At 48.8% G+C, this 70591-nt stretch overlaps 3 protein-coding genes across 9 annotated transcripts in view; 1 reads left to right on the top strand and 2 right to left on the bottom strand.

Moving 5' to 3' along the window:
* The window catches only part of LOC119267194 (transcription factor IIIB 60 kDa subunit-like), a 10398-nt gene extending 284 nt beyond the window's left edge, over positions 1–10114 (top strand). The window contains exons 1-21 of one of the 2 annotated variants that reach the window (XM_037548548.1): positions 1–11; positions 850–1001; positions 1174–1255; positions 1342–1417; positions 1506–1591; positions 1667–1743; positions 2642–2698; positions 2769–2779; positions 2879–2881; positions 4859–4938; positions 5012–5098; positions 5253–5333; positions 6049–6186; positions 6265–6453; positions 8246–8330; positions 8447–8505; positions 8623–8703; positions 8920–8994; positions 9085–9168; positions 9375–9422; positions 9661–10114. The exon at positions 1–11 is cut by the window's left edge and continues 284 nt beyond it. In XM_037548548.1, the coding sequence (XP_037404445.1) occupies positions 937–1001; positions 1174–1255; positions 1342–1417; positions 1506–1591; positions 1667–1743; positions 2642–2698; positions 2769–2779; positions 2879–2881; positions 4859–4938; positions 5012–5098; positions 5253–5333; positions 6049–6186; positions 6265–6453; positions 8246–8330; positions 8447–8505; positions 8623–8703; positions 8920–8994; positions 9085–9168; positions 9375–9422; positions 9661–9846 (1650 nt within the window). In that variant the 5' untranslated portion in view covers positions 1–11; positions 850–936 and the 3' untranslated portion in view covers positions 9847–10114. Of the gene's footprint in view, positions 12–849; positions 1002–1173; positions 1256–1341; positions 1418–1505; positions 1592–1666; positions 1744–2641; positions 2699–2768; positions 2882–4858; positions 4939–5011; positions 5099–5252; positions 5334–6048; positions 6187–6264; positions 6454–8245; positions 8331–8446; positions 8506–8622; positions 8704–8919; positions 8995–9084; positions 9169–9374; positions 9423–9660 lie in introns of both variants that reach the window. The other variant, XM_037548547.1, reaches the window with a different exon arrangement.
* A 1580-nt stretch (positions 10115–11694) lies between these two features.
* Positions 11695–15737, bottom strand: LOC119267193 (pentatricopeptide repeat-containing protein At5g16860-like). The gene is made up of 2 exons (XM_037548546.1): positions 15156–15737; positions 11695–14592 (listed from the first exon to the last, which is right to left on the bottom strand). Exon 2 carries the CDS (start codon positions 14549–14551, stop codon positions 11888–11890), a length of 2664 nt encoding a protein of 887 aa, XP_037404443.1. The 5' UTR covers positions 14552–14592; positions 15156–15737; the 3' UTR covers positions 11695–11887.
* A 1140-nt stretch (positions 15738–16877) lies between these two features.
* On the bottom strand, positions 16878–24370 carry LOC119267192 (proline-rich receptor-like protein kinase PERK9). Of its 6 annotated transcripts, none has more exons than XM_037548539.1 (16): positions 24005–24370; positions 23163–23273; positions 22999–23091; positions 22254–22928; positions 22062–22127; positions 21892–21990; positions 21683–21802; positions 21398–21601; positions 21236–21319; positions 21057–21131; positions 20870–20974; positions 20385–20756; positions 19907–20173; positions 18359–18757; positions 18023–18266; positions 16878–17950 (listed from the first exon to the last, which is right to left on the bottom strand). In XM_037548539.1, the coding sequence occupies exons 1-16, from the start codon at positions 24060–24062 to the stop codon at positions 17314–17316; spliced, it is 3609 nt and encodes a 1202-aa protein (XP_037404436.1). In that variant the 5' UTR covers positions 24063–24370; the 3' UTR covers positions 16878–17313. The 6 variants fall into 6 exon arrangements, with proteins under 6 accessions (XP_037404436.1, XP_037404438.1, XP_037404440.1 ...); XM_037548541.1 differs by having other exon boundaries at positions 22272–22928; XM_037548543.1 differs by having other exon boundaries at positions 21892–21987; positions 22272–22928.
* Between the last annotated feature and the right edge of the window lie 46221 nt (positions 24371–70591).

The raw sequence follows: 70591 nt of genomic DNA, 5'->3' as shown, positions 1-70591 counted from the left end.
CACCGAGGCGTGTAAGGATATTCTCATTCTTACTTTTTGGCCGCTCTAAGATTGGATGTGTTGTGTGTAAAGAATACAATTTGGTTGGTTCTTTTGCTTTTCACTAACTGGACTGTGTTTGCCGATCTTGGAATTAGAGAGATTTAAAATTTAATTAGTGGTGTGTGTTAGAATGCAACTAGCACTACTTTATTGGATTCAAATGCCTTGCATCATGTTGTCAACCATAGATGTGTCCTCTAATTCTGCTGATGCATCCACATTTTGAGTTGACGAGGCTGCTCTTGCTCTGGTGCCATTGCTCCTGAGCCACCACGACTTGTGGGGGACAAGCCAATAAAGCTGCTCGATGCTGTCCTAAGAAGTGTTACTACACATACTACTACTGCGTTGGGACTAGGGGATTCACGCGGACCATTGGTCAGGACGCTGTTGCCAGCGGTGTAACTATGTGCTTTCAAAGATCTCAACACTTTTTTTGAGTTGAAAGTTTAGTTTAGTTTCATTGTTGTAACTTCATGGTCGATTTTGAATAGGGAGTTAAACTTCAGTGTGTTGAATTTTAGTCTTCCCACACTGAACATTTAATCCTAGAAATCAAAAGTAGTGCTTGAATGTTTTGATATTTGTTCGGACTGGAATACAGCCTGTACTGCTCCCGTGTTTGACCTCCAGAGTAAGTGCACACACAGTTCAGAAGCAGGTCGCCCCTCGCATGCTAGTTGTAATGCTCCAACTGTAAAATGTGTTGTTAAACTGGAACTGGATAGAAAAATAATCCAAATCGAAGTATGCTATTCCTTGTATTTACTTCACAATCTGAATAGATTCCTTTTTTTGCTTTTGAAGGTTGAAGACCACATTCCTTGTAATCCTCTTATTTGAAGGCTAATTGGAGTTGGATCATTCTCCTAGGTCTACTACTTCTGTTCACCAATGGTTTACTGTACTCACTGTGCTGATTATTGCCCATACATAAAGGATCCTGACAAAGGATATATGTGAGATCCTCTTTCCTGTTCTTTCTTTGTTATTCTTATTGCATCTGAAATCGGGCCGTATAATTGTTTGTGTACATGATTTTGTTGATCAGCCTGTTACTTTCTTGCTTAATAGATTTCTATTAAGCAGCTTCAGCGGTTGTTCATGTGTCTTGTCATGTTTGATGGTCAGATGTTGTGGGACATGTGGAAAGGTTCTTGATCAGGAGATTTACACCGATGAGCCTACTTTTGTCAAGGACAGTTCCGGAGCGGTTGGTCTTATTATTGTGCTTCTCATTATTCACTTCCTTAATTTATCTGTGTAGTTTGTGAGGTTGACTTTCTTGGATGTGTACAGAGCAGGCTGGCTGGAAACATACTGAGCAGCATCGAAAGTGGGAGTTCACTATCCCATGAAAGGACTTTAATGAAAGGTATGGCTTTTAGGGCACTCCTTTGTTGTATTGAACTATTGATTGTTCTTCCCACTTTGTGAATTAAGCCTGTGATTTATTTCCGTAGGGAGAGACGAGATTTGGCAGATTGTCACTAGCTTACATGTTGGTGGTGGAGATACTATCATTGATATGGCTCATAAATTTTATACAGTATGGATTTTTGTTATCACTCAGTAATAGTTATGAAAAATTATGAGAATGATATTTCTTTTTGTTGAAGTGTAGCTAGCTGTGGACCATAATTTTACAAGGGGCCGTCGAACAACTCATGTTGCAGCAGCTTGTCTTTACATTGCCTGCCGGTACGCTATCACCTAATTAACTGTTTGTCTCTTGTTGCTTTATTGTAAGCCTTCCTATCCATTTTGCCCTTTTTCATATATGACCCTGTCCTCCCCCATTTTTGGTGGGGCTAGGAATCTTCCTTAGTTTATTAGTCATTGATTGCTTCATGACGCAAGTCTAATTTCCTCTAAACAACTGCAAAACCATCTTTACTATATGGTTTTTAAAAATCGCAATACAGTATTGGCGCATTATGTTTTACTTTCATTCTATATCTCTGGTTTCTTACTAGAAAATTAGATGCTTGATCTAGATAAACTTCTGTCCTGGTGAGTTCGTAAAACAACAAGCGAGAAAACCAAGAGACAAGCGCCTAAGCTGTATGAACCTATGGGACAACCAAGCTTCTTCTATAGACATGCACGGCGAACCCATGCCTCTCAGATATACATTCTATATAGTAAGGAGTGGTCTACTATCAAGACTGTTTCCTAAATTCTTGAGTTCAGAGCTCTTCTGAGTAGCCCAGTGATGTTAGTTTTTGTTTGTTTACTATTCTTAAAATACTTCCTGCAAATGGAAATACCTATCCTCAAATACGTGCTAGTAATAAAAAATTAACTTGGTCATCTATCTATGTATAAAAAAAGGGCATCTACAGCGTCCACATGAAACGGATATTACTACTTACTAGACTAGGTATATTCTGTGGGTGTATAAATGGACTTATTATATGTGCAGCAAGCACTATCACTACACGTCATGATTTATTGCTGTGCTGAAAAAGTCTTGTTTCCCTTTTATGTTCTTTGTGGTTCACCGAAATCTGCTCTCTTTAAGCCAATGGTTGTCACTTGGTTTCAGCAAACTATATGGTTAGTACTTACATCCATGCTTAATTGCTTCTCTTGTCAGGCAAAGTAAAAAGGCTTATCTCCTTATCGATTTCTCGGACTATTTGAAGATTAGCGTGTAAGTGAACCATTCTCTTGCCATTTATCTTGTAATCTGTAGTAAAAAGGCTCATCTATTTTTTTTTCAGTTATGTCCTAGGTGCTGTTTTTCTGCAACTTTGCCAAGTTTTGCTACTTGCAGAACATCCAATTGTTCAGAAACTCATAGATCCCAGCCTTTTCATCCATCGTTTTACAGAACGTAAGTTAATCATATATTTCTATGTACCTCTTTATTTAGTTGAGATTTTTTCTTTTGTTCCATAGATGTACACTCTTGTTCTACACATGAATTCATTTTTTCGTCTTTCTCAAGCCTGCCTGCCTCTCCATGTTTCCGCTAACTACCCCAATACTGGTCTGGTTTTTGTTGGTTCAGTTTTTGCATGAATTCTAATTCCAAACAACATAATCTCATGAGTACTTGACAAATCATATCAAAAAGTCTAAAAATGAGTTCCCCCTTCTATTGTAACTGTGCTATTTCTTTTTAGTATCTTAGACTAAATTATATTGTTCCTAGATTCCGAATCATACTTCAACCCTTGTTTTTAAAGATATGTTTCTCCTTTGAGCTTTCCTCCGGGATCTCATTCATCTTCCAACTCTTCTTCTAGGCACAATAAACTTGCTGGAACTGTGGCCCTTGCTTCTTCCTTCCTTTCACTAATAGTCCGACTCAAATCTCCTGACCACTAGATTACCGTTGCTTCCGCTGCACCCTCTCGATATGACTGGCTTCGTATAAATGGGCGCAGTGACTCTCCTGCCGTCGAGATCTGCCCCTGATTTGGGGGTTTGGATTTACATGTGAGAGCCTAATTGATGCAGAAAAGTTATGTTCTTTTGTTGCAAGATCACTTCGATTTCGTATGAATGAGGCATCACCCTGTCTTGATTCCAGTGCAGTAGTTTGTTGGAAAATGCCTCAATTGAGAGTTTCTTGGACTTGTGGAGTTCCTTACCTGAATTTTCTAATTGTCATCCTATGATCCATCTAAGCTCCTAGCAGCACCGTGGCCACAACTTTCACAGTGACATGGAAGCATGCGGGAGTAGGTGGCTACAGGAGCGGGGCATCTACTGTATATCCAATGCCGGAACAACAATTAGACGCTGGCTCTGCAGTAGCAGTTAAAAGAAGAGAAGGGGGGGTAAAACTAGCATATTATTTAGTAAGGATATATATATTTAGTTCGGAACGAGATTGTCTTAGTTAGGAAGACAAATATATGGTCTGTTAGGGAAGTTGAGATTTTATTCATTATATTCTGAGGCGTCAAGTTGAGTCTACTATATATAAGGGACACAATCGCCATGTACCAAGGAATGTGAATAAACCAGTAAAGATCTAATCCACATCCGACGTACTCTCCCTCTCATCTCCAGCGCCATGGCCGCACAACCCTTAGTCGTTTGATCCATGCCCGCAGCGTACGGATGAACCTCTGTCCTGGACTCTCCCAGTCATTGGACCGCTATCCACTATAATACTGAGAAAACTCATGACATGGGGTCTAGTGGAAGGCCGGCGGGGCCAGTGGCACCTCTGTTTAGATGGTGACAGCAAGAGATCTGTGGGAAATGAAGATCTGTGTAAGAAGAAATGTTTTTGTCACTGAAATGTGCGGCCCATTGCACAGTACATGGGATACGCTTACAAGGATCCCGTGAGTGCATGTTAGACTGCAGCCAGGGTGCTTTAGGGCAAGGGATAAACGGTACTGAGGCTTAGAAGGGGCCAAAGACTCTTCATGGATAGTTGAGGGGCAAAACTAGACTTTTGCTACTTAATACTGCATGGCTTACTGGTCAATTGTTCAGTTGTACCGTATGCCATTGCATGAAAAGAAGAAATTTACTGCATCTTATGGTGCGAAGAGAAAAGGCTACACAAAATAAGAGCTAGTGACATGCTAATGACAGAGAATATCTGTCCTCGGCTGTATATGTAGATTTAGTGTTAATAGGCTACAGAGGCTATGAAGTATGTGTAATCAAAAGTTGGTCAAATGCGAGCTAATACGGCTCTTGAATGAGCTTTTCCTTGCCCACATGGGTGTTTTTGCTTGTAAGCACGATTAGATGGACAACTGCACCTCTTGGCAAGAAAATTAACCATGTTTTTATTTATTTGTTTGTTTATGTTTTTGTTCTAATTAACTGGTTTTGTCTGCAGGTTTACTTGGGAAAAGGGACAATGCTGTCTCAGACACAGCTTTACGCATCGTAGCTAGCATGAAGCGAGACTGGATGCAGGTTAGCATCTTCTCCCTTTTAGTTTTGTTTAAGGTTCCTTTGTAAGATTGTAATAGTTTGTCACGTGTTGCAGACTGGGAGGAAGCCAAGTGGATTATGTGGTGCAGCATTATATATTGCTGCACTTTCACATGGCTATAATTATACCAAGTCAAATATTGTAAGCTCAGATGCTCAGGACAGATCTACTTATTCGAGAATTGTGTTCTAAATGGCTTCCTTTTTGTTAATCAGCATTTATTGTGTAAATCCATTACTTTTATGCACAATGTGGGCTTGAATATGATTTGACACATTTGTGCTATGTTTGTCAGGTTGCGGTTGTGCATGTATGTGAGGCAACACTAACTAAGCGCTTGATAGAGTTTGAAAATACAGATTCTGGCAGCTTAACGGTATGTATATGCTTTTCTTGAAGTTGACTAATGGGGCTGTGTATTCATCCGATGACTTCAGTTTCACTAGATATTAGTCACTTCTCCCAAGTCCACACCCTTTGGCAAAGATCAATCCAATTAGGTCGCTCCCCTCACTTCTATAAAACCATGTTCCACAGAATACAAAGAGAAAAAACATACATCTAAGCTGGATAAAAAAATTCTAAACTTTACAAGAAAAACAAGTACCTAGGTTAACCCCTAAAAAACACTGAAACAAATAGAACTAAAAATTGCATTAAATGTTCACAGAAAGTGCATATTACTTGCGCACTGCAATTTAGGCTTAGTACTATGAAGTTAACAAAAATTAGGCAACTGAAAAGTGAAATTTAGCAAAATTGTTATTTGATGTTGCTACACTGAATGGTCAGCGATCAGTCGGTGCAAATTGTTTGGTTATCACTATCTTGTGGAAGTCGTTATTAAGCTGTCCATTCTGAAGCATACCAAGTGATTATCATCCAGCAGTGAGTGGGGCAAGAATTGGACTGTGTGTGATATCACTAAAGCAAATAATCTTTACTTTTTAGCCTTTCAGACAGCAAATTATAGGTGATAATATTTTTACTAACTTTGTTCCAAAATGGCCCCTGAGGATTGGGGCAGGAACTGCTCACTTTTTTTTAACATACAACATATTCATAAGCACTTCTTCACGCCCCTTTGCTAGATTGAAGATTTTTTGGCAAAGGCTGATGAAGAGCCTGTTTCAAAATTTTCACCCATATCTGGAGAAGTCCTCTGCAAGCACAAGGATAAAGCTGTTGAGCATTTTGCTCATGGACTTTGTGAGAAGTGCTACAACAAAGTAATACACATTTACTATGCTTATAATGCATTGGTTTTGATACTCCATTCGCCATTGACACATGACTTGATTGTTCAGTTTACTAAACTGTCGGGTGGACTGGAGGGTGGTGCTGACCCTCCAGCTTTCCAACGAGCTGAAAAACAAAGACTGGAAGCTGCTAAGAAGGCTGAGGAAGCTGCTGCTAATAAGGAAGCAATGTTAGGAGAGTCAATTTGTGAGATACAGAATTCTGATGCTGAACATAACATCACGAGCACTACAGAGGTAATAATCTGTCCTGAACTTACTCAAACTCGTGCTTCATACCCTATCTACTCAACAAATCAAGAGGCGCTACTACAGTGCACCTTCTCTGCCTTCACTCATCTGGGACATCACTGATGAGGCAGCCCGTCCTTTGGGAGATGGACTTTAGGTGAGAAGAAGATGGTGCTGTTTCTTAGTGGGGTGGAAGAAAACATCACTGGTACTGGATTCTTGCAAGACGAGGAAGATCTGTAGTGGCGTTGACCTCTCCTTGTTCCCCTGCTTCTTCATCGGCTCATTCTGCTTGCCAAACAGCCCGGGTTCCAGTCTGGCTTAGACCTAACCCCATTTGGGTTGGCCACACACGACAGACAACTAACCATTTCCATTTTTCTGAACTCAACTCATGCAAAATGGTTAACCCATGGCTTGCCTTGGAACCCTTGGCTTACATGTTAGTGGCACTCTAGTTCTCTAAGCAATGTAGGACTATTCTCCCAAATGTGCTCATGCATGCACGCATCACTAGTAGGCTGCATCTGGGCCCTTATTCCAACTGGGGCAGGTTGTAACACAAAGCTCACAAGATAGGGGCAAATAGTCTACTTATCCGAACAGACTCATGACATGCGGCCTAGAAGAAGCCAGTAGTTTTATATTGAATCAGGGGAAATAAGAAACTTTGGTAGTGGCTTTGTCCCCACCATTTTTATGTCACCCATGTTGCTAGTCAAGAGGGAGCTACGCCCGCTGCGGCCCCGAGATCCCACTATCCCAGTGAGGATCGTATCTAAGAACTGCTGCTGCTGTTGGGATCAGGTTGACAGGCTGACATCGGTTTGTGGCTGCTACATGGCAAAACAACTATGCAACCAGGGTAGTTTTAGGACACGGGTTATTTGTATTGGTTTTGAAGTTGATTGTGTTAGTTAGTCAGTTGTATAGTTGTGGGTGAAACTTATACTTATGTGATAATTCAGGGGTTTAAAATGCACTGATTCCATTTATCCAATATTTTGTTGTGTAGCTGTAATGCGTAACTAGAAGGGGAGCCTTGGCGCAGTGGTAAAGCTGCTGCCTTGTGACCATGAGGTCACGGGTTCAAGTCCTGGAAACAGCCTCTTGCAGAAATGTAGGGAAAGGCTGCGTACAATAGACCCAAAGTGGTCGGACCCTTCCCCAGACCCTGCGCAAGCGGGAGCTACATGCACTGGGGCTGCCCTGTAATGCGTAACTACATATGGAATTGTTATACTATCCATTTTATAATAATTTTGCAACATTGCTGCATGGTTGTTTCCAAGGTTCTTAAAACTTCCAAGTTCCATCTTTATTTTATTAGTCTAGTTTTTATAGTACACTCCTCATTTCAGATTGGGTGTCCACAGCGAGGTGTTAAATTACTCTCAGATTTTTCCTTGCATCTGGTATCACAAGTTTGCAATAACACTGTTTTCTGCAAGTGTTCTGATATGTAGTGCCAATTTAGCTTCTCTTATTTTTTCAACAAAGTTACATGCTGCCTCATCTGTTGCACTTGAAGGACGTGAAAGACAAAAATATACTCGTTAATTCTGTTGGGCACGGTACCAGACTACCAATCATGCTGTGATATCTTCTGATGGAATATTTGAACTGCAAAATGTACCTGTATTGCCTATAGTTTTATTGCATTGTGATGTATGCCTATACCATGTATATTACCTCTTCACCGCATCTGCGTTAGCTCTTTCTTTTATTATTCACTATGTGTGTTGTGTGCCCTATATATACTTGTTTTTGAAAATTCAGTTTGCCTTGTTTCAAGCAGGATTCAGTTGGAGATAAATCTGCAACAATTGGTTCTGGGGAAATTGGAAAGGATTATGTAGCTTCAAAAGATCCTGAAGTTGGAGGTTTGTTAGTTGTAACATGCAATAGTAATTTCAGTTCAGTACCAGGCCACTTTTGGGTTCATATTGTCAAGTTGATTGTTGCTGATCAACTTCCGAATGCTCCTTGGCATCCTTAGGTGAAAATGGTAAAGCTGATGCTGATCCAGAAAGTTTTTCTGATATTGATGATTTGGAGGTACCTTTATCCATCCATCTGTTCAGCACACTTTCAGACTAATTTGTTGGGATCTCTGAGCCTGAAAGATGGCCAGATATGTTATTTGTGATATCTAATTCTCCATTAATTTGATAGGTTGACGGGTATCTTCACAATGAGGAAGAGACGCAGTACAAAAAGATAATTTGGGAGGAAATGAACAAAGAATACCTAGAGGTAGGTATTGTAACTCTAGCAACATTAGGCGGTTCTTAGGGAGTATTCGGTTCCTCTCCGCTCCTCTAACTCCGCTCCCAGAGCGGACCAGACTTAGCTAACTTTGACGGAGCTGCCAAAACGGAGCTCCACAACTCCGCGGAGTGGAGACATTCCAAACAGGGCTTTATTCTCACATGGGGTGCAAGTGTAACTGTCTGCTGCTTTATTTGGCAGGAACAAGCCGCAAAGGAAGCTTTAGCAGCTGAACTGGCAGCTAGAGGTGTGGGCGTGGGAGAGGGACAACAGAAAGTATGAAATCTTACTAGTGTAACACAAGCCTCCTATGTATGCTTAACATTTTCGATTGGGTTCATGATTGCCCATGCATTTTTCATGTAGAAACGGAGACGTAATGATGACTCGAAGAACTCAACACCTGCTGAAACACCAGCGGAAGCAACATACAATATGTTAAAACGAAAGGTAATGAACATATTGTTCAGCCATAGCCGCCCAAAACTTGCTTGTCCTGTAAACGTTGTAATACTCCCTCCATTCCAAATTACTCGTCGTGGTTTTAGTTCAAATTTGAACTAAAACCACGACGAGTAATTTGGAACGGAGGGAGTACATGTTAAGCTAAGCATGCAAACAAACTGGCATTTAATATATAACGTTGTTTCTTGCAGGGACTTGGGTCAAAAATCAACGTCGAAGCAGTTGGTGGATTGTATAATGTATGTTTTATGAGTTTATGTTACTGAATTTATGGTTTTCTTTGGTTCTGTGAGGTTAATTGATTATATATTTACAAATTACGCTTAGAATATCACCTGCATGAAATTAAAATTGCTACTCATATACTCCCTCCGTTCCAAATTACTCGTTGTGGTTTTAGTTCAAGAGGGGAGTATTTTTTTTTAATCTGGTCTAATTTGTTATGTTTCCTGCGACCCAAATGCTTACTGCGAGCAGACTAAAGATGAAGCTAGTGAAGCAAATGAAAAAGGAGACATGGGCTTTGATGGAGAATATGCACATGACACTGGTGATGGTGAAACAATAGAAGGTGGCTATGACTATGCTGATTACAATAACGATGGCTATGCTGATGGTGGTGATGCTGGAGCCTACGAGGATTACGATGGGATTGATTACTAATATAGTACCAAAATTCTGAGAAAACAGCTCAACAAAATAAGTCTTGGTCAACTGGAAGGGGTTTATATGTATTATACTACCTCCGTACCAAAATATTAGCTTTTTTTTAGGCGAGTTTTGTAGCATAAAGAAGTTCCAATTAATGATATACCGAGGCACTGCACAGTGAAGTATATCGCTAACTTCAAATCTTGCACTATGGTCTGGTGAATATGGCAATGTTCAATTATGTTTTTCTCCCTTAAATCGAAGACATACCTTCAGTCTAGTGGACGCCGCACAACAAGATTAGTGTTGTGGTCTGGTGAATTTGTTAATATTGGATGTTCATATTACTGAAAGAAATATAACTATGGGGGCTCTGAGTTGACCAAACAAAATTTTTAGGATGACTAGGAAAACACTTCTTTGGATTCTTATATCGAAGGAGAGATTGAGAGAATTATATTGAACGCTAAGTGGTGAAGAGTTTAATCATATGTAATACCTTAACCATCCCACTGAATAAGCAGATGATTCATTAGACCGTGAAATGTTATCTTGCCAACGTCAGCTGAGAAGGGACAAAAAAATAGCGTAGACAAAAGATTGGGCCAAATCATGTGAATCTCCCTTTCATAATCTAAAGGTTTGTCGTTCCCAACGGTACAGATCTATAACTGAGACATAGAGCTTTTTTTTTTATAATGAGACAGAGCTTATTATATGCAAGTATAATCAGAAGTTCTTGGTTTTCAAAAATGGGATGTCTAACTTTATCCAACTGAGCGACTAATCGACTATAGTGCAGCAGAATGAGCTTTGGATGAACTGAACTATTGTTGGAAAATCTTATTGGGACTAATAACGGCTTTCCTGAATATCCAAAGCAAGTTTTGAATACATGTTTTCTCTCTCTCGTTTGCTGTTTGTGAACAGAGGTAGATGTTTCTTCCTCAACCAGTTGAGAGGCCACCCCATCTCCATGCCCGGTGTATCTAATCTGACCACTAACCTGACCACTAATAGTTGAGAGGCCACTAATCGAAACATCTAATTTGACCGAAACAGCCATATTTGATGTTCTCATCGAATTGGAAGTGAATGAAAACCCTGAGAATGAAATGTGGGATGACCTTTCTGAAATTGTGTCAATCTTCTGTTTCAGATTCTTTTATCAGTGCTTCCTGATTTGTTAAGAAACTTCTCCGCTCAAAACACAAGAGATGAAATCACTGTGTTAAGGCAAAAACTTGATAAGGTCAGAACCAGACTGGAGCACATCGGGGCGCTGAACGACAACCGAGCTCAGGCAAGGTGAAACATGAACAACCAGAAAAAAAATACAATGTAGTGTGAGATGGATTTTGCTATAGTACTTGTGTCGCAACCTGAGATTTTGTATTATTAGCACAATAAAATTGTAACATTCTTTTTTCCAACAGTTATCTAATGAGAATCATGAGAACTCCAGCAGAACACTGTAACACCTCCTATGATGAGCAAAATCCATCTGGAACAGAAACTTAGGAACAATGGAATGGTACACAGTAACTTATTTTCATGATTTTGATAGGCACGGCAGTCAAGCATTCCACCAATGATGATTAATTTGCCTTTTAATGACCAAATATAAACCTCTAAAATGTACTCCCTCCGTTCCTAAATATAAGTCAAATGCATCTATATACATCCGTATGTAGTCCATAGTGGAATGTCTACAAAGACTTATATTTAGGAATGGAGGGAGTATCAGATAATTTAAATAACTTGGTCTGACAAAAACAACGTTTGAAGTACTGACAGACAAAAACACATTTCTCAAGAAATATGTATATTTCCATAATATTTTTAATGAAATCAGCATAATAAATGAAGACTCCAGGTGATACCTCTTAAGAGAACTGTGAAATATTTGTAAAGAAAATTGCAATGGAGGGGAGAAACTATTCAGCTCTTCATTGGCTAATCAGTAGCAAAGAATGGTAAGTACATTAGTACATTCTGTGTACAAAAACCAATTGGAATGCACTTTCAGTTCATGCTTCAGCCTCAGAAGCCATCACCAATAGTCACCACAAGAGCACACACCATTCTTAAAATGATGAAAGCGACTGGAGTCCCGCACAATGATCTCATGGTCAACAATCTTTGAGATGTAGGTGAAAGCACTGTGGCAATCACCGCAAACGCGTAGGTTCTTTGTGATCCTTATTGGACAACCAGGGGAAGTTGTGAGGAGGCCATATGCGAGAGCAAGCTTCTCGCTGTGCTCAGCAAGCAGGTTATTTTTCTCCTCATCATCGACATCGTGGAGTGCAAAATTTGTCTCAGGGACATAACCCATAGATTTGATGCGATCAATCAGTCTCTCCAGAAGGGCATAAATCTGAGGGGATAGAGAATGCGATCGATCTCCAACAAAGAAAGACGCAGTTCCTTTCTTACCCTGGACCCAACTACAACCGGGCCTCTTCTTAATCCCGGAGTTCTTCATCAGGTTTCTGATTCTGGCTACATCCTTCCAACGCCTTGCATTAGCATATATGTTGGAGATGAGCGTGTAAGATCCATCATTCTCTGCATTCATCTCAACTAGCTTGTTAAGAGCATATTCAGCAAGTTCTACATTTGAATGTACTCTACACGCACTAAGCAATGCAACCCAGACTACTGCAGTAGGCTCCATTGGCATGTCTTTGACCATATTCCATGCCCTATCTATCTGCCCGGAGCGGGCCAGCAAGTCAATGACACAAGCATAATGCTCTGCACAGGCAGCCACACCGTAATCTCTGCTCATGCTGTCAAAGTAATCCAGGCCTCGATCAATCATTCTAGAATGGCTGCAAGCATATAGAACAACCAGGAATGATATATCATCAGGAACAAAGCCTGCCATTTGCATCTTGTCAAATATTTCCAGGGCCTCATTGCCACGACCATGCATCCCATATCCTGCCATCATTGATGTCCATGAAATATCATTCCTTTGTGACATGCCATCAAATACATACCTAGCTGTATCGACATCACCACACTTTGAGTACATGTCAATAAGACAGTTTGCCACAAAGTATGTAGATGCTTCATATTGATGTTGACGAACCACATAAGCATGGATTTGCTTACCCACACGCAGGGCTGACAGATGTGCACAGGCCATCAGAATGCAGGAAACCGTAAATGCATTCGGGGCAACTGCGTGTGGTTTCGAGAGCATCTGTGAGAAAAGCTCGAGGGCATCATTAGAGTCCCCATATTGTGCATACCCACCTATCATCACAGTCCAAGTCACCACATTACGTTCCTTTCGGGGTATAGAGTCAAATATAGAACGTGCAGCTTTGAAGATTCTGCACTTTGAGTACATATCTATTAAAGCATTGTGCACCATGAGATCCTCCTCATCGCCAGTACCACCAAAGTGGTTATCCAAAGATAGAAGACGATTCTTCAGAGAGTAGGCATGAGTTTCCATACCCTGAGAATATGCTCCCAAGGAAGCACAAGCAGACAGCACAGAGATGATTGTGATAGAATTTGGCTCTGAACCAGAAAAGAGCATTTGTCGGAAAACATTGAGTGCCTCTTGGCCACATCCTCTCTGAGCATACCCGGCAATTACAGCAGTCCAGGTCACTACATCTGCTGAGATGTTTTCCTTGCGCATATTCTTAAAAATCTCAAAGGCTGCCTCAAAGTTCCCACTTTGGGAGTAGCCAGTCACGATTGCATTCCAAGAAACAACATCTTTGATTTCCATCATATTGAAAACCTTTACCGCATTCTTCATTGAACCACATTTTGCATAAGTATCAACCAGAGCATTGCCTACAAAAACATCTGGAAATGTACCATTCCGAATGGTATTTCCATGAATTTCTCTAGTTCGAGGTAGTGCCTTTAGAGAAGCACATGCAGGAAGAATGTTCACAATGCTAATGATGTCAGACCTATCATTTGTAGCCTTCTCGTGGACAATCATTGCCATTTTCGAGAACATATCCAACGCGGTCCATGGACTATTGTGTTTAACATGGGCTGCAACAATTGAATTCCATGATATGACATCATCAATTCCCCTCTGAGCTATTTCCTCGAACACCTGGCTGGCTTCCTTCAGTGAACCACAGCGGGCATACATTGCCACCAATGCATTGCATACAAAGACGTTTGACTCAAAGCCATTGCAGCATATAAGTCCATGTAATGTGATACCACAACGGTACGAGGGTAGCTCTCCACAGGCCTTTAGTATATGCGGCAGAGTAAAATGGTCCGGTCTGGTTCCAGCACGCAGCATCCGGCAAGATACTGCCATGGCATGGTCAAGGTGGCCCTCTTTGATGTGTTCTCGGATGAGTAGGTTCCACCAGACAGCTGGAGACGGCACAACATGCTCCAATGCTGTGAGAGCCTCATCTTTGGAACCACACGCAAGATAAGCAGCTACGACACCAGTACCCAAAGATCTTGGTGATAAATACGGCTGAGATGGCAAAGGTGGAAACGACACTTCCAACAACGATGCTGGATAAGAAAGAAGACCCGAAGAAATGAGCTTCTGGTGAACTTGATGGACTGCATTCACCGACCTGCATTCCTTTAACAGGGTGGCGAACTGAACAGGAGAAATATCTCGACCAAAGCCTGCTGCATTTGCAACTGAGATGAACCACCGTACAGCAATTGGTGTTGTGACTCTTGGCAAGTTGAAAAGCATAATATTGTGCAGACTAATCCCTCAAAGCAGTCATCGCATCACTGTACAATGAAAGAGAACAAAATGAGAAGGTGTCATACACATAGTATTTCAATCAATACAAATTGATGTAAGGAGCAGAAAAGAAGAGTAGGCAAAGATCAAGAAAATAAGTGCACATGCACTCGAGCCTTACTGTGGCAGAGCTACACTAAAATGCCAGCAGGCGCAAAGTCCGGATCATAACCTGTCTTTGCGTGCGTAAAACTAGCTCACAGGCAATCTAGTTGTCCTTTCGTTCGGAAGCTTGTTAATTTAGACTGTCCTGGGTTTAGCATTCATACTGTCCAATGTATCTGAGCTCAGTTTGAAATGAAATTCGGCGCACTGTGCACCACCCCCTTGTTAAAAAAAAGAAGCTACTCCACACTGCATTTCTCTTGTTCACATTGCTTACAAAATACTACTCCTACATGCTTGAGCTGAACATACTACGAATTTAGTGCTTAATTCTATTATACACTGGAATTAAATTCAAGACTGGCACGCATCCATCTCAGACATGACACATGGGACTGACGGACATCACAAGTGGGCAGGGAGAGGCGAGGAGACAGGAAATTACCAGCAGGGAGCGAGGGAATCGCTGAATCACACGCACGCACGCCGCCGCTTCCAGCGCTTGCTGATCGATTGGTTTTTGCTCCGGTTGCTAACAAAGTTCTGTTCTTCAGAGGCAGCGAGTGGTTTGAGGTTCCGGCGGCAGCCGCACCGCCCCCGCCTCGTCCCTTGGCTTGGCGGTGGCGGCGACGACTGGGAGAGGGAACGGCCGCGCGAAGCTCTGCTGGTCGGTCGCCGGTCGAGGTTCGAGCGCTGGTTGGAGCTGGCGCCCGGGCCGGAGTGCCAGCGGCGCGTGAGGGTGCGGCCGTGCGGCGCCGTGCTAGGGTGGAGGGTGAGCAGAAAGAACGAAGCTGCGGGGAGCGCGCTGGAGCGAGCGGGGCCTAAGGGAATCCAGCACTCGTTTGCGTTGCTGCCTTGGGCCTTGGTTGGGCCGGGCTCTAGATGAGCGGGGTGGACGGAAGCAGACGCGTTGTGGGCTGAGCCCAGCTCCGGCTCGGGCGGAGGTCGGACTCACCTCCGCCGTCGCCGTCGCCGGCTCGATTCGGCCGGTCGCCGCCGTCTCCGGCTCCTTTTGGTCCTCCCGCAGGCTCCAACACTTGATCCATCGCTGGCCCGCAGTTCCCCTCGGCCTCTCCACGCTGAAACCCCAAATCCAACAAACCTTACACACACATACACATCGCCATCGCAGAGCGTTAACCGCGACCTCAACGAGAGAGCAGAACAAACTACTAGTATCAGGTAAGCAGTGAGCTCATGCATCTTGGATTCCTGACAGCTGCAAAGAAAATCTGTGGGATCCTTTTTAAAACGTACTCCATGTGTGATTAACAACGACTCCTGACAGCGAGTGTCATCAGATTCGGACCCTAGCTGTAGCTAATGGCTGGGCATTTCAGTGCCGGTCTCTTTCTGGCTTTGTCACCCCCCGTTTGCCCTCGCCTCATCTCTTCCCAGGGAGCTTCTACCTGCAGCCAGTCGCCACCTAGAACAGCCTTCTTTTTAGACCATACACCTAGAACTGCATCATTATCATTCTTATATAATTTTCTGATTATCTTCTCTCTTTTTTGAACACTTCTGATTATCTTTTCATGTCCCTTTCACGGCAAGATCCAGGTTTTGATTCCCCAGGTCTTTAGCTCTGCTACTTCTAACCGTCTGTGCTAGTATCACTCTGTTTAATCAAGGACTAAATAAACATTATGATTCAGTAATCACAATGTGATGACAGCAGTTTCACACCACGCAGAAAAGGGGAAATGGAGAACAAAAAAAAAACTGTGATGGGAAATGAACAAAAGGTGTTAGGAAACTTGCAACATCGAGCTGAAACTTTTGATCCCCAACTAGAAAATGAGGTTAAACTTTTCAGGAAAAAGAAGGTGCCCTATTCAAAAGAATAAAAATGAAGTGAGAGCTGAAGCTTTTGATCCCCAACTAGAAAATGAAGTGAAATTTTTCAGGAAAAGAAGGTGCCCTTAGAGCTAACTCATGCATTCTGAAGGGTGTGTCCTGGAATGTTGCAGAATTTTTTAGATGCACAGATCCAAGATTCCTAATCAAAATACATCAGCTCTTAACAAGTTCCACAGCAAAAATTACCATATAGAGTATATCCAATCTGACTAGAGGAGAGAAAGAAGACCTGACAGAGTTAGACTGCATAGTTTCTTCAGAAAAGAATTTCACTGGTAAAACAAGTTGTGAATTGTGAAGAAGCAAATAATCACAACACTGACAAGCTATCATCTTCATTGCAGCAAATGCTAGTGTACGTGCATGGAGCTGAAATTCACATGGCAAAATGTAGTCCGAAACTCCAAATCTATACATTAACAATTCCTACCAAACAGCTAACCAAACAAAAGGGAAAACAAACTAACTCAAACTGACATGCCGAAAAAAGAGAAACATTACAAATCGGAAGGCAGGCGTATCTGTGTATGGCCACATAGCAGTACGGCAGAACCCGTTAAATCAAACCAAATGTAGAGCCAAATCTGAGCAGATCTTGTACAGGTACTCTGATAATCCTGAACTATATATATAGCCTTTTATCTCCACATGCATAATGTACACAAACTAGGTCTTCAAACTCTTTATGTCCAGTCATCTGAATATCCATGTCGAGACTGGAAGCTGGACAGAAGAAGAAAAACTCACCTATTGCTACACTGTGAGTGTGTCTCAAAATCTGGCGAGGCGCCATGCTCGCTCATACTACCTCTCGACAAGTTTCGCATCCTCTGCCAGAACTTCTTGTTCTTGCCTGTCATCAGGGGGCCAGAGCTGGACTGCATGCGGAAAGAACCTGAATCGTCAGCTGGAGTGAAGACAGGCGTTGAACCAAACATCTCAGATAATAGCACCCTCTCCGCTTCCATGCCAGTTACATCGTAAGCCGCTGTCGTACGAGCCGCCAATTCCTGGCTGAAACTTCCCGAACCAAGACCCTCATCACCCTCGCTGCAGACAAGCTTCAAGGCCTGCACAACTTCGCTCATGCTCGGTCGGTGTGCAACCTCAGGCTGTACACACATGGATGCGATGGCAGCTGCTTTTGCCACGTTGTCCAGTGGCACATTAGGGCCAAGAAGTGGATCAACAGCTTGACGCAAGCCCACCACATTTGTCAGATATGGGCGAGCCCATGCGACTAGGCTTTCTTGGCCTGCAGGCTGAGACATGTCCACAGGCTTCCTACCTGTGAGAAGTTCAAGTAATACGACTCCATAGCTGTATACATCACTCTTGACAAGAAGATGGCCCGTCATGGCGTACTCCGGTGCAACATAACTGAGAAGAAAGACAGAATATCATACCATGTTTAAAACTATACCAAGACGTTGAGGAGGAGATAGTCCTTACCCGAATGTTCCCATGACGCGGGTGGAGATGTGCTGGTTCCCCTCCCCCCTCGCAGTCCTGGCCAGTCCAAAGTCTGAAACTTTTGGTGTGAAATCATGCTCTAGCAGTATGTTGCTTGACTTGAAATCACGATGAATCACACAAGGGCTTGAGTCTTCATGTAGATATGCTAGTGCCCGCCCTGCCCCCAGGGCTATCTTCATACGTGCATTCCAATCAAGTGGAGCTATCTCGCGGTCGGCTCCTACAATGTGCCAACACATTAAGTAATTAGTTTCAATCAACTGTTGACACTTCTATATGCTGGCAGAGTAAAATCTGCAATAACATACTTACCATGCAAATGGGACTCAACGCTGCCATTTGGAATAAGTTCATATACCAGACACCGTGCATTCTCCTCCACGCATATGCCTAACAACTTGACCAAATTTCGGTGATGCAAGCGTCCCAGCATCTCAACCTCTGCCAAGAACTCTCGTTCACCTTGGCCATCAAATCTTTTCAGAACCTTTACTGCAACTGTGGTTCCATCTTCAAGTGTCCCTTGGTACACACATCCGAAGCCACCTTCCCCAAGTATCGACGAATCGTCAAAGCCATTTGTAGCCTTTTCTATCTCAGCAAATTTGAATGTCTTTGCCTGCCCTGCGTATGCTGCCATACTTGACCCCAGTGAACTTGATGGACCTGATTGAGTACTACGGCGACCAGCTAAAAGTGTGTTACATGTCCCTGCAATCATGAGGTGTTTCAGGATGGAAACTTGTTGCTGGTAAAAATGGACATATATTACTTTAACAACAAAATGATACAGGACGTTCAGAAGTGAAAACGCCTCATCTGAAATGCTACCATAAACGCTGTGGGTTAGCATTTGAAATGTGGACTATCTTTTACTAAAAGTTGGCTGTGTGCATCACAATGATGCAGAGGCTGGGTTTATCCCCTTTTCGACCTTTTGAGAAAAATAATAAAATTGATTTTTCCATTCTGACCTATTATTATCTGAAAAATATGCTTGGCATATACAGATTTGATATTTGTCACTCGCCTGAGTAATTGTTATTTCTGGGTCAACCAAGTTGCACATCATCAAGTCTACGATAGCACAAAAACGTTTGTGCAACTTTGTGTCTAGAAATGTTTGAGCGACCAGCTGCACATCTCTAAACCTATTTTCTAACATTTTCAGCTACTGAATTAACCGTTAGATTAAGAATCAACTTTCAAAATCATCCACATGGAAGTAACACTTTCTCAGTGAGCTGAGAGACAGATGCTCCGTTATAAATTTAGCAATGATCCCATAAGTAAACACTTGAGAATAGCGCTCGAATTTAGAGGCAGTGGCTAATTTAATCCTCACAACATTAATAATTTCCAGTTCAATAAGATAGACATTTCATGAAGGATGGTGCCAAGGTCGGGGATAATGAGTCTTCCATTTTCTATAAAGACAGATCCAGTGCTAGAAGCTCCCACATCAGGTGAGGTCTGAAAGGATTATACGAGGATAACATCGTGGCTTTACATGCCTATTTTATAGGTACAAATTAGTGTATACGACCAGGACAAAATATTGAAAATATAACTATGGGGTGCAGTTTTTCCGTATGGGATGTTCGAAAGCATGTGCTGCATCGGAGGCCAAGGCTGTATCTCATGTGGCACAATAAAATATGCCAACTATACGGTATTCCCTCCCAAAGGGCATTACTGGAGATATTTGCCTATAGGACACGCTGAATTCAATAGCCAGTTGGAACTGGAGACACTTGGCTGAAAATGTGCAGCTATTGTTCTGCTGTCAATCGAACAGCTAAGGCAAGTAACATCACAATATAATATGATTATAGATATTAGAAGGACATGTACACATACCGGAAGACCTGGAAATTTTTGGAATTGCACTATGTGGATATCCTTGAGCCATGTCATCTGAATCCCTGAATCTGAGTATCAGCAACCATGCAGCCACAGTGCAAATAATCAATGCTATAACAGTGGATAGAACAGCAATAGCAATTACGCTCCCATTCACTTTTCTTTTGGGTCTTCCTACATCAACCCCCAGGGGCTTCATTGCCCTTGCATTTCTGCTGTTGCCGAATGCACCAGCTGGTGCTGAAGGCGGAGAAGGAGGAAGCCCTGAACAAAATACAAATCTTTGGTGAAACTCTTAGTGCAGAAGTTCAAAATGCTTAACAATGAGATATGATGAGCATGACGCACTGAATCCACTGATGTTTATGAGATCAATCAAATGACTACAGTATACTGAAAATAGCTGGTAGCATTGACCAACTACAAATAACCAAATAAGAAAGTCCAAGAACACAAGCAAAGAATGCACGCATACCTGGATAGACAACATAGAGAATCTCATAGTCCCCGAAAACTGACGGTTTGAGAGAAATCTTTTTGCTCCACAAGCTTTGAAATGTCGACAAGGCAGTAGCTTTATCAAAATTCACATGCATTGGTACCAGATGCACAAGAACTACTGTCTTGTCAGGTTGATCGCCAGCCACATTTGCACCCATAACACGAACCTGCCGCCGTGCCATGTTTACCCCAGATCCCACTTCGTCAGCAAAATCCGAAACTAACGGAAAGAATGAATAAAGGTCCACACTTAAACGGATTCCAACTTTAATTGGTAGAACACAAGCACATGGAGCTCCCGCGGGTGGATCCGTTAGAGGCTCTGGGCACACTAACAATTTGCAATCTGCATTTTAACGCTTCACTAGGTAAGAATCATCAGTATTACCCAATATGCACAGATTCAGCATGTAAAGTTTGAAAGGACAAAGATATTAGAATACATAAAGAAAAATGTACCTAAATTAGGTGGTGGTGGGGGCAATGCCCAAATAGGATGAGTTGATGGTGCTCTGGGATCTGTTTCAGGAGGAATTGGTGGAAGAGTAGGAGAAACACGAGGTCCTGAAAATGATTGAAGTTTCAAATATCTGTACTGAAATCAGGAGACGAATACCAAACAAGGCAAAGTAAGAAGGCTAAGTACCTTTGCTGCCATTAGAGGGGCCCTTTGGTGACACTGGTGGAGGAGATGGAGGATGCACATGGAGGTTTGGATGGCCTGGACAGGAAAAACAATGAAAGTCTTAGTACTATGAAATGAAACCAATGTTTTTTTGTTAGAAAATGAAACCAATGTTTTATAGAAGGAATAACTACCATTACCTTGAATCATCGGTGGAGGTGCATGATGATTTTGCCTTTTAGCCCCAACCTGCTGTGGAGGTTGAGCTCGCGAGACATCGGGACCTATAACACTGAACTTTTGAGAATCTTAACACTCACAATAGATAATAGCTAGGTTTTTCAAGAGGCATTATGCTGAACCTTGAGCATGGGGTGGTGGGTAAGATGGGGAAAATGATGGGCGTTCTCCTTTCGTTGGTGTCGGAGGATGAGATCTGCCAGTGGGTGCTGGCTTAGGAGCTACCCCTAACGATGGGGGTTGAGCATGTGGAACCGTTGATGCATTCCTCGGGAGTGTAGGCATATTTGTGTTGTGGGGCAGAGGACTTGCTGCAGGCGCAAACCCTGAAATCAGGAATTTCAGTAGTCAAGATACATTGTCTTTCACAAACAAGCTGCCAATTTTATTTAATTTTTTGAGATTACCTCTAGTTGGTGATTTGTGAACCGGTGCAGTACTAGGTTCCTTTGGTGGAGATGCACGTTGAATGTCATGGTTCTTACCACTTGCAGGAGGGGAAGTATTTGCTGGGGGTGCCGTGTTTCCTACAATAAACATGAAGTTCAATATCTAAGAACAAATGAATGTAAGAACATTGGCAAAGAAATACCAGCAGATTTTTTTTAATACTCACTATTGTTATGCTCAGCATTTGGAGCTTGTGCTTGTTGTTGAGGTGCATGTGCGATAATAGGTGGTGAAATTGGAGGTTTCACATGTTGCGGAGGAACTACTAAGAAGAAAGGTAAACGGTAAAACATATGCAACCTGTCAAATTTGATCCATCCTATGGAAGTGATTTACCTGAAGCGGAAGGAGGAACTGCCGGGAAAATGCCTTCAGGTGGTGGATACGGAGGGACATCATTACCTAGAGAGGGAGAATGCAGGAGTGAATAATGAGGGAAGGAACATATTTGCACGATTTTTATGAACTTTTGGCACATCAAGAATTCGGGAACCTAAGCTTATAAATCGTTGCCAGCAGAATATATACCTGATCCAATTGGTGTACCTGGTTGATTGTTCACAGAAGGCGGAGGCGCTAGTGGCACATTAGGCTTCACAGCCACAGATGGAGCAGGAGCTTGAACTGAAGATAGTGAAGGAGGAGGCACTAGTGGCACATTAGGCTTCACAGCCACAGATGGAGTTGGAGCCTGAACTGAAGGTAGTGAAGCAGGAGGCACTAGTGGCACATTAGGCTTCACAGCCACAGATGGAGTAGGAGCCTGAGTTGAAGGTAGTGAAGGAGGAGGTGCCAGTGGCACATTAGGCTTCACAGCCACAGATGGAGTCGGAGCCTGAACTGAAGGTAGCGAAGCAGGCGGTGGTAGTGGCAGATTAGGCTTCACAGCCACAGATGGAGTAGGAGCCTGAACTGAAGGTAGCAATGCAGGTGACCCAGGAAGTATTGGTGTGGGGTTTCCAGCTGCAGCTTGCGGCGGAGGAGCTGCTGCCGGGGGCACCTCCTCAGTGACAGCAGGAGGAGGAGCAGGCTCAACCGGAGGAGGCACAGACACAACCGGAGGAGGCGCAGACTCAGCTGGAGGAGACGTGGACACTACTGGAGGCAACGCAGACTCAACCGGAGGAGGTGCAGACTCAGCTGGAGGAGACGTGGACACTACTGGAGGCGACGCAGACTCAATCGGAGGAGGCGCGTTGTAACCTACATAAGATTCAGTTAGTGATGCACATATCAGGATTGGAAATGCCATATCTGACTGAATGTGAGCTACCTTTAGGGGGGACTACCGGAGCCGGTGCGGCCTGCGGCTCAGCCGGAACTGCCCCCTTCTGGAGGGGAGGACTTGCTGATGAAGTAGGGGGTGCTGCAAAGGATCAATGTAAGGAAGGGCCTGCACATGAATGTCCCTGATGATCTTTGAAAATTCAGAGCTACCTGCTGGAAGAGTCACTGGACCGAGGGCGGAGGAAGGTCCAGGAGGACTGGAAGCTTGTCCTTGATCGACAGGCGAACTACCAACCCCGGGAGCAGGCGCCAGATCAGTACCTAGAGTGGAGTGAAGAACACAGGTTCAAGGAGCAGGTAAAGTATGCAGTGTACACTACTAACTGTGTAATGACTAAGCTATGAGTTTAGTATCGGACAATCTACAGGTTGCTATCTGAGGCAAATCTTGAGTGTCTTTTCAGCACAAAAGTTGCAAAGCAAGAGCAATTATTGAAAGCTTGCAACATGAAAATGGCACATAGTGATGCATCATCCGACGCATGCGGCCAAAAATTATTAATTGTTGTTGCGATATCACGGCCAAAAAACACAGGTAGATGAGGCAGCAAGCACATGCGACGCAATTAAAGTGGCTCGCAGTTGCGGTGACAGCCAAAGACAGGGGAACGCGAAATGCCAAGACGCCGACATTGCGCCGCCCCTCTTGATGAAAATTCAGAAGCAAGGAGCACATGCGCTTCAGAAAGCTCTCCTGTGGTTTGCTCAAATCCTGAATAAAAAACTGTGAACCGCGGTTTCCTGGCAGCAGATCAGCTGGCCAGCCTGCGCATTTGGAAGAAAAATTGTTGAATCCGCAGGTTTCCGCCTCAAATTGCTCAACCGAGGGGGGAAAGGGGTGGAAATATCATGGAGAAACAAGCAAGCATTCGCATTGCCCAGCAGCTAGACATGAGCTGATCCCCAATTTCCCACCCAAACAAACCACGCCATGGAACCTGGGGTAAGAGGAGAAGAAAGCCGAAGCTTGCGCAATGCTGAACTTTGCTCACCTGTGGATCCAAGAAGGGAAGCGAGAAGCAGCGCCACCGCGCAAGCAAGACGCCGCATCTCGCCGTCGCCTGAAGCCACGCGCGCGCACAAGCTCCTAGCCAGAGCTGCCGCAGAAGCAAGGGGATCACAGCCACCTCGGTTCAGCAGTCGCGGAGCCGCACCCGCAAGAAGCCCCTAGAGCGGCTGAAAAGGAGGGAGCCTGACCGCCATTCGGGTAGCACGCCATGAGCAACCGCGGGCCCTTGTGGGGAGGGAGGGAGCCAGGGAGGGTGTAGGGAAGAGCAGCGCGAGGGAGGGGGAGGAGGAGGGGAAGGTGGCCACTGCCCAGGAGGAGGAGGCGGCCAAGGCAGGCACCAAACACCACCAGTACCAGTACAGTACAGTACCAGTACTTGTACAAGTAGCAGCAGGGACAGGTAAATGTAAATCACGCACCCTAAAAAGAGAGCCCACCCTAGCAGCAGAATTTATTATCTAAAGGCGAAAGCGGCGGTGATCCAGGCAGCACGAAACCGATGCGGATGCCGGTGCCAGGCCCGGGTCGAGGAAAACCAACGACGGACGGCCGGGTGAAGAAAACATTCGTTGCTTCCTGCCCGTGACCTCGCCCACGCACCACCTCCACCGTTGCACGCACGAGGCCGAAAGAATCTCGTGATCTTTGGCCTCTGGTTTAGTTTAACCATGGACGTTAGTACCACGAACTGGCAGTAGTGGTACCGCCGCGAGACGCAAATGCAAATGCAGATCTTTGGCGATGCAATTAATCCAGCTAGCCCGTAGTCCGTAGTCCGTCCGTCCCTCTCGCTGTGGGGCTTTGGTAATCCCTCGTCCTCCCGCCAGCCTGGTCTGGTCCGGGAAAATTACCGGCTCCGGCCGCCCCGGCTTGTCGCTTTACCACTGTGTGCAATGTAGCAGTGGCCGGGGCTTTGCGTTTGGATGGGAGCGGCACGAGCCCCTGAAATTGAGCGCCGGGTTCTCCTCTCCTGCCCGTGCGCGCGCGCGCGCGGGCGGTGCCACGGACACGGACGCGGACACTGTGCCGGTCGATCACGGGGCCATGTCGGCCGAGCGCGGCCGCCGTGAACGAGCGGGCGGGCATCGGATGCTGCGTGACCTGGGCAGAGCACACGCGGTCTGGTGCATGCGACGGGAGGCTATGTACTGTATGTTTGATGGGGTAATCCTGATCCTGACACGGGGATTTGTCGCTGTTTGCTCTGCCGCGACGTGCGTCGGTACGCTAGCCGGCCCGTTCGTTTTCGGGAATCGAGGCGCTGTGGAGTCGCCGTCGCCGACGGAGACCGCCAAACCGGCGGCGATCTCGCGTGTCAGCCGAGATAGCTGGCCATCTGCTGTACGTTTCTTCCTCTTTTCCTTCTTTTTTCTTTGAAGAAAATGGGATAAATGTGTCAGGCTCCCGAGTTGGACCAGGCTCAACTCATCTTGTACTAACATTCGAGCGAGCTCAAACTCAAGGTCAAGATGCAGAAAGTGCCTTGTGCTAGCTTAATAAGATGTTTTGTTTTAATAATCTAAGGTAATATTTTGAATAAGATTGCCACAACACAATATAAGAAACCATTATAACATATTATTCCGATCAAAACGATGATAATATAAAATTCAAGGTAGTTTGACTTATTCTCTCTCACTTGAGACTAGTACTTGATAGCAAAAGATTGTCTGATTGTGGATGGATTAGCAAGAGAAGAAAGAATGCGTGTATGCTCTTAAATTTTGACCCAAAAAAAACTTTGGCCGCATACCAGATGAAATCGTACTACACAACATACATGGTGCTAAATTAACCTTTTTTTACTTCTAATATATATCAGGATTTTTCATAGAATTATATTATATCAAGCTAAAATCGAGCGAAACAGTATTGGCTCAAAATTAGCACGTTTTTCTATCAAGCTACATAAACTGTTTATACTCAGCTCATTTCTTCTTGAGTTGATCTCGAGTCGAGGCAAAATACAAATCAATATTGAGCGGCACACAAACCTAGAGCTTTTCTTGTAGCCCTAATCCTAGCGTGTTTAGTCCAATTAATCGATGCCTACAAATGCTTCAAAAATCACGCTGATAAAACCTATATTTTGTGTGGTACGAGAACCCATGCACCCTAGCCGCCGCCTTCTCGTCCTCCAAAACAAAGCTAGGGTTCATGCCTCTCGCCAGCGCCACCGCGGGTCTGACTTATCTCCAGTGGCCCTAGGGCCACGGGGGGCGTAGTGGATCCTGCCAAGGGCTGGTGAGAGGGCTTCGTTGTTAGTCGTTTCTTCGAGTTTGTTAGGATTTGTGTCCTATTCAGGAAGACTAGATGGCAACGGCTCACTGGAGATGGAATAAAGGTCTCCCCGCCTAGCCCTCGTTCTGGTTGTGCGTCTAGCATCATTGATGGGCGTGTGGAGGTGTGTCTCTGGCGGATCTATCCTCGGTGGATTTGCTCGGGTCTGGTTGGTGTTCGTCTATGTTCATATATCCTCGGGTTGGATCCTTTCGACATACGTTGTTCTTCATCGCCGGCGGTTGTTGTTTTGGTGCACTGGTCTTATGGGGTCTTAGCACGATGACTTCCCGACTGTCTAGCACAATAAGTTTGTGCCCGACTCTGACGAGTGAGGGGCAATAACTGCGGCGTGCCTTCGGCTCGCTTTAGTGCTGGTAGTTATCGCTAGATGATCTACGGATCTAAATGTAATTTATATAATTTCTGGTGTTCGTTCAACTGCCATGATTGAATATGAATGAATCGGAAGTTTTATTTACAAAAAATCACACGGATAAAAAATAATCGGGTGGATCGGTATAAGGAGTGGCGCTATCCTACTCATACAGTGATCGTGCTTGTGATCACGGAAAACGGGCATGGAGTTGATAGGCGCCACGGGCGGCTAGGGTCCCTGCCAAGAACCAAACATAAACTGTCGCTGCTGGCGAGCTGTGAAGCACCACAGCATAAATCATGCAGCTGGCGACGTACAATAATCAGTCACTCAATGAGCAGAATGATAGGATCCGTTAATTAAGCCCAAACAGCTACTATGCTCCTGGCATCGCCTCAATGTTGGTAGTAGACGACAGTGCTGTCTACGAACAAATTAAGCATGCTTCCCGAGTTGATAATGTTTGGACGTACGTATTGTACACATGCACAGCAGTGTCGAGCAGCAACTGATTGATTGAAGCAACAAAAAGGAACAAACATGTGTGCGCACGTGTCCACGTGCCGCGGTCGCTTGACCTACCACGACGACCGCTTTGGCTTTTTGGCGCGCGTACAGATACTGAGATTGCGTGACATGCAAAGCTCAAAGTTACCGGCTGGCTGGCCGGACACATGCCACCTTTGCTTGCCGAGCAACCATGCGTCCACATGGCGAACCTGCGTGGACACAACACTTCTGTTTATTTTGTTTAGGATATTTACAACGCCGATCCGCAAACTTCCTTGCAACGACCGTGTTGTTTGGACCGTAAAAACCATCCAATGTCGAGCTGTATTAGTCTGTGTGATAGTTCGGACGTGATTTGCGGCAAATCAAAGACAAAAATGGAGAAATTTACAGGAGTCCAGATCGACGCCAAGCCCATTTCTGACGCCCTAGGCCACCAAAAAATACCTCCCGCGCGCATCCCCGGCGCCAGCTGCCCGCATTCATGTCGCTCCGCATTGAGGGCAGCTCGGGGCGGACGCCCGGCTGAACACGCCTCCTCGCTGCATCCATACGCCTTCATTAACCCCACGTGGAAGCCAAGAAACCTACTTCGTCCACATGTTCGTTCATTAGCGGGTCGGCATTAAACGCAACGCCAGCCGAGCTCCTCTCGTCTACCCTGTATTGAAACGAGGTCACACATCGGGCAAGAACCACACCCCTCCGCCGCTCCCTCCATCTCCTCCTTTACCACTCTTTCGATGGCTTCTGAAGAGCATTTCTCCAGCATACAAGCCAGCTGGGTGGCCCGTCGAGCCGGTCGAATACAAGCGAGGCAGCTCGCTGTTCCACCTCCTGCGCCTGACCCGACGGAGCAAGTTGCCGCCCTACGCCGCCGCGTGGTTCAGCAACTCGCCGCTCCAGGCCCACCCGATGAGGAATGGCGAGTTGCTCCACACCGGCACGGGCGTCATCGCTACCGTCGACAGCGCCGCGCCGCGCCGCCCGTGCCTGCGACCGTGCCATGCAGGCGGAGAGCGACGAGTCGGTGGTCGGCGCCTCCGCATCCGCCGCCACCATCGAAGAGAAGTAGAACACGGGAGTCCGCTGCCGCTTGGGTCCCATGAAGGCCACCACCTAGGCAACATCGGCGTACATAGTCGGTATCTTGCCCGGTTCTTCTCTTGCGAGGACCTACGTTGATCCCACATGGGCTTCACGGAAGCGGAGGCGCCGCCTTCCCCTCCCGCTGAAGCATCAGCCGGGGGGTTCCACTACATGAGTAGTGGGGAAGCGAGCCGTCCTTTGCGCTGAAGCATATACCTGCGGGGCTCTCGACAGTTCGGTGATCGAGCTGCCGAAAATGAGGAAGGCAAAGGGATCCGCGGCAGCGATTTAGATTAGGTATTATCCTTCAGAGCCGGACTAGCATCGCTTATTGATGTAAATGTAATGAAATCCGTAATGTTTATATGAAAATCTGGCATTTTTATATAAAATCCGTCATATTTATATGAATTTCAATCGTGTTTGCATGAATTTTGTTCGATTGGTTTAAGTTGTTGTGAAAATGTATGCGGCTATGGTTGAATGGCTGCCTCCCGCATCCGTGTCCATGGACCGGACCCCTCCTATCCGTAAACGGATGCGGGCGTTGCCATTGGAGATGCCCTTAGCTCCCCGTTTTCCAAAGTTTTCTAATTCCCATGTGGGTTCTTATAATCATATACTTATTACATACTTTAGACAGAAATTGATGGTTTGTTTCGAAGAATGAAATTCTCAGTGCATTTTTGTTGCTGTTGAAATTTTAGGTGTAAGTAGTGCTCTGCCGGTATGCCCTACTCAAGACGGTGCAACCAATTAGTGGTTGTTTCCAGTGGCGGAGCCAGGAAAGTCGAGCGATGCTAAAACACATTGATGATGGCCAAACCTTAGAAAAAATGAGCTTTTTGCAGTAAATAAGCAATAATCATGTACCGTTCATAAGCAAATTAGCATGTAATCCCTGTTGTTAGGGGGCCCAGGGCCCTTGCTGGTCCCTCTGTCTTCGCCAGTGGTTGTTTCGAGAGCATAGGGCGGTCCATGTATGCATGTGTGCAACAAGCATAAGCAACAGACCATTTCTTGCTCACGCGTGTGTGATTTGCCATGGACATCAAAATCAGCATGAGCTATCCAGAACACCAGCTACTGCCTAGTAGTAAAGCCGTAGATCTTGGCTATGGTTAGCGTGCAAGGAGGAAGAAACCCGTGTACAGCAACACAGGGACGTTCTACCGGCCCGTTGAATTAATACTGCTGCAAATTAGAGCAGTTGTACCCGGCAAGAAACCCCGTGGTGTTGCTTGCACCTCAAAATTACCTACATACGCTCTGAGGTACACTTTTGCTTAAGCTACATCCATCAGTCTGGTGGACGGAACTACGTATACGTGCATGCCATGCACCGGTGTATATGCATTGCGTCCTTCTTGCCCTCGCATTTGCAATACCTGTTCTAAAATGAGTTTTGCTAGCACATGCTTGCTTAGAATCTCCTAGATTCCTGGCGACTGCCCACCGTCCGGTTTGCGTCGTGATTTATCCGGTTCTTGCAATCCGGCCTACTCAAAAGTGGCAAGATGAAGCTACCGTTGTGTGCCAAGCATCTACAGTTGGAGCCCCTAAACCCGTCTCAAACAACCGGACTACGTCCTGGCCAGTGACCAGTCATAAAAAAGCGACTCAGACGGATGCCTCAAACGTCCGGGCTAACCGGCACCCCTTATATCCAACCCAAATCTGGAACGGATATATGGATACTCAGGCACGTCCGTCACGTCGGACTGACGGTGGGGTTCCACAAAAAAACACTCCGAAACCCGGCGGTCCGAAGCTCGTCTCCCCCGTCGGACCGATGGTGTCATGAGGCCCCACTCCGGCAGGCCGCGTAATGCCTAGCCCGACTATTTAAGCCGATTGCCGGCACGGAAACCCTACACATCCACATTTCCCCCCTCCTGCCCGCCGCCGCACTTCCTAGGGGAGCCTATATAAAGGGGGGAGGGAGGGGCAGCCGCACCCTTGAGTCTTGGCGCCTCCCTCTCCCCTACTACACCTCTCCCTCTCGCAGTAGAACGGCGAAGCCCTGCTGCAGTGACCCCTGCATCCATCACCACACCGTCGTGCTGCTGGATCTTCATCAACCTCTTCTCCCCCCCTGCTGGATCAAGAAGGAGGAGACGTCATGCTGACCGTACGTGTGCTGAACGCGGAGGTGCCGTCCGTTCGGCGCTAGGATCTCCGGTGATTTGGATCACGTCGAGTACGACTTCCTCATCCCCGTTCTTTGAACGCTTCCGCGCGTGATCTACAAAGGTATGTAGATGCAATCCGATCACTCGTTTCTAGATGAACTCATAGATGGATCTTGGTGAAACCGTAGGAAAAATTTTGTTTTCTGCAACGTTCCCCAACAGTGGCATCATGATCTAGGTCTATGCGTAGTTCCTTTTGCACGAGCAGAACACAATTTGTTGTGGGCGTAGATGTTGTCAACTTTCTTGCCGCTACTAGTCTTATTTTGCTTCAGCAGTATTGTGGGATGAAGCGGCCCGGACCAACCTTACACGTACGCTTACATGAGATCGGTTCCACCGACTGACATGCACTAGTTGCATAAGGTGGCTGGTGGGTGTCTGTCTCTTCCACTTTAGTTGGAGCGGATTCGATGAAAAGGGTCCTTATGAAGGGTAAATAGAAGTTGACAAATCACGTTGTGGCTTTCACGTAGGTAAGAAAACGTTCTTGCTAGAACCCTATTACAGCCACGTAAAACTTGCAACAACAATTAGAGGACGTCTAACTTGTTTTTGCAGCAAGTGTTTTGTGATGTGATATGGCCAAAGTTGTGATGAATGATGAATGATATATATGTGATGTATGAGATGTTCATGCTATTGTAATAGGAATCACGACTTGCATGTCGATGAGTATGACAACTGGCAGGAGCCATAGGAGTTGTCTTTATTTTTTGTATGACCTGCGTGTCATTGAGAAACGCCATGTAAATTACTTTACTTTATTGCTAAACATGTTAGCCATAGTAGTAGAAGTAATAGTTGGCGAGCAACTTCATGGAGACACGATGATGGAGATCATGATGATGGAGATCATGGTGTCATGCCGGTGACAAGATGATCATGGAGCCCCAAGATGGAGATCAAAGGAGCTATGTGATATTGGCCATATCATGTCACTATTATTATTTGATTGCATGTGATGTTTATCATGTTTTTGCATCTTGTTTACTTAGAACGACGGTAGTAAATAAGATGATCCCTCATAATAATTTCAAGAAAGTGTTCCCCCTAACTGTGCACTGTTGCGACAATTCGTTGTTTCGAAGCACCACGTGATGATCGGGTGTGATAGATTCCAACGTTCACATACAATGGGTGTAAGACAGATTTACACATGCAAACACTTAGGTTGACTTGACGAGCCTAGCATGTACAGACATGGCCTCGGAACACAAAAGACCGAAAGGTCGAGCATGAGTCGTATAGAAGATACGATCAACATGAAGATGTTCACCGATGTTGACTAGTCCGTCTCACGTGATAATCGGACACGACCTAGTTAACTCGGATCATGTTATACTTAGATGACTGGAGGGATGTCTATCTAAGTGGGAGTTCATTGAATAATTTGATTAGACGAACTTAATTATCATGAACTTAGTCTAAAATCTTTACAACATGTATTGTAGATCAAATGGCTAACATTGTCCTCAACTTCAATGCGTTCCTAGAGAAAACCAAGCTGAAAGACGATGGCAGCAACTATACGGACTGGGTCCGGAACCTGAGGATCATCCTCATAGCTGCCAAGAAAGATTATGTCCTACAAGCACCGCTAGGTGAAGCACCTGTTCTCCCTGCAGAACAAGACGTTATGAACGCTTGGCAGACACGTACCGATGATTACTCCCTCGTTCAGTGCGGCATGCTTTACAGCTTAGAGCCGGGGCTCCAAAAGCGTTTTGAGAGACACGGAGCATATGAGATGTTCGAAGAGCTGAAAATGGTTTTTCAAGCTCATGCCCGGGTCGAGAGATATGAAGTCTTCGACAAGTTCTTCAGCTGTAAGATGGAGGAAAACAGTTCTGTCAGTGAGCACATACTCACTATGTCTGGGTTACATAACCGCTTGACTCAGCTGGGAGTTAATCTCCCGGATGACGCGGTCATTGACAGAATCCTTCAGTCGCTTCCACCGAGCTACAAGAGCTTTGTGATGAACTTCAATATGCAGGGGATGAAAAAGACCATTCCTGAAGTATTTGCAATGCTAAAATCAGCAGAGGTAGAAGTCAAAAAGGAACATCAAGTGTTGATGGTGAATAAAACCACTAAGTTCAAGAAAGGCAAGGGTAAGAAAACCTTCAAGAACGACAGCAAGGGAGTTGCCGCGCCCGGCAAGCAAGCTGCCGGGAAGAAGCCAAAGAATGGACCCAAGCCCGAGACTGAGTACTTTTATTGCAAGGAAAGTGGTCACTGGAAGCGGAACTGCCCCAAATACTTAGCAGACAAGAAGGCCGGCAAAACGAAAGGTATATGTGATATACATGTAATTGATGTGTACCTTACCAGTACTCGTAGTAGCTCCTGGGTATTTGATACCGGTGCAGTTGCTCACATTTGTAACTCAAAGCAGGAGCTGCGGAATAAGCGGAGACTGGCGAAGGACGAGGTGACGATGCGCGTCGGGAATGGTTCCAAGGTCGATGTGATCGCCGTCAGCACGCTACCTCTACATTTACCTACGGGATTAGTTTTGAACCTCAATAATTGTTATTTAGTGCCAAGTTTGAGCATGAACATTGTATCAGGATCTCGTTTAATACCAGATGGCTACTCATTTAAATCCGAGAATAATGGTTGTTCTATTTGTATGAGAGATATGTTTTATGGTCATGCTCCGATGGTGAATGGTTTATTCTTAATGAATCTCGAGCGTAATGCTACACATATTCATAGTGTGAGTACCAAAAGATGTAAGATTAATAATGATAGTCCCACATACTTGTGGCACTGCCGCCTTGGTCACATAGGTGTCAAACGCATGAAGAAGCTCCATGCAGATGGACTTTTAGAGTCTCTTGATTACGAATCATTTGACACATGCGAACCATGCCTCATGGGTAAAATGACCAAGACTCCGTTCTCAGGAACAATGGAGCGAGCAACCAACTTATTGGAAATCATACATACTGATGTGTGCGGTCCAATGAGTGTTGAGGCTCGCGGTGGTTATCGTTATGTTCTCACCCTCACTGATGACTTGAGTAGTATGGGTATGTCTACTTAATGAAACACAAGTCTGAGACCTTTGAAAGGTTCAAGGAATTTCAGAGTGAGGTTGAGAATCAACGTGACAGGAAAATCAAGTTCCTGCGATCAGATCGTGGAGGAGAATACTTGAGTCACGAATTTGGCACACACACTTAAGAAAATATGGAATAGTTTCACAACTCACGCCGCCTGGAACACCTCAGCGTAATGGTGTGTCCGAACGTCGTAATCGCACTCTATTAGATATGGTGCGATCTATGATGTCTCTTACCGATTTACCGCTATCTTTTTGGGGCTATGCTTTAGAGACTACCGCATTCACTTTAAATAGGGCTCCGTCAAAATCCGTTGAGACGACACCGTATGAGTTATGGTTTGGGAAGAAACCTAAGCTGTCGTTTCTAAAAGTTTGGGGATGCGATGCTTATGTCAAGAAACTTCAACCTGAAAAGCTCGAACCCAAGTCAGAAAAATGCGTCTTCATAGAATACCCTAAAGAAACTATTGGGTATACCTTCTACCTCAGATCCGAAGGCAAGATCTTTGTTGCCAAGAATGGATCCTTTCTAGAGAAGGAGTTTCTCTCAAAAGAAGTAAGTGCGAGGAAAGTAGAACTTGATGAAGTATTACCTCTTGAACCGGAAAATGGCGCAACTCAAGAAAATGTTCCTGAGGTGCCTGCACCGACTAGAGAGGAAGTTAATGATGATGATCATGAAACTTCAGATCAAGCTGCTACTGAACTTCGTAGGTCCACAAGGACACGTTCCGCACCAGAGTGGTACGGCAACCCTGTCTTGGAAATCATGTTGTTAGACAACGGTGAACCTTCGAACTATGAAGAAGCGATGGCGGGCCCGAATTCCGACAAATGGCTGGAAGCCATGAAATCTGAGATAGGATCCATGTATGAAAACGAAGTATGGACTATGACTGACTTGCCCGTTGAGCGGCGAGCCATAAAAAATAAATGGATCTTTAAGAAGAAGACAGACGCGGATGGTAATGTGACCATCTATAAAGCTCGGCTTGTCGCTAAGGGTTATCGACAAGTTCAAGGGGTTGACTACGATGAGACTTTCTCACCGGTAGTGAAGCTGAAGTCCGTCCGAATCATGTTAGCAATTGCCGCATTCTATGATTATGAGATATGGCAAATGGACGTCAAAACGGCATTCCTTAATGGTTTCCTTAAGTAAGAACTGTATATGATGCAGCCGGAAGGTTTTGTCGATCCTAAGAATGCTGACAAGGTGTGCAAGCTCCAACGCTCGATTTATGGGCTGGTGCAAGCATCTCGGAGTTGGAACATTCGCTTTGATGAGATGATCAAAGCGTTTGGGTTTATGCAGACTTATGGAGAAGCCTGCGTTTACAAGAAAGTGAGTGGGAGCTCTGTAGCATTTCTCATATTATATGTAGATGAAATACTTTTGATGGGAAATGATATAGACCTTTTGGACAGCATTAAGGCCTACTTGAATAAAAGTTTTTCAATGAAGGACCTTGGAGAAGCTGCTTATATATTAGGCATCAAGATCTATAGAGATAGATCAAGACGCCTCATAGGTCTTTCACAAAGCACATACCTTGATAAGATATTGAAGAAGTTCAATATGGATCAGTCTAAGAAGGGATTCTTGCCTGTGTTGCAAGGTGTGAAATTGAGCTCAGCTCAATGTCCGACCACGGCAGAAGATATAGAAGAGATGAGTGTCATCCCCTATGCCTCAGCCATAGGTTCTATTATGTATGCCATGCTGTGTACCAGACCTGATGTAAACCTTGCCATAAGTTTGGTAGGTAGGTACCAAAGTAATCCCGGCAAGGAACACTGGACAACAGTCAAGAATATCCTGAAGTACCTGAAAAGGACTAAGGAAATGTTTCTCGTTTATGGAGGTGACAAAGAGCTCGTCGTAAAGGGTTACGTCGACGCTAGCTTCGACACAGATCTGGATGACTCTAAGTCACAAACCGGATACGTGTATATTTTGAATGGTGGGGCAGTAAGCTGGTGCAGTTGCAAGCAGAGCGTAGTGGTGGGATCTACATGTGAAGCGGAGTACATGGCAGCCTCGGAGGCAGCGCATGAAGCAATTTGGGTGAAGGAGTTCATCACCGACCTAGGAGTCATACCCAATGCGTCGGGGCCGATCAAACTCTTCTGTGACAACACTGGAGCTATTGCACTTGCCAAGGAGCCCAGGTTTCACAAGAAGACCAGGCACATCAAGCGTCACTTCAACTCCATTCGTGAAAATATTCAAGATGGAGACATAGATATTTGTAAAGTACATACGGACCTGAATGTAGCAGATCCGTTGACTAAACCTCTCCCTAGAGCAAAACATGATCAACACCAGAATTCCATGGGTGTTCGATTCATCACAATGTAACTAGATTATTGACTCTAGTGCAAGTGGGAGACTGTTGGAAATATGCCCTAGAGGCAATAATAAAAGGATTATTATTATATTTCCTTGTTCATGATAATTGTCTTTTATTCATGCTATAATTGTGTTATCCAGAAATCATAATACATGTGTGAATACATAGACACCAACATGTCCCTAGTAAGCCTCTAGTTGACTAGCTCGTTGATCAACAGATAGTCATGGTTTCCTGACTATGGACATTGGATGTCATTGATAACGAGATCACATCATTAGGAGAATGATGTGATGGACAAGACCCAATCCTAAACATAGCACAAGATCGTATAGTTCGTTTGCTAGAGTTTTTCCAATGTCAAGTATCTTTTCCTTAGACCATGAGATCGTGTAACTCACGGATGCCGTAGGAGTGCTTTGGGTGTACCAAACGTCACAACGTAACTGGGTGACTATAAAAGTATACTACGGGTATCTCCGAAAGTGTCTGTTGGGTTGACACGGATCAAGACTGGGATTTGTCACTCCGTATAACGGAGAGGTATCTCTGGGCCCACTCGGTAATGCATCATCATAATGAGCTCAAAGTGACCAAGTGTCTGGTCACGGGATCATGCATTATGGTACGAGTAAAGTGACTTGCCGATAACGAGATTGAACGAGGTATTGGGATACCGACGATCGAATCTCGGGCAAGTAACGTACCGATTGACAAAGGGAATTGTATACGGGGTTGCTTGAATCCTCGATATCGTGGTTCATCCGATGAGATCATCGAGGAGCATGTGGGAGCCAACATGGGTATCCAGATCCCACTGTTGGTTATTGACCGGAGAGCCATCTCGGTCATGTCTACATGTCTCCCGAACCCGTAGGGTCTACACACTTAAGGTTCGGTGACGCTAGGGTTGTAGAGATATAATATGCAGTAACCCGAAAGTTGTTCGGAGTCCCAGATGAGACCCCGGACGTCACGAGGAGTTCCGGAATGGTTCGGAGGTGAAGAATTATATATAGGAAGTGCAGTTTCGGCCATCAGAAGAGTTTCAGGGGTCACCGGTATTGTACCGGGACCACCGGAAGGGTCCCGGGGGTCCACCGGGTGGGGCCACCCATCCCGGAGGGCCCCATGGGCCAAAGTGGGGAGGGGAACCAGCCCATAGTGGGCTGGTGCGCCCCCCTTGGCCCACCCCATGCGCCTAGGGTTGGGAACCCTAGGGTGGGGGGGCGCCCCACCTGGCTTGGGGGGCACTCCACCCCTTGGCCGGCGCCCCCCCTAGGAGATCCCATTTCCTAGGGCCGGCGCCCCCCTAGGGGAGCCTATATAAAGGGGGGGAGGGAGGGGCAGCCGCACCCTTGAGTCTTGGCGCCTCCCTCTCCCCTGCTACACCTCTCCCTCTCGCAGTAGAACGGCGAAGCCCTGCTGCGGTGACCCCTGTATCCATCACCACACCATCGTGCTGCTGGATCTTCATCAACCTCTCCTCCCCCCTTGCTGGATCAAGAAGGAGGAGACGTCACGCTGACCGTATGTGTGTTGAACGCAGAGGTGCCGTCCGTTCGGCGCTAGGATCTCCGGTGATTTGGATCACGTCGAGTACGACTTCCTCATCCCCATTCTTTGAACGCTTCCGCGCGTGATTTACAAAGGTATGTAGATGCAATCCGATCACTCGTTGCTAGATGAACTCATAGATGGATCTTGGTGAAACCGTAGGAAATTTTTTGTTTTCTGCAACGTTCCCCAACAGCTGGGGATGCGGATCTGCAGGCGGCCCTCGAATACCTCCGGACGAAATTGGAGGCGGAGGCATGCCGTCGTCAGCAGGAGGCGGAGCACGCCGTGGAAGTTGACGAGATGCTCGTGTTTATGGATGAGAAGGAGGAGGAGCTGGAGCCCTGCTATGCGCCCACCTACCCGGTGCCCGGTGTCGTGGTTCTAAGTCTGACAGTAAAGTAGGGGTAGGAATCTAGAGGCAAGATCTTAGCTACGATGAGATTGTGCACGCAAGATGTACGAGTTCAGGCCCTTCGCGGTGGAAGTAATAGCCCTACGTCTCGATGCCCGGAGGCTCGGTCGATTGGATTATGCGTGAAGTTACAGGGGGTGCGAACCCTTGTGCCAGAGGAGGGGGTGGCTTATATAGAGTGCGCCAGGACCCCAACCAGCCCACGTTACAAGTGTTCAATGTACATAAAGAGAGGACGTTACTGGTAACGTCAGCATTAAAGTGATATAAATGACCCTTAAGACTACGGAGTGAACGCCCGACTGTTGCCATCCTGAGTGGCCTTTGATCTTCTGCGCTCCGAGTGGTTTGTGATATGATTGAATGGAATTGGATTATCCGAGTGGAACTCATCGTCGAGTGGGTTGTACCTTGAAGTAATTCCAGTCGGTAGAATTTGCTATCCTTTGGATGTCTTTGACTATAGGGCAGTGTCCTTGGGGAGGGTACTTAGATCATGTCTATTGCCCTACCCTAGGTACACGACAACGTCATTAGCCCCCGAATGGTTCTGGCTTCGAGTGAAAACTGAAGTTGACAATGGTTCCGACCCAACCCTGATGCTACGGAAGCATATGACCGGATTGGATAACCATGCAACAGCTTCAACTTCGTTTTCAGTCGCCTTGAGCCATTCAGAAGTTTGTCGAGTGAAGTTTCTGCTGATGAGTTTCGACTGCTAGTGTTGTATAAAATCTTTGGTATGATCGACTACCCTGCTGTTCCCGAATCTGGCGGGATTCGAAATTTGGGAAAGCGCATGGGGCGGAGAGGACCGTGGTAATCAGAGCAGATTAGGCAGGGGCGCCTCGATCCCTGCGCCACCTTTTTCGCCACGTACTGCGCGCGCCTGTTGCGGGATTTGACAGGATCGCCTGGGTCCATGATAATCCCCAAGTGCAGGGAATCATCATAGTAATTTCCAAAGGTGGAAGTGATAAGTATGGAGTGTTGAACCCACAAGGAGCTAAAGGTAAGATCAATATTCTCTCAAGCCCTATCAGCCACTGATATGACTCTGCGTACACCGAACGTTTGCTTCCAACTAGCAACGAGAAATAAAACTATGTTGTGGGTATGAAGTGGATAACTTTGCATGATATCAGAGAGCTAAAATATGAAAGTAGGTGTTGTTATCATAAAGTTAGAATATATTACTAAATATTATAAATAGCGAGTGTGGAATACTGGTGGATCGGTGTGCGGAATTGTCCTAGGCAATTGTTAACAAGACCGATAGTCGTCATTGCAGTTTCATATAAGGGAGAGGCATAAGCTAACATACTTTCTCTTCTTGGATCATATGCACTTATGATTGGAACTCTAGCAAGCATCCGCAACTACTAAAGATCATTAAGGTAAAACCCAACCATAGCATTAAAGCATCAAGTCCTCTTTATCCCATACGCAAGAACCCCCTTACTCAGGTTTGTGTTTCAGTCACTCACGCAACCCACTATAAGCGAATCATAAACGTATTGCAACACCCTACAGCGGGAATCCCTCACACTTGTGCGACACGGAGGGCACCATAAGACATCACCAAAATAAAGCATACAACTCGTACCAATCTAGATCATCAATCAACCCAAAGACAAAGGATATCTACTCAAAACATCATAGGATGGCAACACATCATTGGATCATAATATGTGGCATAAAGCACCATGTTCAAGTAGGGATTATAGCGGGGTGAGAGAGAGTGGACCGCGTAAAAAAGACGAGGATGGTGATGTTGATGAAGACGATCACCGCCGCGATGATTCCCCTCTCGATGGCACTCCGGTGCCACCAAGAGAGAGGAGGAGAGGTTCTCCCCCTTGTGCTTCCTCCTCCATGGCCTCCCCACTGGATGGGGAGAGGTTCCCCCTCTGGTCCTTGGCCTTCATGATGATAATGGCCCCTCGGGGATCCTCCTCCATGCCCTCCGGTGATGATGGCCCCCTCCGGCAGGGTGCCGGAGAGGGCCTAGATTGGTTTTCGGTGGCTACAGAGGCTTCTGGCGGCGGAACTCCCAATCTAGGTTTCTTTCTAGAAGTTTTGGTTTATATATGAGGTGTTGGAGTCGGGAACAAGGCAGGGGGTCTTCGGGCTGTCCACGAGGCAGGGGGGTGCGCCCACGCCCAGGGGGGTGGGCGCGCCCCCACCCTCGTGGGCAGCCCGGTCTCTTCTGGCCCAGTTCTTTTACATCCTGGCCTTTTTCTGGTCCAAAAATAAGCTCGTCAAGTTTCAGGTCAATTGGACTCCGTTTGGTTTTCCTTTTCTGCGATACTAAAAAACAACGAAAAAAATAGAAACTGGCACTGGCTCTAGGTTAATAGTTTAGTCCCAAAAATCATATAAAATAGCATATAAATGCATATAAAACATCCTAGATGGATAATATAATAGCATGAATACTTCATAAATTATAGATACGTTGGAGACATATCAGCATCTCCAAGCTTAATTCATGCTTGTCCTCGAGTAGGTAAATGATAAAAGAAATAATTTATGAAGTGTGAATGCTAGCAAGTGCATAAGTTTCATCAATGATAGTTCCAATCACTTTTCTAGCATCATTATGTATCATAACAGTAGCTCATTTTCATAAATCTTTTCATGATCAAGTAACAAGCTATTCACATGTTAAAGTATAGGTCATAAACTCTCTTGAAAACTAACAAACTATATTCTCAGTCATCAAACAATTGCAAGTATCTTATTTTCAGGAAGGGTCTATGTCAGAGCTTTGATTTAGCAAACTCCACATACTCAACTATCATTTAGTCTTTCACAATTACTAACACTCACATGATATTTATGGGTTCAAAGTTTTAATCGGACACAGAGAAAGATAGGGGCTTATAGATTCGCCTCCCAACCTTTTACCTCAAGGGTAATGTCAACAATAATAGTTCATGATAACTTACATCCAATTGGATATATATATATATATATATATATATATATATATCAGGATCTTTCCAACACAATGTGCTTGCCAAAGGATAAAATGTAAAAAGGAAAGGTGAAGATCACCAAGACTCTTGCATAAGGGTAGAAGATAAAAGTAAAAGATAGGCCCTTCGCAGAGTGAAGCAGAGGTTGTCATGCGCTTTTATGGTTGGATGCACAAAATCTTAATGCAAAAGAACGTCACTTTATATTGCCACTTGTGATATGGACTTTTATTATGCAGTCCGTCGCTTTTATTTCTTCCACATCACAAGATCGTATAAAGCTTATTTTCTCCACATTAATAGATCATACATATTTAGAGGGCAATTTTTATTGCATGCACCGATGACAACTTACTTGAAGGGCCTTACTCAATCCATAGGTAGGTATGGTGGACTCTCATGGCAAAACTGGTTTAAGGAAGGTTTGGAAGCACAAGTAGTATCTCTACTTGGTGCAAAGAATTTGGCTAGCATGAGGGGGAAAAACAAGCTCAACATGTTGGATGATCCAAGACAATATACTTTATTTCGGATATAAGAAAACATAACCCATTACATTGTCTTCCTTGTCCGACATCAACCTTTTAGCATGTCATATTTTAATGAGTGCTCATAATTACAAAAGATGTCCAAGATAGTATATTTATATGTGAAATCTCTCTTCCATCAATATTTTTTCATGAATTGTTCAAGTGACCAATTCTACGTTTGCTAACTTTCAATAAGTTTACTACCTATACTTATTCTATGTGAAGTCATTACTCCCCATGGTATAAGCATATGAAACATATATAAATTCAGATTTATGATATTCAATTATTCAACCATTCACTCATACGATATACGTGAAGCACGTGAGTAAATGACAAACTACTCCAAAAGATAATAGTGAAGGACACTGAGTAGTCAAATAATTAACTAGCCATGGGAGGATTCTTTTTCATTTAATAATTCAGATCCAATGATTTTATTCAAACAGCAAGTAAAATAAAAAATATGCTCCAAGCAAAACACATATCATGTGACGAATAAAAATATAGCTCCGAGTAAGGTATACCGATAGTTTTGAAGACGAAAACAGGGGATGCCTTCCGGGGCATCCCCAAGCTTAGGCGCTTGAGTCTTCCTTGAATATTACCTTAGGGTGCCTTGGGCATCCCCAAGCTTAGGGTCTTTTCACTCCTTATTCTCCTCATATCGATATCTCACCCAAAGCTTGAAAACTTCAATCACACAAAACTTAACGGAACTTCGTGGGATATGTTAGTATGATAAAGAGTAAACCATTCACTTTGGTACTGTCAAAGACAAGGTTCATAATTGTTCTCACACAATGCCTACTGTACCATATCATTTCTACAATTTATATTGAGAAATATAAGCCATAGAAACTAGAAAACAAGCGAACTATGCAATGGAAACAGAATCTGTCAGAAACAGAACAATCTGTAATGATCTGAACACCAACCATACTTCTGCTACTCATACAATTATGAAATAAATTGGTGGATGTGAGGCATTTGTCTATTAATCTTTTGCAAAAAGAATCAGCACCAAAGCACTCTTCTGTAAAAAAAAATGGCAGCTAATCTCGTGAGCGCAAAGTTTCTGTTTTTTACAGCAAGATCACATTAACTTTCACCCAAGTCTTCCCAAAGGTCTTACTTGGCACTTTATTGAAACAAAAGCTATAAAACATGATTACTACAGTAGCTTAATCATGAGAACGCACAAAAATAATAAGGATAAATATTGGGTTGTCTCCCAACAAGCGCTTTTCTTTAATGCCTTTTAGCTAGGCATGATGATTTCAATGATACTCACATAAAAGATAAGAATTGAAACCTAAAGAGAGCATCATGAAAAATATGAATAGCATATCTAAATCTAACCCACTTCCTATGCCTAGGAATTTTGTGAGCACATAATTTATAGGAACAAGAATCAACTAGCATAGGAAGGCAAAGCAAGTATAACTTCAAAACTTTAAGCACATAGAGAGGAAACTTGATATTATTGCAACTCCTACAAGCATTTATTCCTTCCTCATAATAATTTTCAGTAGCATCGTGAATGAATTCAACAACATAACCATCACCTAAAGCATTCTTTTCATGATCTACAAGCAAAGAGATTTTTCTACTCTCCACATAAGCAAAATTCTTCTCATTCGGAATAGCGGGATCACTAGTTCCTAAAGTTGACACTCTTCCAAACCCGCTTTAGATGATAGTGTTATTCATACTCCAAAATATATAAGTGAAGTTCATGGAGCGTTCTACAATTAATATAAACTAACCCATATCCAAGCTCAAAATATATAAGTGAAGCACACGAAGCTTTCTATAAAACCATACTCAAAAGATTTAAGTGAAGCACAAAGAGCAATTCTATAGGATCATACTTAAAAGATATAAGTGAAGAACATGAAGAATTCTATAAACCAATGAAGGGCTATCTCATACTAGCATGGTTCTTAAAGAAAAATAAAAACACAAAGGAAACAAATCATGTGAACAAAACAAAAACATGGGTGTACCGATAATTTGTTGAAGAAGAAAGATGGGATGCCAACCGGGGCATCCCCAAGCTTAGATGCTTGAGTATCCTTAGAATATTTACTTGGGGTGCCTTGGGCATCTCCAAGCTTGAGCTCTTGCCTCTTGTGGGAGTCCTGGATTTGGGGGTCTCCGGACTGCCGGACTATATCCTTTGGCCGGACTGTTGGACTATGAAGATACGAGATTGAAGACTTCGTCCTGTGTCCGGATGGGTCTCTACTTGGCGTGGAAGGCAAGCTAGGCAATACGGATATGCATATCTCCTCCTTTGTAACCGACATTGTGTAACCCTAGCCTCCTCCGGTGTCTATATAAACCGGAGGGCTTTAGTCCGTAGGACAACAGACAATCATACCATAGGCTAGCTTCTAGGGTTTAGCCTCTCCGATTCATGGTAGATTGTAACGCCCTCGATGCGGCTATATCTCCCATGTGTCGAAGCACGACTTAGAGGCATAACCGCATTGAAAGCAATGTCGCAAGTGAGGTAATCTTCACACAACCCATGTAATACATAAGGGAAAGAGATACATAGTTGGCTTACAATCGCCACTTCACACAATTACATGAATAAAGCATTACATCATCCAATACCAACAAGGTCCGACTACGGAACCAAAATAAAAGAAGACTACCCCAAATGCTACACAGATCCCCGATCGTCCCGACTGGGCTCCACTACTGATCAACTGGAAACGAAACAACATAAAGGACAAGATCTTCATCGAGCTCCTCCTTGAGCTTGGTTGCGTCACCTGCTAAGTAACATCGGCACCTGCAAGCTGGTTTTGGAAGTATCTGTGAGTCACGGGGACTCAGCAATCTTGCACCCTCACGATCAAGATTATTTAAGCTTATGGGTAAGGTAAAGGTATGCGGTGGAGCTACAACAAGCGACTAGCATATATGGTGGCTAACATATTTGCAAAAGAGAGCGAGAAGAGAAGGCAAAAGCACGGTCGATGAACTATGATCAAGAAGTGATCCTAAAACAACCTACGTCAAGCATAACTCCAACACCGTGTTCACTTCCCGGACTCCGCCGAGAAGAGGCCATCACGGTAACACACACAGTTGATGTATTTTAATTAAGGTCAACTTCAGGTTTTCTACAATCGGACATTAACAAATTCCCATCTGCCCATAACCGCGGGAACGGCTTTCGAAAGTTCAAAACCCTGCAGGGGTGTCCCAACTTAGCCCATCACAAACTCTCACGGTCAACGAAGGATATTCCTTCTCCCAAGACAATCCAATCAGGCTCGGCATCCAGGTTACAAGACATCCTCGACAATGGTAAAACAAGTCCAGCAAAGCCGCCCGATGCGCCAACATCCTGAAAGGAGCTGCACATATCTCGTTCTTAGGGCAACACCGGATGAGACATCCTACGAGTAAAACCAGCCCTCAAGTTTCCCTGAGGTGGCCCCGCAGTCTACTCAGTTCGGACCAACACTTAGACAAGCACTGGCCCGGGGGGGTTAAAAATAAAGATGACCCTTGGGCTGGCCTAACCCAAGGGAAAAAAGGCTAGGTGGCGAATGGTAAAACCAAGGTTGGGCCTTGCTGGAGGAGTTTTATTCAAAGCGAACTGTCAAGGGGTTCCCATTATACCCAACCGCGTAAGGAACGCAAAATCCGGAAACATAACACCGATATGACGGAAACTAGGGCGGCAAGAGTGGAACAAAACACCCGGCATAAGGCCGCGCCTTCCACCCTTTACCAAGTATATAGATGCATTAATTAAATAGGAGATATTGTGATATCCCAACAAGTAAACATGTTCCAACAAGGAACAACATCTCCATGTTCCAACAAGGAACAAACTTCAATCTTCACCTGCAACTAACAACGCTATAAGAGGGGCTGAGCAAAGCGGTAACATAGCCAAACAACGATTTGCTAGGACAAGGTGGGTTAGAGTCTTGGTTCAACAATATGGGAGGCATGATAAGCAAGTGGTAGGTGTCGCAGCATAGGCATAGAAAAAGAGCGAGCAACTAGCAAGCAAAGATAGAAGTGATTTCGAGGGTATGGTCATCTTGCCTGAGATCTCGCAAGGAAGAAGAACGAGTCTGTGAAGAAGACAAACGGACGTAGTCGAACGGATCCTCACACACGCGACGTTATTGGAACCAACCCGAAGAAACAACACCGGAAAGAAGCAAACAACATTTTAAACATTTTAAACATGGATGAAAGTTGCATACTGTTAAATGACATGAAAATATGAACAAAAAGTATAAATGACATGTTTTAAATGGATGCATGGATATTTAGTTATCAACAAAGCAAAACTAGTGGCATTTTCTGTAAATATGGATGCACTTGGAATTAGACAAATCGCAGCGAACATAAAGAAAGGATGTGGGCCGAATGTGCGAGCAGTGTGAAGACCACTGCGCTGCTGCTCCATGTTTGGCATGGTAGCAGGAAAACATAATAAGATCAACCGAAAGGGCCGACCTTGGCCCTCCATGGCCGCACGGAGATCGCCGACGACGATGGCGACCAAAGCAGTGGCGGTTGAGGCTAGAGAGCGCCAGCGGGGGTGCGGAACTTGGTGGGGGTTGCGGTTCCTGCAAGCAGGGCTGCTACGGAACGTGCACGCGCGGGGCTGCTCGAGCACGAGCTTGAGCTCATCTCAGGCATGGCGATGGGCTACGGCTGAGTGCATGAGCGCGTGCATCGTGCGGGTGTGCGCGTGTGTGGATGCGAGCGGTGGGTGCTGGGCGTGGATCCGAGAGTGCTCGTGCTTGCGTGTGTGCGCGAGCGCGTGGGAACAAGAGCGACGACCTCGTGGTCAGGGCGCCTGCTCTGGTTGTGGATGAAGAAACAACGGCGAGCAGGCCCTCCGGTACGCGTAGAAACGGCAACAACGACGACGAAATATGACAGAGAAGGAGATGGGAAGGAGCAGCGGCTCACCACGGGCTCGAGTGGCTCGATGAGGACGTTGGGAGGTGAAGGAGAGGGCGACGAGGCGCTGAAGACGGCGATGGAGCACGCTGTCCGTGAAGAAGAAGCAGGGGAGGTGGACGACGTGGTCGACGGCGTGAAGGTGAGATGGCGTCTGATCCGTCACGTAGAGGAAGTAGTCGACGTCGGGGTACTCCTGGTGACCTTGGCTGCAGCTGTACTTGTCGGAGACCACGCCGGCGACGGGCACATGCTCGTGTGCTCTCTTGGTCTCTCACGAGGAAGGAGGAGGAAGGCAGGGGAGATGCCCTTGGGTGGCGGCGGAGATGGGGAAAAGGAGGAAGGAGAAACCCTAGGGGGATCCGCGAGAGGGTTTTATATGAGGCCGGGGGATGTGGATGGTGCTGGCCTCGCCACGGCGGCCGTGTGTGCTCGGGTGAGCTGGAGTTACTGAGAGGGAAGGGGTGCGTGAGGTGGAAGAAAAAGAAGGGAGAAAAGAGAATGACAGGTGGGTCTGAGGAAGGGGTAAACAGCGACCGCGTGCGAACTTTACCAGGGGATGGAATTGGGCTGCGGCTCGGCTGTTGGGCTGCTGAAGCTACTAGTCGCTGGGCTGCGCTGCTGCTCTTTTTCTATTTCTTCAAACAGAAATAGAAGAGCAAAATCACAGAGGAATTGGAGAGGGTTGTGAGAGATATGAACATATCCATGGAGTCGAGGATTTTTGCAGAATTTGACTAAATTTCTTTGGGCATTTTTAGAGGTAGAAAAATAATCTACATTTGAATTAAATTCAAACTTGAGCCATTTTTGAACCCAACCAAAACAAGTCCAAAAGGAGCTGATTTTTTGGCAGAGAGGTTGAAGGCATGGTAGAGAATTTATAGGAAAAGAATGAACATTAAATTGGTGCAGGAAATAGAATACCACAATTTAAATGGATTAACGAAGGAGAAGAAGATGATCAAGCAAGGTTGTGGGTGTAGAAGAAGATGAAGTTGAGAAAGAGACAATGCAGGGGGTTGATGCACTATGCAAAGAGACTCCAGTTTAGGCAAGAGGGAAAACGAAGAACAAGGTTGGTCTCCGAACGGTCAACAAAAGCAAGGGGGACGTGACAACTACGAGTGGAAGAAAGTTTTAAAAACAATGACGGCAAAGAGTGTCGATGCAATGCAAATGATGACATGATGAATGCAAACAAACAAATAAATAACACAACTGATACGCAAGACATGGAAGGCATCTGGAGCATCGGTCTCGGGGCGTCACATAGATCAACTCTTGTACTACTCATATTATCAAGAATAAATCAAGCAGGACATAGGGTTTTACCTCCACCAAGAGGGCCCGAACCTGGGTAAAACATCATGTCCTCTGCCTCCTGTTACCATACGCCTTAGACGCACAGTTCGGGACCCCCTACCCAAGATCCGCCAGTTTTGACACTGACATTGGTGCTTTCATTGAGAGTTCCTCTGTGTCGTCATCATTAGGCTTGATGGCTCCTTCAATCATTGATAGCGATGCAGTCCAGGGTGAGACTTTTCTCCCCGGACAGATCTCTGTATTTTGGTGGCTCCGCACTGCGGGCCAACTCGCTTGGCCATCTGGAGCAGATCGAGAGCTACGCCCCTGGCTATCAGGTCAGATTTGGAAACTTAAACTACACGGCCGACATCTGCGGAGACTTGATCTTCGACGGATTCGAGCCCCTACTGAGTGCACCGCACGGTCATGAGGAGCATGATTTAGCTCTACCATCGAACAGTGTTCAAGAGACCGCATCGGCAACCGCTCCGACCCTCAATTCGGAGCCAATTGCACCATCCAGGGACGGGTGGATAGACTCCGCCACGGAGGCCGTATCGACCTTACCCTTCACTGGAGCCGTGACGCCGAACTACCGGATTCTTCCCCGGCCACGGACTCCGAACCGCCAACGCCCATGCCTATCGAATCCGACTGGGCGCCGATCATGGAGTTCACCTCCGCGGATATCTTTCAGCACTTGCGCTTCGGCGACATACTGAACTCATTAAGGTCTCTCTCCCTGTCAGGAGAGTCCTGGCCAAACTATGTTCGACGGGATTGCGATGCGGATGACGAAGAAATTCGCTGCCCACCCACCACCCACTTAGTCGCCACTGTCGACGATTTGACCGACATGCTCGACTTCAACTCCGAAGACATCGATGGTATGGACGACGACGCAGGAGACAAACAGGAACCACTGCCCACAGGGCACTGGATGCCCACTTCATCATATGATGTATACATGGTGGACACACCCAAAGAAAACGATGACGAGGAACGGAAGGACGCGGCGAAGGGTTGTTCCCTCGAGAAGCAGTCAAAGCGGCGGCGTAAGCGCCGCTCCAAATCCCACCTCGGCAGAAACATCGATCATATAGACCCAGCGATAGAGCAGGGTGAACCATCGCCGGACCACAACAACACGGAGAATCAAACCAAACAACCCAACTCCATCGAAGATAACAGTCTGGACGACATCACATCGGACAGGCACCCGGAGCAACAGAATGCCCATCAAAGGCTTGTTGCCATCGCGAGGAGTCTGAAAAAGCAGAAGCAAAGGCTCAGGTCTGCACAAGACACACTCAGAATCAGATGGTGTCGGGTGGTAGGTGCGACATATGCCAACGGGTGGCTTATCATTGTGGGATCCAGTAAGACGTCGCCGGTGCCTGGAAACGGGATGAGGCAAAGACATGCACGCCGGCGAATCTTACCCAGCTTCGGGGCTCTCCGTGGAGATAACACCCCTACTGCTGCTCTGCGGGGTCTCCGCATGGTCACTAGATGAACAAGTAGCTACACGGTGCTCCTTGAGCTGTTTGGCGAGAGGAGGAAGAAGGGCACGGCTTGCTCTCTTCTCCTCCCTATGTGGTGTCTGAGACTAGCAGGGATTGATCTCCCTTTGCATGGATGCCCCGGGGGGTTTATATAGGCCTACCCCCCGGGGGTACAATGGTAATCCGGCTGGGCGCGGGCCCCAGCTGTCTGTGTCTACGCTCTCCGGCTTCTGCGCTGGCTGCTGGGGCCCGCCGGCTAGTAGGTCCCGCCGACTGCCGGCTCCTTGGTCGACAGGCAGGCCCCACTGTCAGGGCCTTGTCGGCGACTGGTTGCTGTTGCTCAATCTTGGTGGCGAGGGCTTCGCCGAAGTGGGCGTGGCTACAGTGCCGCCGCCCGGTGGGCGATCACTGTAGCCCCATCGCATCTTGTCTCCTTAATGGGGCGTCTTCTTCGAGGGAGGTGGCAAGCCGGCTGTGGGGAGCCGGCTCTATCTTGGGCCGACTGGGGGAGGTCTGGCCGCCTTCAGGTGTCTCTCTGCCTGAAGGGGCCCACCGCCCGTGGGCCGTACTGGTAGCCCGTCGTGGATGACATCAGGGTCAACGTGGCAACAGTGCTGCGTCGGACTGGTCATGTCCACCCGTACGGCGCATTGTGCCAGGCGTGCTCCGGGATTCAGGGGTGGCAGGCTTCACTGTAGTCATGCCCCGTCACATCGTTGTTATGTGGATGCAGACTTTGAGGGTACGATCTTGACTGCTTTATGGAAGCCGGCTTCTTGGAGTCGGCCTTCTCGCGGCCGGCTTCTCGGAGCCGGCCCTCCCGGGGCTTTTCTTCATGAGGGCTGAAGTCGGGCCGCCTTCCGATAGCCGGCCTGGAGACAGCCGGCAAGGGGAGGGCGGCCCTGTGTCTTGGATCCTTGAGGGCCGAATCGACTCGTAATTTTTTCAGAAGGGCCAGGGGGAGCCGGCTAGGCTACCCATGGTTATTTACTTCGACAGTAGTCCCCGAAGCTGATCGAGCTTCGAGGCTAACAAAGGGACGAGAAGCTAGGTCAGCTTCCTATCCCGAGGGGCCGGCTTTGCTCGTGCGCGCCGTCTTCAGAAAAGCTCCGTTTCTCGTAGGCGGGAACGCGGGCCACGTGGTGAGGAAATCCTGCCAACGCACGCACGCGACGGGCCGCCGCCGCAGGCTCGGGCCCGCCACTCGCAGGCCTCGGTCCGAGCGCGGATCTTCTGCGGCCCACATGGACCGCTCGCCTTCCCACGGCGGTTTTATTCTGCCATCAAGGCACAATAATCGCAGGACGTGGGGGAGTGGGCGCAGTTGATCCCCACGTTCCCCCACGCCACGCCTCCTCGGCTCCGCCGCGCGGTTTATAAGTAGGAGGAGGGGGAGCGGCAGAGGCTCGCGCGCTCTCCCTCACTCCGCCCCTTCTCGCCCTCCTTCTTCTTCTCTTCGCCGCAGCAACTCTTTGCCGCGCCGTTCCGCCGTCGCTTCGTCTTGCTCCCTGCCGTAGCAATCCTTTGCCGCGCCGTTTCGCCGTCGCTTCGTCTTGCTCCCCGCCGCATCGCTCCCATGGCGCTGTCGAGCTCGTGGGATGGCTCCAACGTCCACGAGGACCACGTCGAGTTCCTCCGCCGGACGCGGTGTCTGCCCGGCGAGAACCTTGTGCGGGTTCGTCAAGCGCCGGCGAGGGAGATTTCGCCGGCACCGGAGGAGGGCGAGCGGGTGATCTTCCGCTCGCACTGCCTGCGCGGCTTCGGCCTCCCAGCGAGCGGATTCCTTCGAGCCTTCCTCGAGTTCTACCACCTCCAGCCGCATCACCTCACGCCCAACGCGGTGATGCTGCTGTCGGCCTTCGTCACCCTGTGTGAGGGTTTTCTTGGAGTTCTCCCCACGCTCGAGCTCTGGGGGGAGTTCTTCCAAAGCAAGCTCGTCACCATCGTCGCGGGCGTGCCCGCCCCCTACGGAGCCTTCATTGCCATGAGGCGGGCGAGCGAGAACAATCCGTTCCCGTCCATTCCGCTGATCCAGTCGGTGAAGCTTTGGCAGAAGTCTTATTTCTACGTGAAGAACGTCGCCCAGCAAGGCGACTACGTCAACCTGCCGGCTTACATAGCCGGCCCGCCGGCTGGGAGGCAGCCTTCGTGGAGCTATCGGGCCAGGTCGCTGTCTCAGGCCGGGAACGCAGCCGTCTCCCGGCTTCGGGTGATGATCCAGTCGGAGGGCCTGACCGGAGCCGACTTGGTGGCCGCCTTCGTGGAGCGCCGGGTTCTTCCGCTCCAAGGCCGGCCTCACATGATCTGCCAAATGAGCGGCCGCTTCGACCCGTGTGGGCTGAGCACCAGGGAGATGCCTCACGCAGAGGTGTCTTACATGGTGAATTATATCTCCAACTGCAAGCTCGCCGAGGATTGGCGATACGGCAAGGAGCCGTATTCCCGCGCCAACCCTCCGCCTGCCGTAAGTTCTTTCTTCTTTTCTTCCTTTTTTGTAGCCGGCCTCATGATAGCCGACTCTTGATCAATCGGTTTGCCTTTTACAGAACCCTCTTCTCCCGCCGACAGCCGGGGCCGCGAGGGTAGAGCGCCAACTCCTCCCCGACCGCACGGTGGACGACGCCGACGATCCTTACCTGGGAGCGGCCGCCATGGAAGACGCCATCGTGGGGGAAGGCGACGAGGCCGGAGGCGCGGGACTCGGGGCCAGCTTCGAGGACTGGCCGGATGACGACGAGGTCGAAGTCGCCCCGCAGCGCCAGCCGGCGCCCGATCATCAAGGCACGGGCTCGTCTGCCGTGCCGGCTGCCCGTGGCGGCGCGCAGAAGCGCCGGGCCGCGTTGACCTTCTTCGATAGCCGGCCGAAAAAATCCAAGGCCTCCACGGCGGCGACCAAGTGGGATGAGGCGACCGCGAAGGCGGCCCGCTTCCGCAAGGCGGTGAAGCAGCCGCAGGCGATCTCTGCGTAAGTCGTCGAATGTCTTGCGTATATATTTTTTTTCTTCTTCGTCCGAAACTCTTCTAAACCTTTCTTTTCTTGCCGGACAGGGCGCCGCTTTCTCTCGAGCGAGGTCCTGGCGGCTCCGTAGTCGGGCTGACTGGAGGGTCCTCAAGCTCCCGCCGCGTGGATCCCCACGCCGACCTTAAGGAGGCCACGGAGCGGAACGCGCGGGAGGCGCGTGAGGAGCGGGAGGCGGCGGAGCGAAGGACCGCCCAGGCGACGAAGGAGCAGGCCGACGCGGCGGCCAAGGCCCGGGCGAAGGCGGCAGCCGCGGAGACGGAGGCGGAGGCCTCACACAACCGGCCTCCGCTGCTCGTTGTTCCCCTCCGTGACGTGGCCCCCGACGTTCCCGTGGCCCCGTCGGAGGAGGTCGACCAAGGCCCGCCGGTGATGGAGAGGCGGGAGGACCCCGTGATCTTCGTGGAGGGGGCGTCGCAGATGGCGCCGACTGGAGCGGGCCAAAGCGGCCAATCAGTTGCGGCGCCAGAGCAGCCGTCCAGGGGCGAGCCGACGGCAGGGGCCGGCCTCGAGGTGCAGCCGGCATTGCACCGGCGCGCAGGGGGTGGCGCCTCCGCGCCGGAACCGCACCAAGCAGCGGGCGCCAGCCAGACGGCGGAGGCCCTGGAGGCGGCCAGCATCAGCACGTTCGAGTGGACTCCCAGCGGGGGGGACGGGCGAGCTGAACGCGGCGGCCCAGGAGGTCCAGAACCGGCTTCAAGCTCAGGCCGCCTCGCTGCAGCGATACACTCAAGAGTTTCTCTCGACGCGGGCCGTCATCCGGGTGAGTCTTCTGTCCTTGGTTATTTTGCTCTTTCGATTTCTTTCGTGGGGGCGCGTCAGCGCACCCACTGGGTGTAGTCCCTGAGTTCCAAGCCGGCTGCTGCGCAGGCGGCTTGGAACTTACTAGGTTCTAACAACTTAACTTATCCTTGCCTCCTGTATAATCTTCCAGGAGTATCATAACCTTCGCGCAGCCGCCTTCAACTCCCAGGCTCAGGAGCTAGGCCGAAGAACTGAGGACCTGACCAGCAGCCGTAGTGCGTGTTTGTCTCGTTCATATCCTGTGGGGGCGCGTCAGCGCACCCACTGGGTGTAGTCCCTGAGATTTGGGCCGACTGCTGAGCAGCCGGGTCGGATCTTCCTTGATGACTTCCCCTTATTAATTTTTCCTTTGTCTTCATGCTTGCAGGAGCCAATGCCGACTTGAGGGAGCAGCTCAGCGGGGCCCAGGCCGCCCTTCGCGCCAAGGAAGCCGAGTACAACGCCTTGGTCCTGGAGCGTGACCGCCTGGTCAAGAAGTTGGCCGACCAGGAGGAGAGCCACAAGGCGGCCCTGAAGAAGGCGCAGGACAACGAGGACGCCCTGAAGGCCGAGTTCGAGACCGAAGCGGCGGGTTGGGGTGAAGCGAAGCAGGCGCTGAGCGAGGGCTTCAGCCGTATCGAGGATCTGATCGACTGTAAGCCGCCTTCTTCACTCCCTGCTTGCCCTTTGATCCCTGATTTGTGTTCTGACTTGTGCTGCTTTTTGTTCTCTGTGCAGACTACTTTCCCAGCTACTTCGTCTTTGCCACCCAATCCATCGAGGCCCATCGCGAGGTACGCCGGCAGGTGGGGGCTGAAATCACGCCGGATGCGAGCCGGACGCTTGAGGAGCAGCTCTTGGCAGTCCAAGCCCGGCTGCAGCCGGCTCACCGTATGCTCCGCCGCCTCCAGCGTGCCGGGGCGCAGGTGTTGGCCGCCCTCTGGTCAAGCGAGATGATTCCCCGCACCCCGAGTCGGACTGCCGACTGGCTGGAGGTGGCGGTTGGCCGCTTCGAGGCCTGGAAGGCGTCGGCAGCCCGGCTTGGAGCTGGGCGGGCACTGGAGTTCGTCCGAGCCTAGTATCCGGGGCTGAACCTGGACCAGCTGCGCACCTGGCGGCTGGAGGCCGACGAAGAGTTGGAGGAGGTGCGGCCGGCTATCGCTCAGCGCGCTTCGACGATCGCCGAGTGTACTGACATCACTGTCTTCGCTCCTGAGATCAATGACGACGGCGTTGCCCAGCCGGAGGAGTGGTTCGGGCTGGACCCGGCAGCGGGTGAAGACTCGGCAGAGGAGATCGCCTCCAGTGATGAAGGCGAAGACGACGAAGGAGAGGACGGTGAAGACGTTGAGCCGACTGGTGAAGCAGGCAGCCAACCTCAGCCTGATCGTGCCTCCGGCAACAAGGCGCGTGCTAGCGCGCCCTCTGCGGGAGGCGGTGATCATGGCGAGGTTCGCCAGCCGGCCACTCCTCCAGCCGGCACTGCCATCTCCACCGACTTGCCCGACTCGCCAGTCGCTCCCTTGGCTTAGTCTGCCGTCCTTGTTTTTTCCTGCTTGTTGCCTTTTGAACAACTTTATGAAACTTGCGCAGTTCCACCCACTGGGGGTGTATTCGAACTATGTTCAATGCTGGCCTTTTGAAGGTCTTTTATGTAAATATTATTGCGTGTTTGGTTTCCATTCATGTATGCTTTTTATCCTTAGGCTGTTTCCTTTGCCGCCTTCCCCTTCTGGGAAGGCAAGTACTCGAGCTTTCTTAGATTGGAGCGAGGTGAATGGAAGCCGGCCGGCCATCTACTCTGGTAGCCGGTCGGCGGTGGGAGAAAAACCGGCTTTTGTTATATTAGTCCGTTAGTCCCTAGCCGTTTTTCGTGTGGGCAGTTGTTCTGCCCTTAACTCTTGCCAGCCGGACAGCCGGTTCTTCGAACTACGACTTTTGGCAAGAGAAGGCTTGGGAGCCTGCACACTACTTGTCTGACTGCAGGTAGGACTTCTAATATAACTCCAGGCGGCCAGTCCCCGGGCCAACTAGTCGAACCCGGTGCCGGACGGAAAAAAGTGAATGCAATGACAAGGCCATAAGCATGATACTTTTCATTCATAGACAAAAGATGGCAGTCCCCGAGCTCTCCTCGGGGGGCCTATTGTCTCGTACTTAGTACAAAAGTTAGCGTGATACATACTGCATTTCAACTGTAAAACCTTCGGAGGAGGTTGGCGTTCCATGGTCGTTCCGACTCCTTGCCGGAGTCGTCTCTCTTTCGTGCCTTCGGCTTCTGCGCGTCGATCAGGTAGTAGGAGTCGTTGCCTAAGGCTCTGCTGATGAAGAAGGGGCCCTCCCAAGGGGCCGAGAGCTTGTGCTGGCTGGCTGTTCGCTGGATCAGCCGGAGCACAAGATCGCCCTCTTGGAAGGATCTTGGCTTGACCTTCCGGCTGTGGTAGCGGCACAGGCCCTGCTAATAAATGGCGGACCGGCTGAGGGCTAACAGCCGGCCTTCTTCCAGCAGGTCGACACCGTCTTCTCGTGCTTCCTTGGCCTCGGCTTCCGTGTACATGGTTACCCGAGGCGAGTTGAACTCGGTGTCAGTTGGGATGACCGCCTCGGCACCATATACGAGGAAGAAAGGAGTGAAGCCGGTTGACTTGTTTGGTGTAGTGCGCAGACTCCAGAGGACAGCCGGCAGCGCATCGAGCCAACAGCCGGCTGAACGCTCCAGTGGTACGATCAGTCGGGGCTTGATGCCGGAAAGGATGAGGCCGTTGGCTCGCTTGACCTGGCCGTTTGACTGTGGGTGGGCGACGGACGCTAGGTCCAACCGGATGCCTTGCATCGCGCAGAAATGTGCCAAGGCTCCCTTGGCGAAATTCGTGCCATTGTCGGTGATGATGCCGTGTGGCACGCCGTACCGACTTGTTATATCTGCGATAAATGTCACGGCAGTCGGCCCATTCAGCTTCTTGATCGGCTTTGCCTCAATCCATTTGGTGAATTTGTCCACGGCGACAAGCAGATGTGTCATGCCGCCGCGCGCCATCTTGAATGGGCCCACCATGTCTAGTCCCCAAACGGCGAAGGGCCAAGTGAGGGGAATGGTCTTGAGTGCTAAAGCCGGCATGTGTTGCTTGGAGCTGAAGAGTTGGCACCCTTTGCAATGTTTAACTAACTCCTTGGCGTCATCCAAAGCAGTCGGCCAAAAGAAACCATGGCGGAAGGCTTTGGCGACGAGTGATCTTGAGGCCGCATGGTGGCCGCATTCTCCTTGGTGGATGTCTCTGAGGATTGCAATGCCCTTCTCTTGCTCGACGCATTGCTGGAGGACTCCAGTGACACTGCGCTTGACGAGTTCTCGGTTGACGATTGTGTATGCTCCGGCTCGGCGTTGGACTTGTCTTGCCTCTACTTCGTCAGCCGGCAGATCTTGGTTTATTAGGAAGTTGAGGATGGATTGAGCCCATGACGGAGCTGTGACTTCTTCTATTGCCAAAACGGCTACTGCGACCAGGGCGGGCGGGCTGGGCGGTGAAATGCTGGAGTCGGCCGCCACCTGTTGTGTTGGTGTAGTCTCCGAGCCGACTACCACAGTCCCCGAGCCGGGTGAGGCAGTCCCCGGGTCGGGCGTAACTACGGAAGTCTCCGAGCCGCCTGCTGATACCCCCTGGCCGACTATCGAAGTCCCCAGGTCACCTGCTTGGTTCTTCGAGCCAGCTGCGTCGGGGTCAGGCGGCATGAAGATGGAATCGGACTCTGGAGACGGCTTGATAGACGGCTTGAGGAGGCATTGTAGAGAGACACCGGTTGGTATTGCTTGCCGAGTGGAGCCTATTCGAGCCAGGGCATCAGCTGGCTCGTTGTCGGCTCGTGGTACGTAGAGGAACTCGCATCCTTCAAAATACCCACTGATCTGCTGAACGAGGAAGCGGTAGCTTGCCATATTTGCGTCCTTGGCATCCCAGTCGCCGAATGATTGCTGGACCACCAAGGCCGAGTTCTTTGGCAAGCCGGAGCCCGTGTATGAGCGCCTCGTACTCGGCCACGTTGTTGGAGGCGGCAAAGTGAATTTGCAGCGTGTATCTAAGCTTGTCGCCTTTGGAAGAGGTGAGGATGACGACGGCTCCCAAGCCGGTGCGCACCTTGGACCCATCGAAGTGCATGCGCCAATGAGTGGAGTCGGGAGCCGGCGGTAGGTACTGGGTCTCGGCCCAGTCGACGAGGAAGTCGGCCAATGCTTGGGACTTGATGGTGGTGCGAGGCTGGTAGAAGATCGTATAGGGGGCCAGCTCGATGGCCCATTTCGCCACCCGGTCGGATGCATCCCGGCTGCCTATGATCTTGGCCAGCAGGGCGGTGCATACAACCGTGATGGGATGCTCTTGGAAGTAGGGCTTCAGCTTCTTGGCGGCGAAGTACACGCTGTAGCACATCTTCTGGTAGTGCGGGTAGTTCTGCTTCGAGGTAGACAACACCTCGCTCAAATAGTACACCGGCCTCTGGACCGGTTAGGCTCGGCCTTCTTCTGGGCGTTGGACTACGATGACGGTGCTGACCACCCGGCTGGTTGCGGCAATGTAGAGGAGCATGGACTCTTTCTCAGTCGGTGCCGCCAGGACAGGCGGCGTGGCCAGCATCTTCTTCAGCTCGTGAAAAGCTTGATCGGCTCGGTCATTCCACTCGAAGTGGTTGGTCTTCTTCATGAGGCGGTAGAGGGGAAGAGCTTTCTCTCCGAGCCGGCTGATGAAGCGGTTCAGGGAGGCCAAGCATCCGGTAAACTTCTGTACGTCTCGAAGTTTGGTGGGAATCGCCATTCTCTCAATGGCCTTGATCTTTACTGGGTTGCATTCGATGCCGCGTTCGGAGACCAGGAAGCCTAGGAGCTGGCCGGCTGGCACTCCGAACACGCATTTCTCGGGGTTAAGCTTGATTTGGAACCGGCGTAGGTTCTCAAATGTTTCCTTGAGGTCTTCTAGCAAGGTGCCATGCTTCTCCATCTTCACCACAATGTCGTATACGTAGACATGGGCATTTCTGCCGAGTTGCTTGAGGAGGCACTTCTGCATGCAACGCTGAAAAGTGGCACCGGCATTTCTCAAGCCGAATGTCATAGTCAGGTAGCAGAAGGCTCCGAATGGCGTGATGAAGGCGGTCTTCAGGCGGTCTGCCGGATCTAACTTTATCTGGTGATACCCTGAGTAAGCATCCAAGAAACTCAACAGCTCGCATCCGGCCGTGGAGTCTATCACTTGGTCAATCCTTGGCAGGGCAAAGGGATCTTTGGGGCAGGCCTTGTTGAGGCTCGTGTAGTCTATACACATGCGCCACTTGTTGTTCTTCTTTAGCACGAGGACCGGGTTGGCAAGCCACTCTGGAAAGAAAACTTCCATAATGAAGCCGGCTGCCAGAAGCCGGGCTATCTCCTCTCCCACAATCCTGTGTTTCTCCTCCGACAGTCGGCGGAGGGGTTGTTTGACTGGCTTTGCGTCTTCTCGGACATGTAGTTTGTGCTCGGCGAATTCCTTCGGAACGCCCGGCATGTCCTTGGGGGACCATGCAAAGATGTCTCGATTCTGATGGAGGAAATCGGCGAGCTCGCCTTCCTATTTGCTGTTTAGGTTTGCCCCGATGACGGCAAACCTCTCTGGGTGCTCGGGGTCAAGAGGTATCTTCTTCGTCTCCTTGGCCGGCTGGAAAGATCCTTGAGCATCATGCTCCTTGGGATCGGGGGACAAGGCCGACTGCTTGCCGGCCATGGCCACGACTCGGTCCAACATCTTCTTTTCTTCGGCAATCACAAGGGACTCGGCCAGCCAGCTGCTGGCTGCTGCGCACTCAGAGGACTTCTTGTAATCGCCGGCTATGGTGATGACGCCTTTGGTGCTCGGTATCTTCATCTTGAGGTATGCATAGTGGGGAATTGCCATGAACTTGGCCAAGGCAGGTCGGCCAAGCAATGCATGGTAAGCGCTCTCCAGGTCCACCACTTCAAACGAGATCGCTTCCCGGCGGAAATGCTCCTTGTCCCCAAAAAGTACATCAATCTTGATCTTGCCAATGGGGGCGCAGGACAGGCCGGGTACGATGCCATGGAACACAGTCTGAGTAGGCATGAGTTGCTTCGTCTTGACATTCAGCTTCTCCATGGTGTCACGGTACAGGATGTTGATGCTGCTCCCGCCGTCTATCAGCACGCGGGAGAATCGGGCAGCGCATCTATCCGTTGCAAGGGTGGCATCCAAAACCAACGCATAAGAGCCGGGAGACAGCATCACCTCTGGGTGGTCGGTCCGGCTCCAGCTGATAGGTTTTTCTGACCAGTGCATGTGCTCGGCGGGGTTGGCAGCAATCATGCTGACTTCTTGGTGCTCTTGGCGTTTGCTGTGCCGGTCTTCGGGCTGACTTGTAAAGATGATATAGGCGGCATGCTCGTCGAGGAACTCATCGTGCTCGGCTCTGACTACGGGCCGAGCGGTCGGCGGCTGCGGAGCCGGAGGCGGCGGACCGGCAGGCGGAGGCGGTGCGAGCCCTTCGCCTTTAGAGATTCGGGTGAGCCAGTGGCACTTCCGGGTCGTGTGGTTGGACGGCTTCGCGCCGCTGTGGAACTTGCACGGGGCGTCGAGAGTCTGCTCGTAGGAGAAGGCCGGCTGCCAAGCCGGCTTACCGCCCCTCTGCTTCTTGGGTGCGGGCCGTGCTTCGGGCTGCTCGTCTTCGACTGTGGCCACCTGCCGACTGGTGGAGGGCGGCACCGGGCCCTTGCGCTTGTGGTCGTTCTGGTGTGGGCGTCGGCCGGAGTCCCCAGCCGGCGTCTTGGGCGCCGGGTTGAGTACCTTTCCGGACGCGTCTACCCGGAGTTCGGTCTTCATCGAGGAGTCGGCGGTGGTGTACTTGTCCGCTATGATCAGAAGCTCATCGAGGGTAGTCGGCTCGTCGCAGAGGAGCTTGTGCTTGAGGAGGGTGCCTTCTCGGCACCTAGCAGTGAAGTATTCTATGGCTTGCACCTCGTGCACCCCTTCGCAAGAGTTGCGGAGCTCGGCCCAACGCGTGAGGTAGTCGCGAGTGGACTCGGCGGGGCCTTGTACGCACAAGGAGAGCTGTCTGGGCTTGGGAGCCCGCTTGTAGGTGCTAGTGAAGTTGCGGACGAAGTCTTCTGTGAAGTCTAGCCAGCTGTTGATGCTGTATGGCTTGAGGCTGTTGAGCCAGGTCCGCGCCGTGCCCTGCAGCATGAGGGGTACGTACTTCACGGCAACGCGCCTGTTGCCGTTGGCTATGCTAACTGCCGTGGAATAGTCGATCAACCAATCTTCCGGCTTCACGGAGCCGTTGTACTTGGGCGTGTCTCTTGGGAGCGAGAACCCTTTGGGGAAAGGCTCGTCGCGGATGCGGGGGCCGAAGCAAGGCGGGCCGACATCGTCTTGTTTTTCTAGCGCCAGGGATCGCGCCAGGCGGTCGATCCGATGGCGGGCGTCGTTCTCGCCGACTCCTTCGCGGCGACCTAGCCGACGCTGAGAGTCGGATGCGCAACAGGCGGCGGGTTGGGATATCTCTCTCCACGGGGCCGGGGCGGAGGCGGGTTGCCCCGCCACTCCATGGCCCGGGGGTGTCCTTCTGCGTCTCGCTCGATGGAGATTCGGGTTCGGCTTCTTTCTCGCGCCGCGCGCGGGTTTTACCCGTAGTCGGCGTCCGGGACGTCGCGCCGTGATCTCGGCGCGGGGGAGGGATTTCCACGTGGGCATCGGCTTCGTGCCGCTGCGCGGCTGCATCGATCAGCTGCTGGATGCGTCGGGTCATGTGGGGGAGTTCTTCGGCCCCAGTCCATCTAGCTCGTCTACGGCCGCCTGGGCGGTGCACATGTTCTCGAGTGGAGTAGCGTAGACTGGGCGGTCGACTCCTAGCATATCGGCGACGACAGCGCCGCGCTGTCTGACAACGCCAGCCTGGCTAGGCCCGCCTGGGGGCGGCGTGCCAAAGGCGGCGCGGTCGGCCTCGCGTCGGTGGGCCTCAGCGAGGCATCTCACGGAAACCAACTTCCGGCCCTCCGCGAGGAGGGCAAGGCGGCGAGCTTCCAGTGCTTCAGCGTCGGCATCGGCCGGGAGGGGGATGGACAAGTCGTGGACCGCCGCATGCGGGGCATCGTGGGCGCTCTCGTCAGAAGCGCCGCCGTGGCCGATGACCATCACCTCGGTGGTGACAACGTCGTAGCCATCGGCCCGGGGAAGCGGGTCATTGTAGATCACGACGTTGGTGGGGAACGTGTGGAGTGAGGTCGTGTCGGAGTCGACAGGCATCGGATCGGTGGAGCCAACCGACTCCAAGTCCATGGCAGGCTCGCCGGAGACGTGGAGCTGGCCGAGGAGGTTGACGAGGTGGTCAGTGCCCGCGTCGGAGGCGAGCTCGTCAGAGATGAGAGTCTTGTCAAGGAGATCGGCGAGGCTGCTCGCCGCACAGATGTTGGTGACGCCTTGTAGCGCGTCGTGGCAAGCGCCATCGGGCGTGCCGGGCTGGCTACGCTCGCGGAGGAGGAAGAGGGTTCCCGTCCAGAACAGGTCTCCGGACGGCGGTGCACCTGGCCCCACGGTGGGCGCCAAATGTTGGGTGGTAGGTGCGACATATGCCAACGGGTGGCTTATCATTGTGGGAGCCAGTAAGACGTCGCCGGTGCCTGGAAACGGGATGAGGCGAAGACATGCACGCCGGCGAATCTTACCCAGCTTCGGGGCTCTCCGTGGAGATAACACCCCTACTGCTGCTCTGCGGGGTCTCCGCATGGTCACTAGATGAACAAGTAGCTACACGGTGCTCCTTGAGCTGTTTGGCGAGAGGAGGAAGAAGGGCACGGCTTGCTCTCTTCTCCTCCCTATGTGGTGTCTGAGACTAGCAGGGATTGATCTCCCTTTGCATGGATGCCCCGGGGGGTTTATATAGGCCTACCCCTCGGGGGTACAATGGTAATCCGGCTGGGCGCGGGGCCCAGCCGTCTGTGTCTATGCTGTCCGGCTTCTGCGCCGGCTGCTGGGGCCCGCCGCCTAGTGGGTCCCACCGGCTGTCGGCTCCTTGGTCGACAGGCAGGCCCCACAGTCAGGGCCTTGTCGGTGGCTGGTTACTGTTGCTCAATCTTGGTGGTGAGGGCTTCGCCGAAGTGGGCGTGGCTACAGTGCCGCCGCCTGGTGGGCGATCACTGTAGCCCCATCGCGTCTTGTCTCCTTAATGGGGCGTCTTCTTCGAGGGAGGTGGCAAGCCGGCTGTGGGGAGCCGGCTCTATCTTGGGCCGACTGGGGGAGGTCTGGCCGCCTTCGGGTGTCTCTCTGCCCGAAGGGGCCCACCGCCCGTGGGCCGTACTGGTAGCCCGTCGTGGATGATATCAGGGTGAACGTGGCAACAGTGCTGCGCCGGACGGGTCATGGCCACCCGTACGGCGCACTGTGCCAGGCGTGCTCCGGGATTCGGGGGTGGCAGGCTTCACTGTAGCCACGCCCCGTCACATCGCCATTATGTGGATGCAGACTTCGAGGGTACGATCTTGACCGCTTTATGGGAGCCGGCTTCTTGGAGTCGGCCTTCTCGCGGCCGGCTTCTCGGAGCCGGCCCTCCCGCGGCTTTTCTTCATGAGGGCTGAAGTCGGGCCGCCTTCCGATAGCCGGCCTGGAGACAGCCGGCAAAGGGAAGGCGGCCCTGTGTCTTGGATTCTTGAGGGCCGAATCGGCTCGTAATTTTTTCAGAAGGGCCAGGGGGAGCCGGCTAGGCTACCCATGGTTATTTACTCCAATAGATGGAGTTAAGTACTCAACAGTGCAGCGAAGTACGGCGGTAATCGCCACACCAAGAGCTACCCGAAGCGAAAGTTGCTACCTGAATTCGCTGAGGAGGCCTTAGATCCCCCACAACCAAAAAACAAAACGACCATCCGGTTGGATAGACAACCTCGTGGCCAACATAGAGCGGCAAACGACGCCGCACATAAGCCAGTACGCGATCCACGTGAGGGCGCGCATCAAAAGGACGGCGCAACCAGATCCATCTACAGGCCACGCAAGCGCGCTCCAGCATGCAATGCAACAGAACAAACATCCCAACACCACGGTACACCCAAATACAGGGGTGCCGCACACCCCCTATGTTTCACCGATGAGGTGCTGGACCATGAATTTCCAGAGGGATTCAAACCCGTAAACATAGAGGCGTACGACGGAACGACAGACCCAGGGGTCTGGATCGAGGACTACATCCTCCATATCCATATGGCTCGAGGAGATGATCGCCACGCCATCAAGTACTTACCCCTCAAGCTCAAAGGGCCAGCTCGGCACTAGCTTAAAAGCCTCCCCGAAAACTCCATTGGAAGCTGGGAAGAGCTCGAAGACGCCTTTCGGGCAAATTTTCAAGGGATCTATGTCCGACCACCAGATGCAGACGATTTAAGTCATATAACTCAACAGCCCGGAGAGTCAGCCCGAAAGCTTTGGAACAGGTTCCTCACTAAAAAGAACCAAATAGTTGACTGTCCGGACGCCGAAGCCTTAGCAGCTTTCAAGCACAGCGTTCGAGACGAATGGCTTGCCAGACACCTCGGCCAAGAAAAGCCGAGGACAATGGCAGCATTAACAAGCCTCATGACCCGCTTTTGCACGGGCGAGGACAGCTGGTTAGCCCGATGCAGCACCAGCGACCCAAGTAGATCCGAAGTCAGGGACGGAAACGGGAAATCACGACGCAGCAAAAACAAGCGCCGGAATAAAGAAGACAGCCCGAAGAGCACGGCGGTAAACGCCGGATTCAGAAGCTCTCGGCCAGGTCAGCAAAAGCTGCCCTCCAAAGGCAACAGCGACGAACTGTCCAGCCTAAACAAGATTCTGGACCAAATATGTCAGATCCATAGCACCCCTGATAAACCTGCAAATCATACCCATAGAGAATGTTGGGTCTTCAAGCAGTCCGACAAGCTCAACGCTGAACATAAGGGGCAGGATACACCAAGCGAAGACGAGGACGGGCCTCGCAAGCAAAGCACTGGGGAACAGAAGAAGTTCCCACCAGAAGTCAAAACAGTAAACGTATTACATGTGACAAAGGGGAGAAACAAAGCGGCACTCCTAGAGACACATGCCCCAGGGCCTATCACCGCGGAGTTCTGCCACTGGTCGTCCCAACCGATCACCATCGACCATCGAGATTACTCGGCAAGTATCCGGCGTGCAGGATGGGCTGCCTTGGTATTAGACCCAATAACTAACGGATACCACTTCACACGAGTCCTGATGGACGGCGGCGGCAGTTTAAGCCTGATATACCAGGACACAGTCCGGAAAATGGGGATAGACCCAACAAAAATTAGCCACAACAATACTACCTTAGAAGGAGTAACACCAGGCCCAGAGGCCCATTGCACGGGCTCCCTGCTACTAGAGGTTATATTCGGCTTTCCCGATAACTTCCGCAGCGAAAATTTAACGTTGCACATTGCTCCGTTCCAAAGTGGCTATCAAGCACTACTCGGACGTGAAGCTTTCGCTCGCTTTAACGCAATACCGCATTACGCTTCTCTCATGCTTAAGATGCCCGGTCCATGTGGCATCATTACAGTAAATGGAAATTGATCTCTCCTTGTGCGCGGAAGACCGTACGGCTGCCTTGGCAGCCGCACACTAAACGGCCTCACCAACTAAAACATCTGACAGGTTGTTAAGACCACGGACGCGGTTGGACGAGTCCCGCGCAGCTATATGTAATTAATATAGATTTGATGGCTATACCCCTATTACAATACAAGGGGCTCAACGCGTGCAAACAAGTGACAATTAGGCTCAAATTTACTCATTTGAACTGTACATGGTTTATTTAGTATAGCCTACCTTTTGCACGACAACTTTTCAATTAAGTTCCTTTCTTTTTCAGATGAGCATCGTGCTACACCCGTCCAGAATACGGCACAACAGAGACACAGGCGCAAACATGCAACAGGGGCCCATTCCAAGGATTCTTTTTAGATTAAGACCCTGCGTAAACCTTTTTTACTGTCTCTTATTGATACACATCCCTCGGATTCTCAGTACAATTGAGAAGGATGCTGACGTATTGGCATGTGGCCACGTCAGAACATTGCACGTACCTGGACACCAGGGACTTATTACAAAGGGCACTGTTTAGGCCCGGTTTACATCATAAAGACCGAATACCTTAGGGAGTGTTCGGCGTCGCGAGTTTGGCCTTATATGCATCAGCTCCGAATCATGTCTTTGGTCAAATGTTGGGTTTTCCCGACTCCTGTGTTTTGCTGCTTTACGTTCCGTTCTATCGGCTAAAGCGGCACTAGGAGAACTACTGCGATTGTGCCCTGGTTCATCCGGATGAGCACCTCAGTAGAGAAAGCCGAAAACTGACTGTCATGATATAGTGTGAGACTGGTCAACCACTCGATGACCTAGCGGAATCTTCGGGATTCCTCCGCCTTAACGAAGGGCCATTTCCCGGCCAGGCATGTACGCGCCCCGAATCCGGATGAGCGCGGAGCCACCAGGGGCTATATAGTAGCCCCACTGTCAAACTCCTCTGGCTAAGTGAAAGTGTTAAAGCATTATAGTCCGGTTGCCTAGTTCATTGCACTATCACCTCCTTAATGGACCAAGACGTTGGATCAAGTGTGAACACGCGTCTTCCGCGAACACCCCCGCATTATATGCGTGGGGGCTGAAGCCGACGACTGCCATCTTTCAGGTTTTATACATATATACATAAACAGCCGCACAGGATGCATCATAGCACTTTCGGGCAAAAGTATAAATACAACCTTGTTAAATTCAATAAAACATTGTTTTTTACAATGGGAATACATGTCACTCAAACATGATATTCTTCGAGCACAGAGCATCTATTGAACGAGCGCCTTCAAGGACTTCTTCAAAGTAGTGCTCGGTAGCCACTCGGCCTATGGCCAAACCCTGTGCCGCAACAGTGGTGGCCTCCATCTCCGCCCAGTATATTTTGACACAGGCAAGGGCCATCCACTCACCTTCTATGCACGCTGATCTCTTTACAGCATTGATGCATGGCACGACTTCAAGGAATTGTTGCACTAAGCTAAAGTAGCTACTCGGCCTTGGCCCTCCCGGCCACAGGTGATCCACAACGGACCTCATGGCAAGTCCGGACAACCTATGGCGCTCGGCCCAACCGGCCAACCGCTCATTCAGCAGCAGCGGACGGACTGGAGCGTGAAACTGTGACCAGAACAGCTTTTCCACTTCGGGACCTTTCTGATCCTTGAAGTACTCGGCTGCATCAGCAGCACTTGCAGCCAAATCCATGTACGCGTCCGCAGAACTCCATAGCCGGTCCAGAGGAGCATACTTCGGATCTCCGAACTTAGTCCGCAACAAGAAGGGCTTCCCAGACACGATATCTGCAGCTTGATTCAGCTCCTCCTTCGTCGCTCTAATTTTGGAGCGGGCTTCCTTGGCAGCCACCCGGGCCTTCTCCAGGTCCGTCGCCTTCGCCCAGTTTTCCTCTTCAAGAAGTCGGTAATGGTCAGCAGCATCTTTTAACTCCATGGCCATCTTGGCAATTTTTTCTTTGCTCTCGCAATGTGCGGCCTATTCGGCCCTTAACTCTTCGGTCGCCTGTAAAGCGGCCGCATTGCTACTCCTTGCTTGCTCCTTGGCTCGGGCAAACTCCGCCCGAAGGGTCTCCACGGTGGCAGCTCCATCTGCAGTCATAACATATTAAAGATACTGGCATCATGCTGCTCTTATTACGTGACAATCACCAGAGAAATCACCTACCCTATGCCTCGTCAAACCGCTTGTTGACAAGCACGATGTCGGCATCTGCCGCATCTAGCTGCCGCTTTAGTTAGGCAAACCCATCAGTCCGGCTAGCCACCGGAGCCTCAACCACCTGCACATAAAGGCGGTCTGGTTATTACCTGGGACTATGATCCTCTGTTTGCCGCCGTTCTCGACGACAACCAGAGTCTCAGGGGCTACTATCTACATGGGCATACCTAACGTATGCGGTACTATTAAAGGCATACATTATTTTACGTACCTCGAAGCCTTTCAGCAGACTCATAAAAGCTTCGTGCAAACCGCTTTCAGCGGATGAAATCCTTTCAATTACCGTACCCATTAGCGTACGATGCGCTTCCGAGACGACAGCTTTCCCCAGAAGATCCTTCAGCACGTCCGACCGCACACAGTACGGACCCTTGCTGTCACTCTACTTAGGAGCCGGATACTGGGGATGCCGGGCAGCCAAAGGGTTATCCTGTAGCGATATTGGATCCGGAGATACCCTTCGCGATGACACTTCAAGGTCGCCTGCTTCTTGAGCTGGGGAGTCCGGGGGAGGCGTTTCGCTCTCCATCATCTCCGGAAGAAGATCCCCCGAAGATGAACTCTGTCGAGAAGGGCTGCGATCCGGACTACAATTTACAAGCATCGGTTATTGTCTTCGGAAGTAAGGTAGAATATCTTCACTATTAAGTACTTTTTGATTACTTACAGCTCGGTAGAGGGCTGATCCCCACGCGGACATTGTGCGGCAAGAATACCCTCCGAGGCAGGACCCTCTCGTGGAGATTTCTTCTCCCGTTTGGAAACCTTAGTTTTCGGATCTTCACAGGTAGTCCTCTTCCTTCCCCGGGGAGAGAGAATGTCAGATTCTTCCCCTCGGTTATCCTCCCTCGTGGAGGCGCTCATTCCCTCGATTGGAATAGGTAGCGATGGAGGCCCGCTTTCGCCCTCTTTATTCCCCCTTCATCTTCCTTTGAGGGCACTAGACAAGGTGCTGGCTCGAGCATCTTTTCCAGCACCGGATTGTCCAAGTCTTCAGGAAGGGGGCCGAACACCGGATCATCTTTGCCTTTATTATCCAGTCCAGGTCAAAGAGCGATTCTTCAGAATTATGTCATTATAAATAAAAGGACAGTGTGTTCGACCATGGGATTACTTACCTGGGCAGCGGGGTGGTTGCATCTCAGGCCCACGTCCTCGGAAGTGTCCATACACTCTATTTGGGGTCCGAAGAACAATTTGTACATATCCTCGTGCATCATGCCGAGGAAATTCTGAATAGTGCGCAGTCCTTCCGGGTTGAATTCCCACATGCGGAGGGGCCGGTGTTTGCAAGGCTGGACTCGACGAACCAGCATAACTTGCGTTACCATAACCAGACTGAAATCTCCCTCGAAGAGATCTCGGATACGGTTCTACAGTATTGGCACGTCCTTGGCTGGACCCTAGCTCAGCCCCCTGCTGATCCATGACATCAGTTGTGGTGGAGGGCCCGAGCGAAAGGTGGGGGCAGCTACCCACTTGGCACTTTGGGGAGCTGTGACGTAAAACCACTCCCATTGCCACAATCCGGACACCTCTAAAAAGGAACCATTTGGCCATGGAGCGTCAGCAATTTTGCTTATTAGAGCACCTCCACATGCTGCGTACTGCCCCTCGACCATCTTCGGCTTCACATCAAAGGTCTTGAGCCACAGGCCGAAGTGAGGGGTAATGCGGAGGAAGGCCTCACAAACGACAATAAATGACGAGATGTGAAGAAGGGAATCCGGGGCCAGATCGTGAAAATCCAGCCCGTAATAGAACATAAGACCCCTAATGAAGGGATCCAGAGCGAGGCCCAGTCCTCGGAGGAAGTGGGAGATGAACACAACGCTCTCGTTGCGTTCAGGAGTAGGGACGACCTGCCCTCGGGCGGGCAGCCTATGCGAAATTTCGGCGGTCAGATATCTGGCCTCCCTCAACTTCTTGATGTCCTCCTCCGTCATCCACCGGCCTTAAAGGCTGGATCCGGACATGATTGAAGGTCTGAAGCACCTGACCTGGGCTTTGGGTGTTAGAACTCGAGGCGGGGGAAGGATTCGATTGAGCACGAGAGGGAAAATAGAAAAAGCCTTGTCCCTTTATGAAGGGGATGAATATCAGGCGTCCTCCTCGTGGCCGTTCGAGACTTACCTAAGATCTAGAAGTCATACCAACAGGCACAGTTGGGTTACCCATGTTTGTATTGATGAGAATCCCGTGATAAGGGGAACACGATCTCTGCTTTGACAAGACGTGTCAAGAAACAGCCTCGCCTTATGTGCGGGGCTGGTTAAAGAAAAACGGTTCAAATAATTACCGGGCTGTGGCATGATGTCATGCTGCCAAAACGTGTCAGCAGATTAGATTTGTGGAAATATTATTCTCTCTACGGTGGTATGTGGAACTTATTATGCAGGGTCGGACACTATCCTTGTATTCAAACTCTTCCGTGGTGTATTCGGAGGAAAACCCGCCTTGCAATGCCGAAGACAATACTGCGCGTCGGACTCATCGTCATTGAAGCCTGGTTCAGGGGCTACTGTGGGAGTCCTGGATTTGGGGGTCTCCGGACTGCCGGACTATATCCTTTGGCCGGACTGTTGGACTATGAAGATACGAGATTGAAGACTTCGTCCCGTGTCCGGATGGGACTCTACTTGGCGTGGAAGGCAAGCTAGGCAGTACGGATATGCATATCTCCTCCTTTGTAACCGACCTTGTGTAACCCTAGCCTCCTCCGGTGTCTATATAAACCGGAGGGCTTTAGTCCGTAGGACAACAGACAATCATACCATAGGCTAGCTTCTAGGGTTTAGCCTCTCCGATCTCATGGTAGATCAACTCTTGTACTACTCATATTATCAAGAATAAATCAAGCAGGACGTAGGGGTTTACCTCCATCAAGAGGGCTCGAACCTGGGTAAAACATCATGTCCCCTGCCTCCTGTTACCATCCGCCTTAGACGCACAGTTCGGGACCCCCTACCCGAGATCCGCCGGTTTTGACACCGACACCTCTCTTTATTCTTCTCACATCGGTAACTCCTTGTTCTTCGAACACTTCATCCACACAAAACTTTAACAAAATTTTTGTGAGATCCGTTAGTATAATAAATTAAATCACTACCTTTAGGTACTGTTGTGAACTCATTCTAAATTCATATTGGTGTAATATATATTGTATTCCAACTCATCCATGGTTCATACCCTCCGATACTACTCATAGATTCATCAAAATAAGCAAACAACACATAGAAAACAGAATCTGTCTAAAACATGACAGTCTGTAGTAATCTGGAGGTTTAGTAGACTTTTGTAACTCCAAAAATTATGAAATAAATTTTACAATTTGAAAATTTTGTACAGAAGTAATGTGCAAAAAGTTTCAGACCCATTTGACTTCCCAGTAAAAAAATGTAAAATCACGCGCTACAGTCAAAGTTTCTATTTTTGTTCTGCACATAGTAAACAAGCAATCTAATCATCCTAAAACCAAGGCTTGGCACATTATTTTTATAATACAATGGATATATAAGTGGATATTATTTACAGAGAAACTTCCATGAAAAATTCTACATTGTTTCCGTGAGCATGAACACGAGTGCTCAAGGTCGACCCTCACTTCTTTAATGCATAACTTCCAATCACTTCTCTTTTTGAAAAAAAATTAGGTATGAGAGGCAAGTAAATTTTTTGTATTTTCATTATTTTAAATTTTTTGTATGTTTCACCCACAACTAAACAGAAGCAAAAAAGGAAAAACAAAATCTACTTAGTGAAGGAAAGCGAACAAGCACACACAAGAATATCAACCCCACGCTGTTGCTCCCTGGC

This window comes from Triticum dicoccoides, chromosome 3A (genome assembly GCF_002162155.2).
Source record: "Triticum dicoccoides isolate Atlit2015 ecotype Zavitan chromosome 3A, WEW_v2.0, whole genome shotgun sequence".
In the NCBI taxonomy this organism is placed as follows: domain Eukaryota; kingdom Viridiplantae; phylum Streptophyta; class Magnoliopsida; order Poales; family Poaceae; genus Triticum; species Triticum dicoccoides.
Note: the sequence above shows the minus strand (reverse complement) of the source record. Positions and strands in the feature narration are given on the sequence as shown.

Excerpts from the sequence above, each read along its gene's own strand:
- LOC119267192 (XM_037548539.1), bottom strand. The coding sequence starts at position 24,062 with ATGCGGCGTCTTGCTTGCGCGGTGGCGCTGCTTCTCGCTTCCCTTCTT. Across the intron at positions 21,132-21,235 it reads ACCTCCACCGATGATTCAAG|GCCATCCAAACCTCCATGTG; the intron begins GTAATGGTAGTT and ends TTTCCTGTCCAG. Across the intron at positions 17,951-18,022 it reads CGCGTCATGGGAACATTCGG|TTATGTTGCACCGGAGTACG; the intron begins GTAAGGACTATC and ends CTTTCTTCTCAG.
- LOC119267193 (XM_037548546.1), bottom strand. The coding sequence starts at position 14,551 with ATGCTTTTCAACTTGCCAAGAGTCACAACACCAATTGCTGTACGGTGG.